At 42.4% G+C, this 70330-nt stretch overlaps 6 protein-coding genes across 8 annotated transcripts in view; 5 read left to right on the top strand and 1 right to left on the bottom strand.

Annotated features, from left to right (window-relative positions):
* LOC139391777 (adenylyl cyclase-associated protein 1-like) overlaps window positions 1–5864 on the top strand; it is a 10947-nt gene extending 5083 nt beyond the window's left edge. The window contains exons 8-13 of one of the 2 annotated variants that reach the window (XM_071139323.1): window positions 438–603; window positions 2174–2349; window positions 3275–3398; window positions 3487–3569; window positions 4127–4270; window positions 4365–5864. In XM_071139323.1, the coding sequence (XP_070995424.1) occupies window positions 438–603; window positions 2174–2349; window positions 3275–3398; window positions 3487–3569; window positions 4127–4270; window positions 4365–4448 (777 nt within the window). In that variant the 3' untranslated portion in view covers window positions 4449–5864. The remainder of the gene's footprint in view (window positions 1–437; window positions 604–2173; window positions 2350–3274; window positions 3399–3486; window positions 3570–4126; window positions 4271–4364) is intronic. The other variant, XM_071139322.1, reaches the window with a different exon arrangement.
* On the bottom strand, window positions 5826–11282 carry LOC139391781 (palmitoyl-protein thioesterase 1-like). The gene is made up of 10 exons (XM_071139326.1): window positions 11129–11282; window positions 10358–10479; window positions 9422–9531; window positions 8823–8950; window positions 8497–8567; window positions 8286–8388; window positions 7972–8062; window positions 7716–7814; window positions 7531–7602; window positions 5826–6234 (listed from the first exon to the last, which is right to left on the bottom strand). Exons 1-10 carry the CDS (start codon window positions 11215–11217, stop codon window positions 6112–6114), a joined length of 1008 nt encoding a protein of 335 aa, XP_070995427.1. The 5' UTR covers window positions 11218–11282; the 3' UTR covers window positions 5826–6111.
* Window positions 11283–13076: 1794 nt separating this feature from the next.
* On the top strand, window positions 13077–22229 carry LOC139391782 (sialin-like). Its single transcript, XM_071139327.1, has 10 exons — window positions 13077–13184; window positions 13576–13790; window positions 14277–14510; window positions 14734–14908; window positions 15759–15877; window positions 19876–20037; window positions 20475–20607; window positions 21135–21282; window positions 21516–21606; window positions 21989–22229. Exons 1-10 carry the CDS (start codon window positions 13082–13084, stop codon window positions 22154–22156), a joined length of 1548 nt encoding a protein of 515 aa, XP_070995428.1. The 5' UTR covers window positions 13077–13081; the 3' UTR covers window positions 22157–22229.
* A 28141-nt stretch (window positions 22230–50370) lies between these two features.
* LOC139391780 (elongation factor 1-alpha, oocyte form-like) lies at window positions 50371–54073 on the top strand. The gene is made up of 8 exons (XM_071139325.1): window positions 50371–50562; window positions 51339–51499; window positions 52046–52225; window positions 52331–52627; window positions 52729–52879; window positions 52972–53228; window positions 53326–53560; window positions 53661–54073. Exons 2-8 carry the CDS (start codon window positions 51356–51358, stop codon window positions 53780–53782), a joined length of 1386 nt encoding a protein of 461 aa, XP_070995426.1. The 5' UTR covers window positions 50371–50562; window positions 51339–51355; the 3' UTR covers window positions 53783–54073.
* A 227-nt stretch (window positions 54074–54300) lies between these two features.
* LOC139391778 (elongation factor 1-alpha-like) lies at window positions 54301–58227 on the top strand. Its single transcript, XM_071139324.1, has 8 exons — window positions 54301–54412; window positions 54970–55119; window positions 55716–55895; window positions 56006–56302; window positions 56465–56615; window positions 56716–56972; window positions 57203–57437; window positions 57747–58227. The coding sequence occupies exons 2-8, from the start codon at window positions 54976–54978 to the stop codon at window positions 57869–57871; spliced, it is 1389 nt and encodes a 462-aa protein (XP_070995425.1). The 5' UTR covers window positions 54301–54412; window positions 54970–54975; the 3' UTR covers window positions 57872–58227.
* Window positions 58228–58772: 545 nt separating this feature from the next.
* On the top strand, window positions 58773–67262 carry LOC139391776 (cyclic GMP-AMP synthase-like). 2 transcript variants are annotated; one of them, XM_071139320.1, is made up of 7 exons: window positions 58773–58899; window positions 59321–59622; window positions 59918–60150; window positions 62359–62587; window positions 62835–63119; window positions 63266–63365; window positions 63497–67261. In XM_071139320.1, exons 2-7 carry the CDS (start codon window positions 59328–59330, stop codon window positions 64017–64019), a joined length of 1665 nt encoding a protein of 554 aa, XP_070995421.1. In that variant the 5' UTR covers window positions 58773–58899; window positions 59321–59327; the 3' UTR covers window positions 64020–67261. The 2 variants fall into 2 exon arrangements, with proteins under 2 accessions (XP_070995421.1, XP_070995422.1); XM_071139321.1 differs by having other exon boundaries at window positions 58792–58899; window positions 59324–59622; window positions 63497–67262.
* Window positions 67263–70330: the final 3068 nt, after the last annotated feature.

Here is a 70330-nt window from a genome sequence, read left to right as displayed (position 1 = left end):
TCGTTAGACTTGGCTCTGTTTGACTTTTCTATCAGCACAGAACTAAACGTCACACACGGTTATCAAGTGTTGTCTTTGGATTTATGTGCGATAAGAGGGCAAAGGTAAAACCTCCGATGTGTTTGTTACTCGTCAGCCCTTTCCTATCTGCACAATTCAAACAATTTTATTGAATTAGACCAAGTTGTTAAGAGCAGGAAATGACCATGTCTAGGCATGTGTATAACCAGGAAATTACCATGTCTAGGCATGTGTATAACCAGGAAATGACCATGTCTAGGCATGTGTATAACCAGGAAATGACCATGTGTATAACCAGGAAATTACCATGTCTAGGCATGTGTATAACCAGGAAATGACCATGTGTATAACCAGGAAATGACCATGTGTATAACCAGGAAATGACCATGTCTAGGCATGTGTTTCGTCCATCCCAGGGTCCAGTAGCCTCGGCCTCTGCAGCTCCTCCTCCCCGTGCCGGTCCTCCTCCCCCCGGACCTCCTCCCCCTCCCATGGCGTCGTCTGGCGGCAGCGGAGACCAGGGACCAGACACCCGAAACGCACTCTTCGCTTCCCTCAACAAGGGAGCTGACGTCACCAAGGGTACGTGTCGAATAATGAATCCTCAAAAGTTCTCAAGAATCAGAAGCTCAATTGATTAAGAAGAACTTTGGAACATACAGGGCTCACTTGAAAAAGATGTCCATCTCAATGTGACTTACTTGGTTAAATAAAGGATAAAGAAAATGTGAGAAGCAGATTGACCCCAGCCCTTAGATTCATTGTCCAGGGCCACCCGTTTTGTAAACCAGATTTGATGAGCTGAATACAGCAGGTGTAATATAAAAACACGAACACAAGGACATTACTATTTTATTTAACTAGGCAAGTCAGTTAAGAACAAATTCTTATTTACAATGACAGCCTACTCTCAATAACAATAACGAGGCTATATACAGGGGGTACCAGTACCGAGTCAATGTGCGGAGGTACAAGTTAGTAGAGGTAATTTATAAAGTGAATATCCCTAGATAATAAACGGCTTATAGCAGCAGTGTGAAAAACAAGGAGGGGGAATCAATGTAAATAGTCCGGGTGGCCATTTGATTAATTGTTCAGGGTTCATATTGCTTGGGGGTAGAAGCTGTTAAGGAGCCTTTTGGTCCTAGACTTGGTGTTCCGGTACTGCTTGCCGTGTGGTGGCAGAGCGAACAGTCTGACTTGGGTGACTGAAGTGTCTGACCATTTTATGGGCTTTCCTCTGACACCGCCTATTATATAGGTCCTTGATGGCAGGAAGCTTGGCACAAGTGATGTACTGGGCCGTACGCAATACCCTCTGTAGCACCTTACGGTTGGATGCCGAGCAGTTGCCATACCAGGCGGTGCTGCAACCGGTCAGGATGCTCTCGATGGTGCAGCTGTAGAACTTTTTGAGGATTTGGGGACCCATGCCAAATCTTTTCAGTCTCCTGAGGGGGGAAAAGGTGTTGTCGTGCCCCCTGCACAACTGTCTTGATGTGTTTGGACCATGACAGTTTGTTGGTGATGTGGACACCAAGGAACTTGAAACTCTCGACCCGCTCCACTTCAGCCCCGTTGACGTTAATGGGGGCCTGTTCGGCCCTTCTTTTCCTGTAGTCCACGATCAGCTCACATTGAGGGAGAGGTTGTCCTGGTACCACACTGCCATGTCTCTGACTTTCCTATAGGCTGTTTCATCGTTGTCGGTGATCAGGCCTCCCACTGTTTTCATCAGCAAACTTAATTATGGTGTGGTCGCGTTTGGCCACGCAGTTGTGGGTGAACAGGGACTAAAGGAGGGCATTTCTCCTTGTCTACCAGCACAGTACCACCATGTGGGGAGGCAGGGTAGCCTAGTGGTTAGCGCATTGGACTAGTAACCGGAAGGTTGCAAGATCGAATCCCCGAGCTGACAAGGTAAAAATCTGTCGTTCTTCCCCTGAACAAGGCAGTTAACCCACTGTTCCTAGGCCGTGATTGAAAATAAGAATTTGTTCTTAACTGACTTGGCTAGTTACATAAAGGTAAAATAAATATTTAAATGTCTCACCCATCTTACTGTATGTTACTCTGATAATAGCATCTGGTAAATGACTAAAATGTAAGTATTTGTGTTCCCCATCTCTTTTTTATTACTTTATGTCCCAAGGCCTGAAGCACGTGCCCAAAGACCAGATGACTCACAAGAACCCCAACCTGAGGACTCAGACCGGCCCGGTGCGCACAGGGCCCAAGCCCTTCACTACCTCCAAGCCGGCTGTCACCGCCGCCGCCTCTCGCAAGCTGCCCCCCGTTTTGGAGCTTGACGGCAAAAAGTGGAAAGTGGTGAGCTGGATTGGAGTGTAGCAGCGGGGGCATGGATGGTAGAGCCAGAGAGAAACAAATAGACTGACAAACAGGCCCGGAGAGTTTCATCAGTGCACCACATCTGCTTCTCTGACAGTCAGTTCCTCCTATAGGAAAACGGTTCCTCTAGGCATTGTTCTCTCTCCATAGCCCCCTTAAAGTAACTGTCGGTGAAAATCACTTTTTTTTTTAAAGTTCTTATTTTGTTAATTCATATCCAAATAATGTTGTTGATTCATCCTATACTTGAATCTGTGGCCAAAGCATACATTGGACAAAAAATAATATTTGAAACAAACCTTTAAAAATGTTGTTTGCTATTTCCTCATAAAGGATGATGTCATCCTCCTGAAGAGGATGAGCTGGCCAATCAGCGGTCGACTCGCATTAATATTTTTATCACCATTATACGCCCATACCGTTCTGTTTTTGGGGTACGCCCACACATTCCAACACCAAAAGGTGCTTTCTAACGTACTTAATTACCATTGTTTGGAAGACTATTTGACTCCCATTTTAATAAATGATCATTTTTCATCCAAATCTGGAAACAATGGACAGTTACTTTAAGGACTTGGCTGTGTTTCCCAACATATGCAACATGGAAGTGTTTCCAAACAGTGGTGTGCATGACTCCATGTGGTTTACTTGGTGCACCCAATTTTAGGCTTTATATGAGTCATAGTAAACCCAGTGGTTTATAAATATTTGTACTATAAAAATATCTACTATATAAGGAGAGTTTCCACTACAGTGAACTCATGATGGGCGTATTTCAGATAAGTGGGCTTTGCCGCTGAAAACTGAATGCACGGGTTTAGCAAGCACTGATCATGACAGCCCCAAGCCAGTATATTTTCTCCCCAACTCCTAACAGCTCTCCCTACTGTGTGATGACCTTTAGGAGAACCAGGAGGGTGTCCAGGGCCTGGTGATCAGCGACACAGAGCTCAAGCAAGTGGTCTACGCCTTCAAGTGTAACAACAGCACCCTGCAGATCAAGGGCAAGATAAACTCCATCACTTTAGGTAAGGGTGGACCCCATGTTCCTGTGCCCGTGCGTGAACAAATTAAAAGGCTAACGAAGGGCATTCATTAATGATTCCTTTCTTGCAGACAACTGTAAGAAACTGGGCCTGGTCTTTGACGATGTTGTGGGCATTATCGAGGTTATCAACTGCAGGGACGTCAAGGTCCAGGTGTGTATTTTTAAAATAGATTCATGTGGAAATGGACACTGTGTGAAAAGGCCTGGCACAACGGTGACAACAGAAGATCATATCAGCTTTTGTCTCGTTACCATTTACATATTAAAAGTCTCCAATGTGACTATGTGGACGTGACATTTTGCAGAGTACTTTGCATCTTTTCCAAACTGTTGTGGCTGTTTTATCTATGCACTCTACCCAACAGAGATTATTTAATTATAGTTGATTCACTCTTTTATTTGACCTTTTAAGATGCTCTATGCAGACATCGCTCTGCTATTTCCTGGTTGCTAAAATTCTAATTTCAGTTTGTGACGAAACAAGCAACTTTAGTGCAAAGAATCATTGTACCATCTAAACCGCTGGTGTACAAAAACTAAAGTATAAGAAACAAAAATATAACTTAATGGGAAGCATAGAAATTGCATACATAGAACAGATATACGGCTGTTTAGACTTTCTTTCAATGAGAATTACATATCTATGTGAATTTGGTTGGGTTGCCCAAAAAATGACATTGCAGCTTTAACCCTATCTGGTGTGTTCAGGTCTTGGGCAAGGTGCCCACCATCTCCATCAACAAGACTGACGGTTGCCACGTGTACCTGAGCAAAGATTCGCTGGAGTGTGAGATCGTCAGCGCCAAGAGCTCAGAGATGAACGTGCTGGTACCTGGTAAAGATGGAGACTATGTGAGTACATTTATGGGGGAATTTGGGGCGTCTATGTGTGTTAGGTGGAAATGTTGATGATAAAGTAAAAATGTCTCCTTTGTCTCTCTCTTAGACTGAGATCCCTGTTCCTGAGCAGTTCAAGACTGTCTGGGATGGCAAGAAGCTAGTCACCACTTGTACAGAGATCGCTGGATAGAGGGGCAGCCAGCACTCGTAACAGCCTCCCCTTTGCAAATGCCTACCTGACTGATCGACCGACCAACCAGCTAACCAAACCACAAAGTAGACTGAGATGCCAACCTAGCCCAAAATGTTTTCCTATCCGCCAATCACAGCTTTAGCTGTTTCTTCCTTCAGCCAATGAGAGGACTGCTTGCTTTATCTGGAGCGTTCCTTCAGCCAATTGCAGGGAGCAGCTTGTTATTCGATTTGGTTATCCTCATGGCCAGTGAGCGCATTCAAATGAGTTTGCCAACAACCAGGATCATTTCTGATTTGATCTGTACATTCCAGCAAATGATAAAAGCCTTGCTCCCACTATTATGTTTATCACACCTTCTCTGTGGTTTAAACTCCTATGCCAATCAGGCTATGCTTCCTGTTTCCTTCAACCAATCATTTAATAGGGTTCCCATTTCCCCTCTGGTCGGGGGGGGGGGGCAGGTGTTCAGGAGTCTAAGGTTTGTTTCATTTATGCAATTCATCCGTGAAGCACATGTACAACCAAGCCCCTCTTTACAGATGACGTTATTAACATTTCATAGGGATTGATTAACTATGATATGTCATCGCTCTTAAATTGGTGAAATGACGAGTTGTGTGCAGGATCACTGTCTTTAAAAATAAATAAAAATTAATCAAAATGCTGAAAAAATATTGAAAAATAAAAAAAGTTTAGTTCCCAAAACATTCCCTTTAGCATTTTTAAATTAACATTCCATATTATTGAGACGTATGGAGGTGAACGGTGGCAAAGAAAGAGGGAGAATGATGGAAGAGTGGTGAGTGTGACTTCAGCACAAGCTGGAAGTGAGTGGTTCTAGAGATAGACAAGACAAACATTCTTGAAGAATCATTATTGGCTAAGTTTGGGGTTACCTCCCTTAAGCTCTGAATGACTGTTGTAACGATCTGTGTAGACATTTCTTTTTAATGCTAGAGTTGTCTTAACTCCACTGTCGCCATCACCTACACATCAACCCACCTAGCCACTCTTGTCTACAACATACGTGGTTATCCTGTTGTAGCGGTCATGCTCTGTGGAGTTTCTTTTGCCTCTTTATTTGGGTCAAGAATCAACATTTTGCTCATCAGTACTGGAGGAAGACAAATGTTGCAATAAAATAATTATAAGAAATCCGTCTTGGGTGATTTTTCTCCATCTGCTTCAGGCTAAATATGGAATGAGGGGGGGATGTGTGATGTGCCCTTATGTTTGGATAATTTTCCCAGAGACCATTGTTTACCACTTTTCACAAGGAGAGCTGGGTAAACTAATTAATATTAGCCCAGTCCAGAACCAGTGATTATCTAACATCATTAGTTTGTTATTTACCATTACACGCACTACCCGTTAAGTTTAATGTACATTTTTATTCCAAAATAGCGCTAAACAAAAAATGATCAAATGTAAACTTGAATACACGTCCCCCAGTTAGACCACCATGCATCTCTGGGAACCAATTAAGACTAACTTAATTTTCTGTGGTAGTACATTAACTGGGTAAAATCTGGGTTTTAAAAATCATAAATTGTGCATTAGATTCATCAGCAGGATGGTATTGATATGATAGGAATGATCAGTGCAATAGTTGTGCGCATGACAACTTGAGTGTCAGAGCGTAGGTAGCTAGGTGTATTTAGCGCAGGTAAGGCACTAGTTTGGCATTGAACCACTCCCTGGTGAACTGGAGGTGATCTCCTTCTGTACCCAGAAAATCCAGCTTTCCAGCTGCATCCATCGCTGCCAGTCCCAGACGATCCTGAAAATAAATTCCACGTATCAATATCACATTACAATATGAGTCGAATACATGAAAATAATCTACATGACAAAGTATGTGGACACCTGCTTGTCATACATCTCATTCCAAAGTTATGGGCATTAATATGGAGTTGGTCCCCACTTCTGGGAAGGCTTTCTGCTAGATGTTGGAACATTGCTGAAGGGGACTCCATTCGGTCACAAGAGCATTAGTGAGGTTGGGCGATTAGGCCAGGTCTGCAGTCTGCGTTCCAATTCATCCCAAAGGTGTTTGATGGGGTTGAGGTCAGGGCTCTGTGCAGGCCAGTCAAGTTCTTCCACACCAATCTCAACAAACCATTTCTGTATGGACCTTGCTTTCTGCATGTGGGCACTGTCATGCAGAAACAGGAGAGGTTCTTCCCCAAACTGTTGCCACAAAGTTGGAAGCACAGAATCGTCTAGAATGTCATTGCATGCTGTAGCATTACGATTTACATTCACTGGAACTAAGGGGCCTAGCCCGAACCATGAAAAACAGCCCCAGACCAATATTCCTCCTCCACCAAACTTTACAGTTGGCACTATGCATTTGGGCAGGTAGTTTTCTCCTGGCATCTGCCAAACCCAGATTTGTCCATCGGAGTGCCAGATGGTGAAGCATGATTCATCACTCCAGAGAATGCGTTTCCCCTGCTCCAGAGTTCAATGGCGGCGCGCTTTACACCACTCCAGCCGACGCTTGGCATTGCGCATGGTGATCTTAGGCTTGTGTGAGGCTGCTCAGCCATGGAAACCCATTTCATGAAGCTCTCGACAAACAGTTATTGTGCTGATGTTGCTTCCAGGGGCAGTTTGGAATTCTGTAGCGAGTGTTGCAACCGAGAACAGACGATTGTTACACGGTACGTGCTTCAGCACTTGGCGGTCCTGTTCTGTGAACTTGTGTGGCCTACCACTTCGCGGCTGAACTGTTGTTGCTCCTAGACGTTTCCACTTCACAATAACAGCACTTACAGTTGACCGGGGCAGCTCTAGCAGGGCAGAAATTTGCCGCCCTGACTTGGTAGAAAGGTGACATCCTATGACAGTGCCACGTTGAAAGTAACTGAGCTCTTTAGGAAGGCCATTCTACTGCCCGTGTTTGTCTATGGAGATTGCATGGCGGTGTGCTTGATTTTTTTTTTTTGTCAGCAACGGTTGTGACTGAAATAGCCGAAACCATTCATTTGAAGGGCTGTCCACATACTTTTGTATATACTGTATAGTGTACATGTCTGTGTTTGAAGATGACTAAACATGATGGGGGTTTTACCTCTTTATAGAGAACACTCTCCTGAAGCGTTTCGGTCTCTTTTGCCTGACCCGTTTTCAGAAAACCAAACCACTATAACAAATAGATTGCATACAAGATACATATTGCCTATTAGCATCAGTAATTACAGTGTAGGAGGAGGACAGTACAGCAAGAGAGGTTGTCACAATGTGTCCAGTATTTACCTCAGTGTCAGCTGGATCCACAACACTGTCCTGCAAGAACTTGACCATCACAAACTTGTCCAGCAGCTGGAGGTTCTTCTTGTAAGTCTCGTTTACCACCTATGGGGTGAAAGGCCGCAGATGAATTGAATGGAATTGAAATAAAGCGATGGAGAGTTCTCAGGAGAATATTGAATATAAACAGCACTGTATGGAGCAATCAAATAACTTCTGATTCTGAAAATATATACTAACACCATACTAGAGCCATACTAACCCGCTCCTGGTTGATATCACCCAGGAAGAGGCTGTGTTTTTTGTACAGGTCGTCGTTCAGTGGGTCGTGCCAGTACTGTGCCTGCACCAAGCTGATAAAGACAAGGGTTCCAAATGACTCACTGGATAACAACCACACAATACACAAAGCCCTTTCTCTTCGTACCTCGTCTCAAAACGTACAGTAACTATGTCATAACATACTGTTAATCTGGATATTGCTGATTTGTCTCAAACATAAGAATTGCACTCTGAAAGAGTTGAAATATAGTCTACACTCACTGTTTTTGAGTTGTAAATCAATTCTACACTCACTGTTTTTGCACAATATCGGTATAGGCTCCTGAGTTGAGTTTCTTGCGAATCCAGTCACAGATATGGGAGCTCTCTCCAGGGCATTTAGGGAGACCATACACCCCTGTGAATGTGGAGAATGGGATCATTTCAAAACTGTCAGGAAGTGGATGAAAGACAATGAAAAGAAACAAGGCAAGGGATTATGTCACTGTTGCCATGGTGCCGTTACCTTGTTGTTGTCCCCCAACAGAGATCAGAGTTTTCATTGGAGGAGATGGACAGCGCTGCGCCACTGCCCTCCTGGAGGGGGGGGTGAAAAGGCGAAAAACTGAGAATTACAGCTTCTTGTCTCGTGTATAGAGTACTTTTACCAGGGATGGGCAACTCTGCAGGCTTTTGTTCCACCTCAGCTCTAAGACACCTGATTTAACTACATTGGTAGTTGGGCTGGAATCGGCACATACTGCAGCTCTAATTCATGTAAAAAATAAAAAATAAACGTTCAAAAAGCATCCTGAGAGGCTTTGTGAGTACGGACCCAGAGACACTACTTACAGGAACTGTCCTCCCTGTGAGAAGCCCATGGCATTGTAGCCATCCTTCAGTTTGGGATCCTGGGCCAGCTGGCTGCACACCATGGACACCTGCTCATTGACATCCATGAAGAAACCATTCTCTGTGTCCTGAGGGGTAGATATGAGGATGTTCATGTTGGGACAGTAAGAGTATTGACAAACAGAAACACCACATCTCAAAAAATAGGTCAAGGGTGAGTGATTTTAGCTTGCAAGGGCTGGCAAGGGCTCCAGCCACACAGTAGGGAAAGGGGATACCTAGTCAGTTGCACAATTGAATGCATTCAACTGAAATGTGTCTTCTGGATTTAATCTCTGAATCAGAGATGTGCGGGGGGGTGCATTAATTGACATCAAATCTGCAGAACGGCAGATTTTTCCACCTTGATGGCTCTGGGATTCAAACCAGAAACCTTTCAATTACTGGCCCAACACTCTTAACCACTAAGCTACTTGCAGTAATACACCCAATTCTACTTATGAAATTCAATCAAAGCTTTCATTAGTAGAATCAGGCTTGGCTGGAGCAAAGGCAAAGCATTCACACCGGTCACCTGTCCACCACAGATTGGAAAGTACCTGAATGACAGTCTTGCCAATCATTAGTGACAGGACGTCAATTCCAGGGATGGCTTCCTCGACCATCTTCTTTATGGAGCCCATGCTGAGAGGGTTGCAACAGCTGTCTCCTATGTACACACCGAAACAAGAACCCAGAGCCTCTATATGAAGAGTTTCATTCCAAAATGCTATATATCCATTTTCAGAAATGTTGGTAAGTTTGCTTTTGTTGTTTCAAGAAATTATGAAAGAGATTGGTGTGTTTTTTCACTATCTAATCATTGCACGGTGTTGTTCAATGACAGACTAATTGTGTTTTTTGCTATATGTTACATATCCACCTCACTCTCAGAAAAATAAGTAGTACTAGGATTTACACAGTAAAATGTAACAAATAACTAAAAACAAATTGATAAAGAACTGATACATTTGTGACATGTTTAAAAATATATATATTTAGGTGTTATTCAATACAGTAATATGAGCCTGTATGTAAAAACATTTACATTTGACATTTGAGTCATTTAGCAGATGCTCTTATTCAGAGCGACTTACAGTAAGTGCATTCATCTTAAGATAGCTAGGTGAGACAACCACATATCACAGTCAAATTACAGGATACGAACAGTCCATTCCAGCTAAACAACACATATAAAGCATTTTGCAAAAAATAAATACAAATTAAAATTAAAATTAGGAATCCAAAAATCTGACAACTCAAAAGCAATCATTTCTGATGAAAAAACTGAACGTGAAAAATTGATTGATATTGAGTTTTGGGTGTAAAAAAAACTATTCATATACACTAACTGTCATATCATGACTTATCAAAGGGACACATGCAAATATAGGAAGTGGCCATCAGTTCCTTGTTTTGCTACTCTGCCAAGCTTAGAAACACCACTGCTGTATGTGAAACATGATGTTGTTGCATTATGCATCTCAAGTGCTTACCCATTCCGTGCCACAGAACCAATGGGAGGGTGGCATTGTCGGATCCATGTACTGGGTTTAGGGCAAGTAACAGTAGTGGACCAGCCCCGAGGAGTAAGCTAAGAAGTGTGGTCATCTTGAACCTTGAAATCAATGTAACGAAGAGGACCAGGAAGTTAGTGAACTAACGATAAAACAGTGTGAGTGTGATGTTATTTGCTGGACATGTGTTCAAATATGTTATTTCAACAGCCTGGCCCTGCCACTTTGTTTTTTTAAACTGAGTGATGGGGCTGGGGAAATGTATCTTCTCTCAGATGCATAGAAGTAGCAATGAATGCAAGGACTGACAGATTATGCCTTTAAAGCTGCGATTCTCGTTTGGTAGGGGTTTTCCATGTTGTCAAATCATGAAATATGGCTGTGTGAGCTTCACAAGAACAAAACAAAGCCAGAATGAACAACAATTACCCATTTTCCCAAAAGGTCTGACTGAGTCTATGACATCTTTGCATATCATGTGTAATTATGGGGCTGCAGGTAGCCTCTGTTGTTCTGCCCCTGAACAAGGCAGTTAACCCACTGTTCCTAGGCCGTCATTGTAAATAAGAATTTGCCAAGTTATATATTTTTTAAACTAGCTACCTTACTTTCCTTTCATAACAAACCAGCTAGCTAGGTTAGTTTGCTACATTAGACACCAGCATAACTTGACAGTTGGTCTTATCTACATTTCTGGCTGGTCGTGTTTCACAGATAAAAACGGAAACTACACAATAAACTGCTACTTACTGTTCAGGAATCACCACCACTGAGCGCAATAACTTGTCACATTGCAACCAGGAAGGAACTTGGGAAATAACCATCGATTTCCAACTCATACGAAGCAGCTTGTTGCGCAATGTGTAAACTAGCTGCGTGTATCTTGTGCTGTAGACTTAAGTGCAAATTCATATATACAGTCATTGGTGCAAATTCATAATCGCGTCACCGAAGAAAATTACGTTTTTGGTCATGTGACTACCGGTTTCTCCGAATCGTAAACACGCATATAGATTTTGCACATTGATTTTTGAGTCTATCCATGTGTAATGGGAATTTCATGGTGAATTAAAAAGTAGAGCAGTCGTTGATCACAAAATAATTTTGGTTTAGTTACAAATTGCAACATGGAGAAGCCTCCGGTACAGAATCAGAGAAATTGTCTAACATGCCTCTTGGAGACAGGCCCTTTATATTCTAATCCGACAGTACCAAATGTTCTCTAAACATCATCCCGAGAGGCTTGTACGACGTCAAAACAAAAGACAGTGACTTTGCCAGCTGCTACAGAATCATACAGTGTGCATAATGTCATCAATACAATAAGAATCCATGTGTCCTCAGTCCTTGTACTTTCAGGAGCTCTGGTGTCAATCACTATCAAACGATATGAGAAGAATCCATAACATTCAGTCACAAATCTATTGACCATCAATTTATGAACAAATGTGTCACAAATAGAACATTGGTAATCATCATGATGAATTGCCTCTTTGAGGACATTCTAGTTTTCTGAATATTACAGAAAAGGAAAAACATAAATATGCTAAGCATTGTGTTAATCACTCCAAACTGAATAAAAACTTTATTCACCTTAAATTTCACCTACACCATGTCAAGAGGTATTACATTACCTCATTCTATTCCACCCCCCTCATCAGCTGACCTGCTTAACATACATTCTCTGTTCCTCCAATGGTAACCTGGGAAAGTTTTGTTTGTCTGCACATACACTAGGTTCACATCTGCTTTTGGTCAGTCTGCACAAGTCGCAGTTAGAGTGGAGGAGAGGCCAAGTCTACTACTTTATTTCATTTAGTGGAAAGACCTATCATCTGAGATCAGATGTATTGCGTACTACTTGTCCAGCACTAAAAGAAGTAGCTATGAAAAATCATTGAAATCATGCGTCTGTGACTGACTTTACGTAGGCCATTACTCACAGTCTGGTATTTGTTTCCCGTCTTGTTTTTTTCTGCAGGGTCAACGTGGGATAATCCACACCACCAGCTAGCGTAAAACTATTTGGAGCATCATCATCCCCATCATCATCATCAGAACAATGTATATATGATGCTCTCCAGTCCGACGATCTAGGTCTAGAACCTCAATAACCGCAAGTGAATAACTATCTGGTCCATCCAATCCAATTTGTGGTAATTGTTCAAACCTTTTTCTCTATCTAAACATTCGTCGATATAAAGAGCAAAGCATAATGTTATATACATGTCTATGTCGGGTCTCTTTGACTTGTCAGGTGTTTTGTCATTGTTGCACAATCTCCTACGGATTTCTATAAAGTCAGTAAGTTGTTGTCGTCTGGCTATTGTAGCTAAGGAACTAAATACTTTTTGTCTTGGCATGCTCGGCCAATTACATTGAACACCGTGAGGACCATTGACCTGCCTAGTCATGGTTATTCTCATATCCAAATCAAATCAAATTTGATTGCTCACATACACATATTTAACAGATGTTATTGCGGGTGTAGCGAAATGCTTGTCCAGCCTGTATCTGTAGTCTTAACCCGTCTGTGTGTATGTGTGTGTGCGCACGTGCATGAGGCTGAATGTCTAGCAGTTGCTCATGCTGACTCTTGCCGTTTCTCTATCTAGCAGATTTTCTTAGGACACTATGGTTAGGTGACCTTAGATCACCCTCACTTCATTCCCCTCTCTGGCCGTCACCTGACTGGTGGTTGCAATGGCTTTGCAAAATGGATACTCCATCGACTCCTCCCCACTGGACGAGAGTGGAGATACTACACCCCTACTTAAAAAAGAAGTGGTGGATGTTGATGATTCAGGTGTCTTAACTTGTTTTGGTTGCTCTTTTGCGTGGTCAGCACTCATCAGCATGAATGTGCTAGTCGTGCTTCGTTATGTTACTTCATTATGTAATGCTAACCTTCTGATTGTTGAATGAAGTCATATCAAGTGTTTTGTCAGTATGGGGCATTGATGTCAGTGGGGGACTAAGTGAACATTTGACATACGTGGAAGTTCGGATTCGCCCCTATGATTTTGCTTATTACATCATAACTAACAGTGTGCTAGTGAAAAATTGAATTTAAGTGTCATGTACTCCTCGTTAGCTAGAGTAGATTTACTACTAGCACTGTCTAAATTGTCATCTTTAAGTGTTTTCAGACAGACTGTGAGGTGTGATTGGGCACATGTTGTTGTCGTGTCTAACAGTACCTCCACAATGTTGCTCTGCACGCTGCAATCTGGCCATCATGATGTTCTTTGGATTCTCCGTCGTCTACGGTCTCCGTGTCAATCTAAGTGTTGCCATGGTCGCCATGGTCAATGGGACCAAAATCCAACCATCTCTCAACAGCTCAGGTGGCCATGAGTGCCCAGTTTCCTCCCACGGCAATGGCAGCCAAACCCCAGACCAACCAGATGGGGTAAGTACCAGCTCTTCCAAAGTATCAACTAGACCTATAGTAGTATACTCTACATGCATATTATATCATATATTATAAACTGGGTGGTTCGAGACCTGAATGTTGATTGGCTGACAGCCGTGGTATATCAGACCGTATACCAATGGTATGGCAAAACATTTATTGACTTATCTGGTTACGTTGGTAACCAGTTTATAATAGCAATAAGGCACCTCGGAGGTTTGTGATATATGGCCAATATACCACAGCTAAAGGCTGTGTCCAGGCACTCCTCGTTGTGTTGCGCATAAGAACAGCCCATAGCCGTAGTATATTGGCCATACACCCCCTCCCAGGCCTTATTACTTAATTATAGCACATATATTACAGTACATAAATAGGCTTCACACAAACATGATCCATGCATACTGGACATACTGCACATGCGAAGACACTCACAAACTCATACGTAACACTAATGCTCATTTACGTCTCTCTCTCTCTCAGATACCTCTGTATTTGTGGGATTCTCTGACTCAGGGCCTGCTGCTGGGGGCGTTCTTCTTTGGCTACCTGGTGACGCAGATCCCCGGGGGTTACCTGGCCGGACACTTTGGGGGGAGTATCTTCCTGGGGGGAGGGGTGCTGGGCACTGCAGCCCTCACCCTCCTCACCCCCCTGGCAGCGCAGCTAGGACCCTACTGGCTGTTTGGCTTACGGGCACTGGAGGGCTTTGGGGAGGTAAGAGGCTTTATGTGTTCAGAGTAGGGGTCAATCTCATTCTGTCATCAGAAATGAACTGGATTAGCATTTGATTGTATAAACAACCGTATTTATCGTATACATATAGCCAGCCATATGGTCATTATTTTCCGTAAAACACCAAGGTATATTGTTAATTTCAGTGCCATAAGAATGGTTCATTTAAACCAGTGTGTATCGCTCTGTGTTTGTATGTCTTCAGGGGGTGACGTTCCCGGCCATGATGGCCATGTGGGCTCGCTGGGCTCCCCCTCTAGAGAGGTCTCGGCTCATGACCCTTTCGGGGTCAGGGGCCAACTTTGGGGCCTTTGTAGCCCTGCCCCTCACTGGCTTCATCTGTCACAGTCTGGGCTGGCCAGCTGTCTTCTACATGTTTGGTGAGAGTTGGATAGCAATTACACCCCTCAAACCTATACATTCATTACACCCCTCAAACCTATACATTCATTACACCCCTCAAACCTATACATTTATTACACCCCTCAAACCTATACATTTATTACACCCCTCAAACCTATACATTCATTACACCCCTCAAACCTATACATTCATTACACCCCTCAAACCTATATATTCATTACACCCCTCAAACCTATACATTCATTACACCCCTCAAACCTATACATTCATTACACCCCTCAAACCTATACATTCATTACACCCCTCAAACATAATACATTCATTACACCCCTCAAACCTATACATTCATTACACCCCTCAAACCTATACATTCATTACACCCCTCAAACCTATACATTCATTACACCCCTCAAACCTATACATTCATTACACCCCTCAAACCTATACATTCATTACACCCCTCAAACCTATACATTCATTACACCCCTCAAACCTATACATTCATTACACCCCTCAAACCTATACATTCATTACACCCCTCAAACCTATACATTCATTACACCCCTCAAACATATACATTCATTACACCCCTCAAACATATACATTCCCCCTACACACACCATATCTGCATGTCTCTGCATACCCACATTTTCAGCTCTTATTTTGTTCTCCTGTGAAGTTTTCACACACATAATACCTTCCAATTTTTTTTAATCATTCACAATTCTTCACTGCACACTCTCTTGTTCAGCACAAACACTGTACCTGCACAACCTTTTGCTTTGTGAAGATGTCAACAGAATCAGGCTTTTCTCTCACTCTGTCCCTCTGTCTCTCTCTCTCTGTCCCTCTTTCTCTCATCACCAGGGGGTGCTGGTTGCATTTGGGCAGTGTTCTGGTTCATTCTGGTGTCGGACCAGCCTGGCACTCATCCACGAATCAGCACAAGAGAAAAAGATTACATCATCAACTCCATAGGAAAAGGGGTAACAACAGTCTATCTGTGGTGTCCTTTACGGCCCTTTGTCATACATTTTGTAAATCGGTTCACAGTCAATCCACTTCCTCTCAACTCATTTCAATTTAATTCAAGGGGCTTTATTGGCATGGGAAACGTATGTTAACATTGCCAAAGCAAGTGAGGTAGATAATATACAAAAGTGAAACAAACTATAAAAATTAACAGTAAACATTACACTCACAGAAGTTCCAAAAGAATAAAGACATTACAAATGTTGTATTATGTACTGTATATATACAGTGTTGTAACGATGTGCAATTGGTTAAAGTACAAAAGGGAAAATAAATAAACAGAAATATGGGTTGTATTTACATTGGTGTTTGTTCTTCGCTAATTGCCCTTTGCTTGTGGCAACAGGTCACAAATATTGCTGCTGTGATGGCACACTGTGATATTTCACCCAGTAGATATGGGAGTTTATCAAAATCGGGTTTGTTTTAAAATTCTTTGTGGATCTGTGTAATCTGAGGGAAACATGTGTCTCTAATATGGTCATACACTTGGCAGGAGGTTAGGAAGTGCAGCTCAGTTTCCACCTCATTTTGTGGGCAGTGTGCACATAGCGTGTCTTCTCTTGAGAGCCAGGTCTGCCTACGGCGGCCTTTCTCAATAGCAAGGCTATGCTAACTGAGTCTGTACATAGTCAAAGTTTACCTTAAGTTTGGGTCAGTCGGGCCTCCCGGGTGGCGCAGTGGTTAAGGGCGCTGTACTGCAGTGCCAGCTGTGCCACCAGAGACTCTGGGTTCGCGCCCAGGCACAATTGGCCTAGCGTCGTCCGGGTTAGGGAGGGCTTGGCCGGTAGGGATATCCTTGTGTCATCGTGCACCAGCGACTCCTGTGGTGGGCCAGGCGCAGTGCATGCTAACCAAGGTTGCCAGGTGCATGGTGTTTCCTCTGACACATTGGTGCGGCTGGCTTCCGGGTTGGATGCGCGCTGTGTTAAGAAGCAGTGGGGCTTGGTTGGGTTGTCTATCTATAAAATTCAACAAACAAAAAAGTTTGGGTCAGTCACAGTGGTCAGGTATTCTGACATCTTACTGATATCTCAAAGTGCTGTACAGAAACCCAGCCTAAAACCCCAAACAGCAAGCAATGCAGGTGTAGAAGCACGGTGGCTAGGAAAAACTCCCTAGAAAGGCCAAAACCTAGGAAGAAACCTAGAGAGGAACCAGTCCAGAACAGAACATGGCCAAGATGTTCAAATTTTCATGGTCAAATAATAATTATCACAGTAGTTGTCAAGGGTGCAGCAAGTCAGCACCTCAGGAGTAAAGGTCAGTTGGCCGATAGCCGATCATTAAGAGTATCTGCTGTCTCTAGAGAGGTAGCACGTCCGGTGAGCAGGTCAGTGTTCCATAGCCGCAGGCAGAACAGTTGAAACTGGAGCAGCAGCACGGCCAGATGGACTGGGGACAGCAAAGAGTCATCATGCCAGGTTGTCCTGAGGCATGGTCCAAGGGCTCAGGTCCTCAGAGAGAAAGAGAGAAAGAGAGAATTCTCTGTTTGGGCCAAATAGCATTCTAGTTTGCTCTGTTTTTTTGTTAATTCTTTCAAATGTGTCAAGTAATTAGCTTTTTGTTTTCTCATGCTTTGGTTGAGTCTAATTGTGTTGATGTCCTGGGGCTCTGTGGGGTCTGTTTGTGTTTGTGAACAGAGCCTCAGGACCAGCTTGCTTAGGGGACTCTTTTCCAGGTTCATCTCTCTGTAGGTGATGGCTTTGTTATGGAAGTTTTGGGAATCGCTTCCTTTTAGGTGGTTGTATAATTTAACGGCTCTTTTCTGGATTTTGATCATTAGTGGGTATCGGCCTAATTCCGCTCTGCATGCATTATTTGATGTTTTACGTTGTACACTGAGGATATTTTTGCAGAATTCTGCATGCATAGTCTCAATTTGGTGTTTGTCCCATTTTGTGAATTCTTGGTTGGTGAGCGGACCTCAGACCTCACAACCATAAAGGGCATTGGGTTCTATAACTGATTAAAGTATTTGTATCCAGCTCCTAATTGGTATAGAAATTTGATGTTCCCTTTTATGGCATAGAAGGCCCTTCTTGCCTTGTCTCTCAGATTGTTCACAGCTTTGTGGAAGTTACCTGTGGCGTTGATGTTTAGGCCAAGGAATGTATAGTTTTTTGTGTACTCTAGGGCAATGGTGTCTAGATGGAATTTGTATTTGTGGTCCTGGTGACTGGACCTTTTTTGGAACACCATTATTTTGGTTTTACTGAGAATTACTGTCATGGCCCAGGTCTGGCAGAATCTGTGCAGAATATCTAGGTGCTGCTGTAGGCCCTCCTTGGTTGGTGACAGAAGCACTAGATCATCAGCAAACAGTAGACATTTGACTTCAGATTCTAGTAGGGTGAGGCCGAGTGCTGCAGACTGTTCCCTCGCCAATTCGTTGATATATATGTTGAAGAGGGTGGGGCTTAAGCCCCATCCCTGTCTCACCCCACGGCCCTGTGGGAAGAAATGTGTGTGATTTTTGCCTATTTGAACCGCACACTTGTTGTTTGTGTATATGGATTTTATTATCTCATATGTTTTTCCCCCAACACCACTTTCCATCAATTTGTATAGCAGACTCTCATGCCAAATTGAGTCGAAGGCTTTTTTGAAATCAACAAAGCATGAGAAGACTTTGCCTTTGTTTCGGTTTATTTGTTTGTCAATTATGGTGTGGAGGGTGTATACATGGTCTGTCATACGATAATTTGGTAAAAAGCCAATTTGACATTTGCTCAGTACAATGTTTTCACTGAGGAAATGTACGAGTCTTCTGTTAATGATAAAGCAGAGCATTTTCCCAAGGTTGCTGTTGACGCATATCCCACAGTAGTTATTGGGGTCAAATTTGTCTCCACTTTTGTGGATTGGGGTGATAAGTCCTTGGTTCCAAATATTGGGGAAGATGCCAGAGCTAAGGATGATGTTAAAGAGTTTTAGTACAGCCAATTGGATTTTGTTGTCTGTATATTTGATCATTTCATTGAGGATACCATCAACACCACAGGCTTTTTGGGTTGGAGGGTTTTTATTTTATCCTGTAGTTCATTCAAGGTAATTGGAGAATCCAGTGTGTTCTGGTCTTTAATAGTTGATTCTAAGATTTGTATTTGATCATGTATATGTTTTTACTGATTGTTCTTTGTTATAGAGCCAAAAGGGATGGATTCTTCAATTACATTGAGCTGATTTCTGACGTGCTGTTCCTTCTTTATCCGTAGTGTATTTCTGTATTGTTTTAATGATTCACCATAGTGAAGGCGTAGACTCAGGTTTTCTGGGTCTTTATGTTTTTGGTTGAACAGGTTTCTCAATTTCTTTCTTAGGTTTTTGCATTCTTCATCAAACCTTTTGTCATTGTTGTTAATTTTCTTCGGTTTTCTGCTTGACATTTTTAGATTTGATAGGGAAGCTGAGAGGCCAAATATACTGTTAAGATTTTCTACTGCCAGGTTTACACCTTCACTATTACAGTGGAACGTTTTGTCCAGGAAGTTGTCTAAAAGGGATTGAATTTGTTGTTGCCTAATTGATTTTGGGTAGGTTTTCACGCTACATTCCTTCCATCTATAACATTTCTTATTATTACTCAGTTCCTTTAGCTTTGATGCCTCATGATTGAGGGGGATATACTGTAGGTAGCACACAGGAGGATATTTTTCTCTGTTAAGATCATTTCCTTTTGAATTTCTAGCCAAATGTAAAATGTTCCTGTTTTGACTTATTTAATGGAGTGAGTTAGGTCTGCTCTATCCCAAATTAGCATTATCTCTCTCTCTCTCTCTCTCTCTCTCTCTCTCTCTCTCTCTCTCTCTCTCTCTCTCTCTCTCTCTCTCTCTCTCTCTCTCTCTCTCTCTCTCTCTCTCTCTCCCTCCCTCCCTCCCTCCCTCCCTCCCTCCCTCCCTCCCTCCCTCCCTCCCTCCCTCCCTCCCTCCCTCCCTCCCTCCCTCCCCAGGGTGGTGCCCATGGCTGGTCAGTGCCTTTGTTGCCCATGATGCTCTCTGTTCCCCTGTGGGCCATCATAGTGTCTCAGATGTGTGCCAACTGGGGTAACTGCATTCTGCTCACATCACTACCCACCTACATGGACACGGTGCTTCACTTTGACCTCCGACAGGTGAGACCCAAAGAAATCATATATTAAGTCATACATCATTGATATATATGGACATATGATTTCTATGGATGACGCCTTAAGAGGAGAGCGAGAGAGTGAGATGCTCAATTCCAGAGTGCTGTAAAGGCCAGATAGGTATAAGAAATATGGTAAGAGCTCCACCTGGTGGTATTAGGCTCTGTAGGCAGGTGGTAGGACTAGAGAATGACTAAGATATCACGGTGTACAGGGATAGAACAGGAGTCTCGAGACTTGAATCGTGTTGGGTTGTAACCTAGGCCTATACCGTTCTGCTGTAGCATTGCTGTAATAAAACATTGGTGAAAGTGTTGCCATGTTATCGGGATATTTTATTCCTGCAATGCAGTTGCAATCCTTTCTGTTGTTGTTTTTGTTGTCGGTTAATATTGTCCATTTTTTTCTGACTGTCTATATAGAATGCCTTTCTCTCAGCTCTGCCCTATCTGGGTGGCTGGGCCTTCTCAGTGATATCAGGTGTAGTAGCAGACAGCCTCCTGGAGAAGGAGCTGTTGAGTGTCACAGCGGTCCGCAAGATCTTCACTATCACAGGCAAGGAGGGGACTTTTATTTTGAAAGGAACCGGTCTCGGTTACTTATGGACTTTACCAGATGTTTGATTGATTGACTGGTTAAACATGCAACAGTTCTTTCGGGATTCTTTGGAGGCTATTTCATGCAGCGGATATTTTAGTCTGTAGTAATATGTTTTGTAACAAAATATGAACTAATAGAGTATTACATTTGAGTTATTTAGAAGACGCTCTTATCCAGACCGACTTACAGTTAGAGTATCACGTAAACTGTGTACATGTTAATTGTGTGGATGGCCATACCTATGTGTTTCTGTTAAATGCAGCGTTTGTACATTGACCATGTATATTGACGTGACAGGAGGCTGCTGAGGGGAGAACGGCTCATAATAATGGCCAGAACCGAACAAATGGAATGGCATCAAACACCTGGAAACCATGTAGTATTTGAGCTCGTTCTACTAATTGCCATGAGCCCGTTCTCCCCATTTAAGGAGACATCAACCTCCTGTGATTGATGCATATTGTTGACCCCTCCTCCCCCAGGTCTGCTGCTGCCTGCAGCGTTCCTGGTTGCTGTGGGCTACTCCGGCTGCAGTGGTGTGTTGGCAGTGACCTTCCTCACCCTCTCTTCAACTGCAGGAGGCACCAGTGCAGCCGGGGTCTTCATCAATCAGATAGACATTGCTCCACGGTGGGTGTTTAATCGATTTGAGAGGTCGTCACTTCACTTCTCTCCCTACTCACCCGTCTTTTCTGGCAAATTTTTGACCTTTACTGAACTTTCTCTCTCTTCCGCTCATTCTATCACACTCTACGTCACTGAAGACTGAAGAAGTCACTCACATACTCACTGCTTTTTCACGGCTTTTGGATGTTTGGATGATTGATTTTGAACCTCTATTTTTCTCTCTCTCTCTTCCTCAGGTATGCGGGGGTACTTTTAGGAATCACCAACACTTTCGGGACTATCCCAGGTGTGGTCGCTCCAATCATCACAGGTTACCTCACCAAAGATGTAAGCTTTCTGGTGACATTTCCTTCATAATCAAATGCATTCATTCTGTACTACTTTTAGAAATAATTAAATATTTGTAATATATCTACTTAAATACTGTAAAAAAGTATTAGACCATGGCTGCGTTGACACATGGCAGCACAATTCTGATAGTTTAAAAAAATTATTGGTATTTTGACCAAACAGATCAGCTCTGGAAAAGAGCTGATGTGAAAAGCGCTGATGTGATTGGTTAGTGGAAGAAACATCAGAATTGGGCTGCTTGACGCGAGGAGTATGCAATTGAGATCTTCCCAATGGCTCATTTCTAAAAGTTACTGCACTCTTGAAGACTGTTATACATACGACTATGACCCATGTCCCCCCCTCCCTCCTGGAACAGCAATCCCTGGCGGGATGGAGGAGTGTGTTCTGTCTGTCGGCCGGGATCAGCGCCGTAGGAGCTTTCATCTTCACCTTGTTTGGGTCCGGGGAGGTCCAGAAATGGGCCCTGGTAGAGGTGGATCAGGAGCAGGCAGAAACAAAGAGAGACAGGTTCATCCCTACATGACAGACAAGACCTCAAGCAGGGTTCCCCAACTGATGGCCCACGGTGGTTTTATTTTGCCCCCCAATTTTTCTGAGGAAAAAAATTATAAAACAATATTATTCTTTATTTTTTACATTTTCATTGTTGGACATAAAAACACCAGGAAATCAGCTCCGCGTCATTTAAATTTGGGAATTCTGTTCCCAAGTATTTCTGCACATAATAGAGAGGCAAGTGATCATATACTAATGTAAGCTTCGTTGGAAATTATTATGTTTAAGTCTGTTTGGGCTTCTTGCGGTCAATTTGCAGTCGACCGATGATTTAAAATGATGTTCCGGCCCCCTGACTATCCGCTCAATAAAAGAAAATGTCCCTACGCTGAATCTAGTTGATGATCCCTGTAAGATATACACTGACCTCAGGTTCACTCACCATCAGGTGGTTTTAAAAAGGATGGGCCAGTGCATTCTCTTAGTACACTGTGTTGGGAATGGGACCCTTTATCAAATGCGGTATTCATGAGAGGATAGGATACTTTTTTAAATGGCCTCTTTATTTTCCAAATGCCTTTCTTTAGTATTGTTTTCAACTATCTGTTTCTGACCATGTTTTGTATTTACAGTTGAAGTCGGAAGTTTACATACACATTAGCCAAATACATTTAAACTCAGTTTTTCACAATTTCTGACATTTAATCATAGTAAAAATTCCCTGTCTTAGGTCAGTTAGGATCACCACTTTATTTTAAGAATGTGAAATGTCAGAATAATATTAGAGAGAATTATTTATTTCAGCTTTAATTTTTTTCAAAGTTGACAAACTCAATTAGTATTTGGTAGCATTGCCTTTAAATTGTTTAACTTGGTTCAAATGTTTCAAGTAGCCTTCCACTGTCACGTTCTGACCTTAGTTATTTTATTGTCTTTGTTGTAGTATGGTCAGGGCGTGAGTTGGGTGGGTTGTCTATGTTCGTTTTTCTATGATTTGGATTGCTGTGTTCGGCCTGGTATGGTTCTCAATCAGAGGCAGCTGTCAATCGTTGTCCCTGATTGAGAATCATACTTAGGGAGCCTGGTTTCACTTTAGAGTAGTGGGTGTTTATTTTCCGTGTTAGTGCCACATGGGACTGTTTCGTTTTCATTTTGTGTAGTGTTCAGTTGTTCCATTAAAAATATGACAAACACTTTTTTGGTCCTCTTCTCCTTCACCTCATTCCAACGACAAACGTTACATCCACAAGCTTCCCAAAATAAGTTGGGTGAATTTTGGCCCATTCCTCCTGACAAATCCGGTGAAACGGAGTCCTCCTTGCTCGCACACGCTTTTTCAGTTCTGCCCACAAATTGTCTATAGGATTGAGGTCAGGGCTTTGTGATGGCCACTCCAATACCTTGACTTTGTTGTCCTTAAGCCATTTTGCCACACCTTTGGAAGTATACTTGGGGTCATTGTCCATTTGGAAGACCCTGACTTCCTGACTGATGTCTTGAGATGTTGCTTCAATATATCCACATAATTTTCCTACCTCATGAAGCCATCTATTTTGTGAAGTGCACCAGTCCCTCCTGCAGCAAAGCATCCCCACAACACGCATCCCTACAACATGACAACAAGTACCATCTTTGTCCCCATGTGCAATTGCAAACCGCAGTCTGGCTTTCTATATGGTGGTTTTGGAGCAGTGGCTTCTTCCTTGCTGAGCGGCCTTTAGGTTATGTCGATATAGGACTTGTTTTACTGTGGATATAGATACTTTTGTACCTGTTTCCTCCAACATCTTCGCAAGGTCCTTTGCTGTTGTTCTGGGATTGATTTGCACTTTTCGCACCAAAGTACGTTCATCTCTAGGAGACAGAACGCGTCTCCTGTCTGAGCGATATGACGGCTTCAGGCTAATGTGAATAGCATGACGTTTTAAGTAAGAGCAAACTTTCCAGAAAGCAGAAAGCTTAAAGTCTTGTTAATCTAGCTGCACTGTCCAGTTTACAGTAGCTATTACAGTGAAAAAAGACCATGCTATTGTTTGAGAAGAGTGCACAACAACAAAAAAACTTTATCATGGCCACTGGTTTGATACATTCACCTCTGAAGGTAAATAATGTACTTACATTCAGTCATCTTGCTCTGATTTGTCATCCTGAGGGTCCCAGAGATAAATTGTAGCACTGTTTTGTTTGATAAAATCCATTTTTATATTCAAAATGTAGTAACTGGGTTCTACAGTTTGAACCCCTGCTTTCTCTGGCTCCACACCCACCCGTCCGGCCATCTAGATGTGTGAAGGTTAGTGTATAAACTAATGATCCATCATGTATGACTTTCCTAGGAGTGTGTAAACTTACATTTTGTATTACCATATCATTGTTGTATGTTCTCTATAGTTATGTACTTTAAAATGTATCAATTGACCAATTCGGCACATTTGGGCAGACCTGATACAAAATATTGTCCAGTATTGCAATGCTTCACTGGATCAATCTGAAACTTTGCATAAACACTGCTGCCGTCTAGTGGCCAAAATCTAAACTGTGCCTAAACTGCAATATTATATTATGGTCTTTCTCTTGCATTTCAAAGTATATGGAACAAAACAAAAAAAATTTAAATGCATGTTTTTTTTGTTTATATTATCTTATACCAGATCTAATGTGTTATATTCTCCTACATTAATTTCACTTTTCCACAAACTTCAACGTGTTTCCTTTGAAATGGTATCAAGCGTATGCATATCCTTGCTTCAGGTCCTGAGCTACAGGAAGTTAGATTTGGGTATGTCATTTAAGGCATACAATTGAAGAAAAAAAAGGGTCCGATCCTTAAGAGGAAATACACAGGCATCTCTTAATAAACTAGATTCATTTTTCATTGATCACTTTTAAGTGCTCTTATACTTATATCTACCACATTTGATAAAATACCTGTGCTCTTCCCAGGTTTCATAGCCTATAATTAGAAATGTTCTAGTCTGTTGGCTATGTAACAATTACTGCCCCAAACCATTTGTTCCTTGAATATCTTGAATTGAATGATAGACAGATTGACTTCCAGAACTTGAACAATTGAAATGAACAAACCATCAAATGTAACTTATTTTACCCCCACTATGACATGCACTGTGCCCTCAAGAACATTACTGCAAAAAAAAAATGTGGACACCCAAATAAATGTACATTAATGTAAGAATGTTTTGTTGGGAAATGTACATTCATGCAATAACATTGTTATATTCTCTGTAAGTGTTATGTAAAAATAAATCAATGTGAATATTCATAACAGAAAAAAATCTGCGAAATAGAAATAGCCCACCATTTTGATTTCACTGATTTATTTCTGTTATGAATATTCACATTGATTTGTTAAGTAGTCTACTGGTTTAACTTTAAATAATGTACCAAAATGTTCGCATAGTCAATTTTTGTGTTGTCATTTTTGTACTTTTGAAGAATTATATTTGTGGCAACTTTATTCTAAATGCATGATTACATTTTTATTCACATTTATATTGCGTCAAACTTGGACTTTTATTTTGAAGTTTAAGCTCATAACCTGATTCCATTTAATGTCCAACCCGGATGTTTTCAAGTTTTCAAGTTGTCTGGTAAGACAAGGGGCGGCGGATTATGTATTTTTGTAAATAACAGCTGGTGCACAATATCTAAGGATGTCTCGAGCTATTGCTCGCCTGAGGTAGAGTATCTCATGATAAACAGTAGACCACACTACCTGCCTAGAGTTTTCATCTGTATTTTTCATAGCTGTTTACATACCACCACAGTCAGAGGCTGGCACTAAGACAGCATTGAATGAGCTGTATTCCGCCATAATCAAACAAGAAAACGACGGAGCTCCTAGTAGCCGGGGACTTTAATGCAGGAAAACTTAAATACATTTTACCAAATTTCTATCAGCATGTTAAATGTGCAACCAGAGGGGAAATACAGTGCCTTGCGAAAGTATTCGGCCCCCTTGAACTTTGCGACCTTTTGCCACATTTCAGGCTTCAAACATAAAGATATAAAACTGTATTTTTTTGTGAACAATCAACAACAAGTGGGACACAATCATGAAGTGGAACGACATTTATTGGATATTTCAAACTTTTTTAACAAATCAAAAACTGAAAAATTGGGCGTGCAAAATTATTCAGCCCCCTTAAGTTAATACTTTGTAGCGCCACCTTTTGCTGCGATTACAGCTGTAAGTCGCTTGGGGTATGTCTCTATCAGTTTTGCACATCGAGAGACTGAAATTTTTTCCCATTCCTCCTTGCAAAACAGCTCGAGCTCAGTGAGGTTGGATGGAGAGCATTTGTGAACAGCAGTTTTCAGTTCTTTCCACAGATTCTCGATTGGATTCAGGTCTGGACTTTGACTTGGCCATTCTAACACCTGGATATGTTTATTTTTGAACCATTCCATTGTAGATTTTGCTTTATGTTTTGGATCATTGTCCTGTTGGAAGACAAATCTCCGTTCCAGTCTCAGGTCTTTTGCAGACTCCATCAGGTTTTCTTCCAGAATGGTCCTGTATTTGGCTCCATCCATCTTCCCATCAATTTTAACCATCTTCCCTGTCCCTGCTGAAGAAAAGCAGGCCCAAACCATGATGCTGCCACCACCATGTTTGACAGTGGGGATGGTGTGTTCAGGGTGTTGAGCTGTGTTGCTTTTACGCCAAACATAACGTTTTGCATTGTTGCCAAAAAGTTCAATTTTGGTTTCATCTGACCAGAGCACCTTCTTCCACATGTTTGGTGTGTCTCCCAGGTGGCTTGTGGCAAACCTTAAACGACACTTTTTATGGATATCTTTAAGAAATGGCTTTCTTCTTGCCACTCTTCCATAAAAGCCAGATTTGTGCAATATACGACTGATTGTTGTCCTATGGACAGATTCTCCCACCTCAGCTGTAGATCTCTGCAGTTCATCCAGAGTGATCATGGGCCTCTTGGCTGCATCTCTGATCAGTCTTCTCCTTGTATGAGCTGAAAGTTTAGAGGGACGGCCAGGTCTTGGTAGATTTGCAGTGGTCTGATACTCCTTCCATTTCAATATTATCGCTTGCACAGTGCTCCTTGGGATGTTTAAAGCTTGGGAAATCTTTTTGTATCCAAATCCGGCTTTAAACTTCTTCACAACAGTATCTCAGACCTGCCTGGTGTGTTCCTTGTTCTTCATGATGCTCTCTGCGCTTTTAACGGACCTCTGAGACTATCACAGTGCAGGTGCATTTATACGGAGACTTGATTACACACAGGTGGATTGTATTTATCATCATTAGTCATTTAGGTCAACATTGGATCATTCGATCGATCCTCACTGAACTTCTGGAGAGAGTTTGCTGCACTGAAAGTAAAGGGGCTGAATAATTTTGCACGTCCAATTTTTCAGTTTTTGTTTGTTTAAAAAGTTTGAAATATCCAATAAATGTCGTTCCACTTCATGATTGTGTCCCACTTGTTGTTGATTCTTCACAAAAAAATACAGTTTTATATCTTTATGTTTGAAGCCTGAAATGTGGCAAAAGGTCGCAAATTTCAAGGGGGCCGAATACTTTCGCAAGGCACTGTACTTATTTTCCACCATAATTTGCAAATAAATTCATTAAAAATCCTACAATGTGATTTTTCGGATTTTTTTTCTTCTAATTTTGTCTGTCATAGTTGAAGTGTACCTATGATGAAAATTACAGGCCTCTCTCATCTTTTTAAGTGGGAGAACTTGCACAATTGGTGGCTGACTAAATACTTTTTTGCCCCACTGTATTACCTCAACTAACTGGTGTCCCTGCACATTGACTCTGTACTAGTACCCCCCTGTATATAGTCTCGCTATTGTTATTTTACTACTGCTCTTTAATTACTTGTTATTTTTATTTCTTATTCTTATCCATATTTTTTTTAAACTACATTGTTGGTTAGAGTCTCGTCAGTAAGCATTTCACTGTAAGGTTGTATTGTGACTAATACAATTTGATTTGATTTGAAAATGGGGTGCAGGAGACTGGCAAAGATGGCTCCCTTTGGCAAAGGTTAAACACCATTGGAGAGGCAGTAGGCCAGTAGGCAACTCAACATGTTTTCATGGCCACTCCAGGGACAAAAGAGCATGCAAAAAGGACATAGACAGCAGCCCACTCAGCGCCTTCCATTGACTGTTGACATGTTGATGCACTGATGACAGTTCATTGGACATGTCTTTGGATGAGGTTCAAGCCTTCATTGCGCTACTGTACGTTAGTGGGGCTTTCGGAGGCAATTGCATGAAGATGGAGAGCTTTTGGAATGACCAATGGGGGGTCATCTTTTTTAGACAAACAATGTCAAGGAACAGATTTAGAGATATAATGCAATATTTATGATTGGACTACAAAGAAATAAAGAGTCAAAGTATCAAAAATGACACATTTCTGTTTTTTCAAAAATAGCATCGCCTGCTACAATCCAGGGTCGAAGGTTGCTGTGGATTCGTAGTGCGTTTTCTCATATTTCATGGGAAACAAGCTGGACCGTTATGGAATCAAGTTCTGGCTGGCAGTGGATGCTGACTCCAAATACATCGTGAATGGTTTCCCCGACTTGGGGAAAGTGGATGACAACTGGACAGTGGTGCTGAAGCTGATGGAACCTTGTCTTGATTAAAACTTCTTAGGGATTGGCGTCCTTTTAATGGGACAGTTGTAAATCATGCACTGCCTTATGTCACCATCACATATTTTAGAGAAACAACAAATGTCGGTACATTTAAGTGTCTTATATCGGCTGAAAGCTTAAATTCTTGTTAATATAACTGCACTGTCCAATTTACAGTAGCTATTACTGCGAAAAAAATGCTGTGCTATTGTTTGAGGAGAGCTCCTAACAACAAAACACTTTTCACCTCGAAAGGTTTGATAAATTCACCTCTGAACTCTTGCTCTGATTTATCATCCAAAGGGTCCCAGAGATAACATGAAGTGTCATTTTTTGTTTTTCATATCCTTAAAAGGTGCACGATCAATTTTGTATTTCCACTCGTTCAATTTGCAAAGAAAGGAATCTGTGAAAATGTATTCCTCAGAGATCCTAGGATGTCGCCAGACTTCACTATATCATTAGGGGTGTCATATATCCTATAGTACACCAAATTTGGTCAGAGAGCGACGCCTTCATGGCACGCCGATGACGAGGCCGGTCTTCATTTGATCGACTGTATCTTTGTCAAATAAGCACCAATCGGGGTCAAACAAAGTCAGCTAGATAGAAACCCTGTCTCTGTTGCAAAATATAGGTGCTAACCTTGTGCGATAGCATGCCTTTTCCTTTTGGACAAAAAGTAGAAGAATATTCAGAGTATGAAGTTATGAAAACTGGTTGTTTTGCAAATGTTGAACTTCTAATATGGCTACTAATAATGGAAAAGCTAAATCAAAGTCCAAGTATACAGATTTGATGACATTCTTGCAGAAAAATGTTATATGAATGCCAAATGTGATTTGCCCAAATGTGATTTGCCCAAATGTACCTGTGTGACTTCACACTAAATGTCATGTAGTTTGCTCATACTTCAAGTTAGCTGTCTAAAACTTTGCACATCCACTGCTGTCATCTTGTGGACACCATCGGAATTACAACCAGAGTGATGGCTAGAACTGGGACCTTTCTCTTGCATTTTAAAGACGGTGGTAGAAAAAAAACGGTTGTTTTTTCTTCGTATTTTCTTCTACCAGATCTATTGTGTTTTATATCCTCCTACATTCAATTCACATTTCCACAAACTTAAGTGTTTCCTTTCAAATGGTACCAAGAATATGCATATCCTTGCTTCATTCAGGGCCTGAGCTACAGGCTACAGGATAGCCCCCTACAGGCTACAAAAGTAGCCTGTAGGGGGCTATCCATAAGGAAGAAATGTGACCACTTCTCATGAACTGGCAAATAAGTTACTGCATAAGAAAACCGCCCTGGTTGGAAAGATTGACAAACGCCGATGGGAGCTGCCACCATCTGCCATCAAGTACAGGAATTTGTAGAAGACGGCCCATTGGCTACTGCTTGGAGCCCCCTCTTCACACTATACATGTGCGCATGTCTGTCCGACACATTCACCTGACTTGTAGAAAGTCAGAGTTTCGGCTAGGAATTCAGTATCATTGAATGCGAAGAACGTCAACCGCCGAAACATCCAATCTACAACAACATGAATGTCGCGCTGAACTATCCCCTCTAACACACACACACACAGAGAGAGAGAGAGAGAGAGAGAGAGAGATCAAGACGACACATTGAGCGTAAATATATATATTGATTGCAATTGTTCCCGAATGAGTTAGCGTTCATGTGCAAAGGATTAGTATTTCAATTGTTATAATTATCAACTCTTTAGTGACTTCTCAGGTGACTCCCACTCCGCTTTTGTCTAACAAGCCGCCATGCCGGCTTAGGCCACTAGGGCACATTGTCCTATCATTTCTTGTAACCATATTCACTTTTTTGTTTGTTTATGCATTTCTTTGAATTACTTAGTTAGTAAATAAATTATTTAAGACAATTGATGTATGGATGACTCATAGTGAAGACTGGGTTCGTGCAGATAACCAACAATTTACGACGTTTGGAATGCGACTAAGGTGAGGTAAAGTAAATAATTAATTAATTAATTAAGAAGACTAATTGATCAGATATGAAAATATCTGAAAAGTTATATTAGGAAATTATAACTTTAATCTGAATATTTTCCTTGGTGCCCTGACATCCTAGTTATTTACAGTTACGTGATTAATCAGTTTAATCGCGTAATACTAATTACAAAGAAGACTTTTAGTTATCAAAGATTATTTTAATGATAGTAAAGACACGACAACACCATACCCACACCGCCGTGGCACCGTGCACTGGCACGCCACTTTTTGTCCCTTATTTGGTCGTGAAAAAGTTGGCAACCCTAGCGATATACCAGGAGAGAGTTTATCCTGAAGCTAGCATCAGAGCTTCGGGCAAATTACAGGCCTAATCGCCCAACATCAGTGCCTGACCTCACTAATGCTCTTGTGGCTGAATAGAATATACAAAAGTATGTGGACAAATCAGTGAATTCGGCTAATTTAGCCACATGTATAAAATTGAGCACACAGCCATGCAATCTCCATAGACAAACATTGGTAGCTGAATGGCCTTACTGAAGAGCTCAGTGACTTTCAACGTGCCACCGTCATAGTATGCCACCTTTCCAACAAGTCAGTTCATAAAATGTCTGTACTGCTAGAGCTGCCCCAGTCAACTGTAAGTGCTGTTATCGTAAAGTGGAAAAGTTTAGGAGCAGCAACGGCTCAGACTCGAAGTGGTAGGCCACAAAAGCTGACAGAACGGGACGCCTGAGTGCTGAAGCTTGCAGCGCGTAAAAATCGTCTCCTCGGTTGCAACACTCACTATAGAGTTCCAAACTGCCTCTGGAAGCAACGTAAGCACAAGTACTGTTCGTCGGGAGCTTTATTATATGGGTTTCCATGGCCGAGCAGTCTCACACAAGTCTAAGATCAACATGCGCAATGCCAAGTGTCAGCTGGAGTGCTGTAAAGCTTGCAGCCATTGGTCTCTGGAGCAGTGGAAATGCGTTCTCTGGAGTGATGAATTACGCTTCAACATCTGGCAGTCCGACGGACGAATCTGGGTTTGGCGGATGCCTGGAGAATGCTACCTGCCCCAATGCATAGTGCCAACTGTATAGTTTGGTAGAGGAAGAATAATGGTCTTGGGCTGTTTTTCATGGTTCGGGCTATGAAGGGAGATGAAGGAAGATCTTAACGCTACAGCATACAATGTCATTGTAGATGATTTTGTGCTTTCAACTTTGTGGCAACAGTTTGGGGAAGCCCCTTTCCTGTTTCACCATGACAATGCCCCCATGCACAAAGCGAGGTCCATACAGAAATGATTGTCGAGATTGGTGTGGAAGAACTTGACTGGCCTGCACAGAGCCCTGACCTCAACCCCATCGAAAACCTTCAGCATGAATTGGAATGCTGACTGAGAGCCAGGCCTAATCGCCCAACATCAGTGCCCGACCTCACTAATGCACTTGTGGCTGAATAGAAGCAAGTCCCATAGCAATTTTCCAATATCTAGTGTAGGCTTCCCAGAAGAGTGGAGGCTGTTATAGATACAAAGGGGGGACCAACTCCATATTAATGGCCATGATTTTGGAATGAGATGTTTGACGAGCTGGTGTCCACATACTTTTGGTCATGTAATGTATGTGATGCAAATAGGAACTATAAAGTCGGAGCTCGGTCCCCATCCCCGCCCTGCCAACAGTATTGCCAACTTAGCGACTTTGTCGCTATATTTAGCGAGTATTCAGATCCCTCTAGCGACACATTTTCAAAAAATCGACTAGCGGCAAATCTAGTGACTTTTTCTGGTGTTAATGGAGACTTTTGGAGACTCTGATGTGAAAGCACGTATCATTGAGCAGCGGGTGCTGCTCTGGGCCCCACCCCAGTCCCAAAGCACTCACAGGCGGCCCAGTCCTCGCGCAGCAGTCCCTCCCAGCTGCAGTCAAAGCAGGAGATGTTCACCCCTCTGCGTCCAGACTGAAAATGAATTGCGCATGCGGGAAGCCGCCGCTGGCTGATATTCAGGGCGGGATGTAAATATAAAATGCTCTTTGTCATAAATAAATCACTGCATTTGACTCAAACAGCCTCAGTCACTTTACTCACCTTGTCCACTGTGTGTGTGCCTGTCTGTGACATAAGCTAAACATCTAGCTGGCTAGCTTATCATGTCTCAGTCTAAACTGTACACTCGAAAATACAGAAAGGAGTGGGAATCAAACCCTGGGAATCAAACCCTGAATTCAAAGGCTGGTAGAAGCCGTTTTATTGGAGATGATACACGGGCATACTGCCTGTATTGTAAGGTTGATTTATACACCAAACCTAGTGATGTAAAAAAAACACATGACAATTCAAAAACATACTCAAAAGGCAAAGCCGTGTAACAGTTTCACCCAAAACAAGCTGCCATTTATGGTTTAAAAAATTGACTCTGCAAAAAATGCGATGGCATTAGCTATCGCTGAACACGGTTCCATGCTGGCCTGTGATCACAATGGAGAAGCATGTAGAGCTGCTTTCTCAGATTCCACTGCTGCTACCCACTTCAAAATGCACAGGACAAAGTGCCCGTTTCAGCATCCTGCTCGATTAGTCCACGGATGTAAGTGTTTCTAAGTACCTGGGGGTTGTGATAAGGTACTTTAGTGACACCAAGCAGACATTTGTATCAACATTTCTGGGGTTTGTTGAGTTGGAGGGAGGAGAAGCCAAATCTATAGCCTGTGCTGTTGTGGCTTTCCTCGAGAAGTGTTGTCTTAAAAAAAGAGAAACTCCTGGGGATAGGGACTAACAATGCCTCTGTTATGACGGAGATTAACAATGGGGTCCAGAAAGTGCTGAAGGAGCAGTATGGCCTCAAATATCTGGTTCTTATTCGCTGTGTGTGCCACTCTCTGCAGCTTGCTCATTTGTAGTTCTAAACATATTTAGGGTGTTTTTACTCACTTTTTGTCTCTCCCACGACGTTATTCCTCTCTCCTACAGCTTCCATCACAATTACATGCACATGGCAAATTATGCAAATTAGGTGACGACCTAATAAAGAATTGTCAGGGGGCTAGGACTAAATGTAGGAACAGAACTCTTGAGGTATTTTCGATTAAAAAAACTAGTAGCAGGACACTTTCCAAAATCCCAAAGTTTGCAGCATGTGTAAAAGCCCACACCAAAGGACTATGGCACACGAACTATGAAGACAGATGTTGATGCATTGGCTGCATTTTCATCGACATACAAAACAAGTGGCCTACTACCTCAACATGACTGCAGCCTATCAGCTTGGCAAAGCTTCATGATTATATAAGTATAGGCTACAGAGTTTGACGATGGGTGAAGTTATGTGGTCGTTGTTTGCATTGAATTTACAAACAAGTACTGACTGTATGTAATGTATAACCAAAACGAGTGAACAAAATGTAGGTTAAGCACGAAGGTTACGCATGTGAAATAAAAGGTGTTATAGCTTACTTTTGACTAACAATAATAATACTATTTTAATCTCCAAAAGAAACTATGTTTGAGACAAAATAAACACCAAACAACTAAATAGGACTCTGACTGACTGCACATGCTAAAATAAACAGATTAAAGTTTGGTCAATCAACCAATTATACATGTTGAAGGTGGGCAGCAAGGCCTCTGTCTTTCCAAATTCAATTGTGTGCGTAATTTTGAGATGGTTAGTGCTATTCTTGGGACGTACCTACTCTGAACCTTACCTTCTAACAGAACCTTAATCTAACGCAAACCTAACCATTTAAACGTCAACATCAATGGGGTGACGTCAGAGTTGGGACGTCACCCCCCCCCCCCCCCCATAAAACATTGATTTGGAATAGAGTTGTTAAAATTAATAGGAAATCCATTTTCAAAGGCATTTGGTTTGACACGGGTATTCATTTTGTATGTGATTTGATAGACAACACTGGGGAGTTTCTGCCGTTTGATGAGTTCATTGGTAAATTTCAGGTTAATATTACTCAGAGAGTATATTAAGGTTTGCAAAGAAAATCCAGTTCCTTTACTTAAACTTATTAAGGACACTGCTATATTATGAGGTTGTTCCCACTTTTAATGACTTGAGCCTTTTGGACAAAAAAATGAAACAAGAAGTGGATACAATTGGCAGTCAATTAAGTAATTTTTGTTGATTATAATTACATTTCTGTGGAAGTGACCAACCCGTGCGTGCTATGGTCAAAAGCGTCAACTTTTTACCTTAATTGTCCAGTTATCCCAAAAGTTAAAGAAACTCATTTTTAAATATTTTTCTTCTACCTACCCTGTTAATGATTTCTTGCACAAAAGGTTCAATTTTGACAAAATGTCTTTAGTTTTTAGTTCCTCTGATTCAGAATCTATAGAGCTTTTATTTTTTTCATGCCACCATTCTAGTAAACTATAGCTTGAAATTCATGAATGGTTGTGTATAAAATCTCCAGAATTACCTATGTTTACCTTTGATGTTAAATGGCATTATGCTTATCCTTGTAATTCCGAACATAACTATTTCATTAACATTGTTATTCTCTTGGCAAAATATTATATTCACAAATGTAAATGGGGTGGAAAAATGCCTTATGTTGTAGTTTTTTTTTCATAAAACTGTTACAATTTTATAAAACTTAAAAAGTTGGAAAAATGATTAAAAGTCATTATTAGAAGTCATGTCTCTGAATGTCTGTTAATGTCTCATTGCTTTGTCACGTATAAATGATGTCCCGATTTATTTTCTTTTTTTAATGGGCGGGGGGTCGTTTTATTTTTTTCATTGCATTCACAGGAATGTCCCTATATTGATTTGTAATATTGTTATTATTGTTGCAATAAATAATACCAAATTAAAAATAGGAACATTTTGAGATTGCGACAGTTGCTAAAACTCCCACAAGAGGGCAATGAATAAAGACGTTTCTATTTCTGTGTGTCAGGCGATTGCCTCAGATTTTGCGAATGATCCGGATGTACATTGCCTGGCCCGGTTGTGCGTAAACGTCATTGAGCTATAATAAGAAGTCAACTTGCGTAAACTATTAATTTGCGTCACTGCATAGAAACGTTACGCCACAGATTTTATATTATATTGACAAGATACTCGAGGAACTGTTCTAACAATGGAAATGCCGTGTCCTCAAAGATGGAAGGCATGCGGAAAGAGGCGAGATCAGGTGGTACAATGGTAGCCAATGAGAGGGCAGATACGAGGGTGACCAACAGGCACAACTCCAATATAAAGTATATATTTTTCAAAGTTGCCGAAATGCCACGTATGTCAACTTACATCAGTGCGTTTGTGACAACCAAACCATTATGAAACATCTACTAGATCAACAAGCCTCTCCTAACAACTTCTCAATTGCCTATTTTATTCATTCAACCATGACACTGATTGACCGCCATACAAAAATTCCTCCCTTTAGGGGTCTTATTTTTGTTAATTCGTGGACAGATTTTGGGCGGAGTAAAAACCCTCTCTCTTCGCCTCTTCCTCTCTGACTACACAAACCTGTAGACCCTACACCACCCACTGCCCATACCTTTTTAGATCATTCTGATGTGTCTGCAGACACAAAGTCAGTGGGGAAAATGTGTCATTCGTGCTCTGACACAACAACTTAATTTATTTCCAAAATTGTCCCTTTGAGTAGGCCTAACTGTTCTGTGACCTGGCTGTCACTTATAAAACCTGTATAAAACCGGATTCTCACTACAGTCAAATGGATACATGGACATAATCAGTAATAACTTAAAGGGTGACTGCACTTCTTAATTTGGCCTCGTTTTACATTTGGGCAGAGAGGAAGAGGCGAAGCTTGGCCGGATTTACTCCGCCCAAGCGGTACCAGAGCACCAAGTCTGAGACCAAAAGGCTCCTGAACAGCTTCTACCCCCAAGCCATTAGACTGCTGAGGCATTGACCCGCTTTTTTTGACGACTCTCTTGCGCTGGCTCTACTGTAGGCATACTCACTGGACTCTGCCCACACACTCACACATACACACACACACACACACACACATAGACACACTTTCACGCTTTTCACACGCTGCTGCTACTCTGTTTATTATCTATCCTGATTGCCTAGTCACTTCTACCCCTATCTACATGTACGGTGCATTCGGAAAGTATCCAGGCCCCTTCACTTTTTCCACATTTTGTTAGTTACAAACTTATTTTAAAATGTATTAAATTGTTTTTTCCCCCTCATCAATCTACACACAATATTCCACAATGACAAAGCAAAAACAGGTTTTTAGAAATGTTTGCTAATTTATTAAAAATAAAAAACTGAAATATCACATTTACATAAGTATTCAGACCCTTTACTCAGTACTTTGTTGAAGCACCTTTGGCAGCGATTACAGCCTTGAATCTTATTGGGTATGATTGTACAAGCTTGGCACACCTGTGTTTGGGGAGTTTTTCCCATTCTTCTCTACACATCCACTCAAGCTCTGTCAGGTTGAATGGGGAGCGTCAGGTCTCTCCAGAGATGTTCGATCGAGTTCAAGTCTGGGCTCTGGCTGGGCCAGTCAAGGACATTCAGAGACTTGTTCCGAAGCCACTCCTGCGCTATCTTGGCTGTGCGCTTAGGGTCATTGTCCTGTTGGAAGGTGAACCTTCTCCCCAGTCTGAGGTCCTGAGCACTTTTTAGCAGGTTTTCATCAAAGATCTCCCTGTACTTTCCTCCATTCATCTAGTTTCCCAGTCCCTGCCGCTGAAAAACGTCCCCACAGCATGATGCTGCCACCACCATGCTTCACCAACACCATGCAATAACCTGATGGTCACTGTGAAGCATCGTGGTGGCAGCATCATGCTGTGGGGATGTTTTTCAGTGGCAGGGACAGGAAGACTAGTCAGGATAGAGGGAAACATGAACTTGAGAGGATCTGCAGAGAAGAATGGGAGAAACTCCCCAAATACAGGTGTGCCAAGCTTGTAGTGTCATACCCAAGAAGACTCAAGGATGTAATCGCTGCCAAAGGTGCTTCAACAAAGTAATGAGTAAAGGGTCTGAATACTTATGTAAATCTCATATTTTTATTTTGAATACATTTTCAAAAAATTCTAAAAACCTTTTTTTCCTTTGTCATAATGGGGTATTGTGTGTAAAAAATAAAACATATATTTTTTTAATCAATTCTGTGTTAAGACTTTCACCCTTCACACTTGGCCTGAGACCAAACAAAAGAAAAGGCTGACCAAATGGACTTTGTTTGCATATGTGAATCAACTCCTTGATATTGCCAGAGGGTGACAGACTGTACAGTCTGCTCAGACTCAGTGAGCATAGCCTTGCTATTGAGAGAAGATGCCGTAGACAGACCTGGCTCTCAAGAGAAGACAGGCTATGTGCGCAATCAGTGACTACCAGTCATTCAGGGCACTCTGCCCCACCTGTTTTGAGCCCCACCTGTTTAACTAAAAAAAAACATATACATTTGCAAACAATGTAAAAAATAATAATAATTGAGTTAATAAAGCCGCATACAAACATGGTCTCTTTTTTGCTTTCTTGAGTAAGGCAGCTCCATAATGCAGGTGTTTCAGTCTAGCCCCGTGCTTTCTGCAGTGGTGTGGCAGCCAGCTGAAAATATGGAGCGTATGGGTTGGTAATGTTCTCTAGTTGCGCCGTGATTGGCTCAGTGTTCTGTCACTCATGGGGACACAACGTCACCGTAAAATCTACGGGGAGAGCTTGAAAATAAAAGCCTCTTGGGTGCTGCCATAGATTTACATTAGAAGTGCCCATCCAAGAAAGCTTAAGGTCATTGGCCACAGATAAAATGATGTCAAATCTCATTATATCTACTGTAGCATCTCAACATCATACTTTCAAAATCTTAGCAAGCAAGCTAGGCAAGCAGTCATCATTGTGAATCTAGTCAACAATCTACTGGCAAATCCTTTTCAATAATTGTCACATGAAGAGAAATTATAGATAAAACGTATCGGTGCTCATTGGCCATTGGACACAAACATTACATATTACACATTCAACAAAGAGTGGTTTGGAAAGAATCAGTGGCTAACTGCAAGTGTTGCAAAGCAATCATTAGCCTGCGATTCAGTGGAGTCTGGGTTTAAGGGTCTCTTTTTCAAGCTTAAAAGGATAAACATTCATATGCAACACCATGGGCCAGAAAAAGGTTGAATACTTTAGCTATGCTGTCAATCCAGCATGATTTCTGCCGTGTTCAAAACTACTGGAAACTCAGAACGTGGAAATCTCAGACTTCAGTGAGTTCAAGACAAACTGGGAACTATGGAAACAACGACCTCCGACTGGGAAAATACATTTTGAACGGTCATCCAACTCGGAATTCTTCGTGGGCTATACGTGGGCTATACTCGGCCTTGCCTCAGGGCAATCACCTGTCTTTGTGATTGTCTCCACCTCCCTCCAGGTGTCGCCCATCTTCTCCATTATCCCATGTATTTATACCTGTGTTCTCTGTTTGTCTGTTGCCAGTTCGTCTTGTTTGTCAAGTCAACCAGCGTTTTTGTGTCTCAGCGCCTGCTGTTCCCAGACTTTCTTTTTCTCGCCCTCCTGGTTTTGACCCTTGCCTGTCCTGACTCTGAGCCTGCCTGTCTGACCTTGAGCCTGCCTGCCAACCTGTACCTCTGGATTATTGACCTCTGTCTACCCTGACCCTGAGTCTGCCTGTCTAGACCTGTCTATTACCTGCCCTTGTTGGATTATTAAACTTTGTTAATTCGACGTTGTCTGCATCTGGGTCTTATCTCCAAACCTGATACTATGTGCCGGTGGGCTAGGAACAGTCTGTTTTATCTGGTGTAATTCTCCTGTCTTATCTGGTGTCCTGTGTGAATTTAAGTATGCTCCCTCGAATTCTCTCTCTCTCCCTCTCTCCCTCCCCTCCCGCAGGACCTGAGCCCTAGGATCATGCCTCAGGACTACCTGGCCTGATGACTCCTGGCTGTCCCCAGTCCACCTGGTCGTGCTGCTGCTCCAGTTTCAACTGTTCTGCCTGCGGCTAGGGAACCCTGACCTGTTCACCGGATGTGCTACCCTGTCCCAGACCTGCTGTTTCCGACTCTCTCTACCGCACCTGCTGTCTCGACCTCTGAATGCTTGGCTATGAAAAGCCAACTGACATTTACTCCTGGGGTGCTGACCTGTTGCACCCTCTACAACCACTGTGATTATTATTTGACCCTGCTGGTCAACTATGAATGTTTGAACATCTTGGCCATGTTCTGTTATAATCTCTACCCGGCACAAACAGAAAAGGACTGGCCACCTCTCAGAGCCTGGTTCCTCTCTAGGTTTCTTCCTAAATTCCTGCCTTTCAAAGACGTTTTTCCTAGCCACCATGCTTCTACATCTGCATTGCATTGCATGCTGTTTGTGGTTTTAGGCTGGGTTTCTGTATAGCACTTTGTGATATCTACTGATGTAAAAAGGGCTATTCAAATACATTAGATTGCTTTATATCAGCAATGATTTTTTAAAAGGCAGTAAATGAGGCTGAATGAACTGTTTCGCTGCCAGACAAGGCTCCGCTGATAGCCAGATGTTATAGTGGTAAGGTTTCACTCCAAGGTGCTGAAAAGAAAGCTCTGCTTTTGGGACAGCTTTATGTAGGCCCTAACAGTTTGTGGGTACCATTTGTTACCGTTGTAGTGCAACTAATGTATTGTTTAGTGTTGTAGTTTTGCTGGAATGCATTAAAAAAAAGTTTTTTGCCCCACCAAGATTTACATGCTAAAGTCGCTACTGTGCATGACTATATTAGAGACACATATTGCCCTCAGATTACACAGACCCACAAAGAATACACATTTAAAAAAATCTAATTTAGACTCCCATATCTCCCATTTGACTCCCAAACCCATTGGGTGAAATACCATATTGTGCATCACAGCAGCAAGATATGTAACCTGTTTCCACAAGAAAAGGGCAACCAGTGACGAACAAACACCATTGTAAATACAGTTGAAGTCGGAAGTTTACATACACCTTAGCCAAATACATTTAAACTCAGTTTTTCACAATTCATGACATTTAATCCCAGTAAAAATTCCCTGTCTTAGGTCAGTTAGGATCACCACTTTATTTTAAGAATGTGAAATGTCAGAATAATAGTAGAGAGAATTATTCATTTCAGCTTTTATTTATTTCGTCACATTCCCAGTGGGTCAGAAGTTTACATACACTCAATTAGTATTTGGTAATATTGCCTTTAAATTGTTTAACTTGGGTTAAATGTTTTGGACAGCCTTCCTCAAGCTTTCCACAATAAGTTGGGTGAATTTTGGCCCATTCCTCATGACAAAGCTGGTGTAACTGAGTCAGGTTTGTAAGCCTCCTTGATCGCACACGCTTTTTCCGTTCTGCTCACAAATTTTCTATAAGATTAGGTCTTTGTGATGGCCACTCCAATACCTTGACTTTGTTGTGGAAAATGGCTTAAGGACAACTTTGGTTGTTGCTTCAATATATCCACATAATTTTCCTACCTCATGATGCCATCTATTTTGTGAAGTGCACCAGTCCCTCCTGCAGCAAATCACCACTACAACATGATGCTGCCACCCCCGTGCTTCACGGTTGGGTTGGTGTTCTTCGGCTTGCAAGCCTCCCCATTTTTCCTCCAAACATAATTATGGTCAAACAGTACTATTTATGTTTCATCAGACCAGAGGACATTACTCCAAAAAGTTCCATCTTTGTCCCCATGTGCAGCTGCAAACCGTAGTCTGGCTTTTTTATTGAGGTTTTGGAGCAGTGGCTTCGTCCTTGCTGAGCAGCCATTCAGGTTATATCGATATAGGATTCGTTTTACTGTGGATACAGATACTTTTGTACCTGTTTCCTCCAGCATCTTCAAAAGGTCCTTTGCTGTTGTTCTGGGATTGATTTTCACTTTTTGACCCAAGTACGTTCATCTCTAGGAGACAGAACGCGTCTCCTTCCTGAGCGGTATGACGGCTGCGTGGTCCCATGGTGTTTATACTTGCGTATTATTGTTTGTACAGATGAACTTGGTACCGTCGGGCATTTGGAAATTGCTCCCAAGGATGTACCAGACTTATGGAGGTCTACAAATTATTTTCCGAGGTCTTGGCTGATTTATTTTGATTTTCCCATGATGTCAAGCAAAGAGGCACTGAGTTTGAAAGTAAGCCTTGAAATACATCCACAGGTACACCTCCAATTGACTCAAAGGATGTCAATTCGCCTATCAGAAGCTTCTAAAGCCATGATATCATTTTCTGGAATTTTCCAAGCTGTTTAAAGGCACAGTCAACTTAGTGTATGTAAACTTCTGAACCACTGGAATTGTGATACAGTGAATTATAAGTGAAATAATCTGTCTGTAAACAATCATTTGAAACATTACTTGTGTCATGCACAAAGTAGATGTCCTAACTGACTTTCCAAAATTATCGTTTGTTAAGAAGAAATTTGTGGAGTGGTTGACAAACAAGTTTTAATGACTCCAACCTAAGTGTATGTAGACTTCCGACTTCAACTGTACAACCCATATATATTTGTATTTATTTTCCTTTCGTACTTTAACTATTTGCACATTGTTACAACACTGTCTATAGCCATAATAAAACATTTGAAATGTCTCTATTCCTTTTGATTGATTCTGAGTGTAATTTATTACTGTTTATTTCACTTTTGTTTATCTATTTCACTGGCTTTGGCAATGTAAACATGTTTCCCATGCCAATGAAGCCCAATGAATTGACAGGAGGGCACTGCCTTGCAAAATATTCTATTTGCATTAGCAATTCGACCCCATAAAGGTAAAATGTGCATGTGTATACCTCACACATATATTTCAGATATCAATACTTTAAGTGTATGGCTTTGTCAGTAGGCTATTATGAAGAACATAATTGTTACTTCACTGACATTCTATGCTGAGACTATTTCCCCCTATTTTTACGCCCCAGTCTTATGTCACTGCATGACTAATGTTTCCCTTCCATTAAGGTTGGAATCTATACCATCTATTACTTAATAGGCCACACTAAGATAACAAGACTGTTGCTAGCAGTCATAATCTTAACTGCCTGCTTAGTCATCTGGAAGAGAAGGTTCAACCCTGCACTATGAGCAGGAACTCTGCAGAGGGCACAGCTATTAGCTGACAGCCTGCACCATGAGATCCTCACTGACACTCTGCCAGACACCGTCCACTTGCTCTTCCTGAGTTAGTGTGTGCAGTAAGACCTCAGCTGTCGTTTGTTGTCGCTGTGTGTGCGTGCTACTGACATTAAATCAAATCAGAACTTCAGCGCTGACTTATAATAGCGTTGCCTTTGTGTGAGGCGGCCTGAAAGTCATGCGTTTGTCATCTACAGTGGCACCCGATAGGGAACACAGGTTGTGTGATATTTATATGCTGGTGTGAGCCACTCAGGGACATCCTGACTAATTGGTGAGCGCAAGTATGTGCCTAGGAATGGGAAGGGGTGTATGGGTTGTCTAGCCAGCCACATGGACAGCTGCAGTTATTCCCTTCAACCGCCTCCAATCTCCCTCAGTTACAGTTTTTTACAATCACTTTGGCACTAATTTCAGAACCTTTATGTCATTTTTCAAAACTCTAGACACAAAACTCACAACCAATGATCAAAATGTTTTTCAAATCTCGAGCACTTTTTCCAATTGCTTGGATACAATACACTTAAAGCTAAGATAATTTGTTCATTGAACTAAAATCACCTGTTCAAAATGACACAACTTAACATCTAAGTATTACCATTTCAAAATGAAATTTGCACATTACATCTGAAATGACTGTCTATTAATTTCATTACAATGATCTAACTATCAATTGATACAACTGCACATCATCAAATTTCATCATCATTCTTTATCAGACGATGTTTCTGTGGTCCCATGTATCACTTTTCTAGACCATGGTTTCAGATTTGATATTACTGTACACTCACCGACCACTTTATTAGGTACACCCATCTAGTACTGGGTAGGACCCCCTTTTGCCTCCACAACAGCCTGAATTATTTACGGTGTTGTACGTTAAGAGATGCCATTCTGTACACCACTGTTTTAAACAGCTGTTATTTGAGCATTTGTGGCCTTTTTGTTTGCTTGAATGTGTCTGGACATTCTCCTCTGACCTCTCTCATTAACAAGGTGTTTTGCCCACAGAACTGCCGCTCACTGAATGTGTTTTGTTTATCGCACCATTCTCTGTAATCTCTAGAGACTGTAGTGTATAAAAATCCCAGGAAGGCAGCTGTTTCTGAGAAGCTGGAATTACCATGTGTGGCATCAACAATCATACCACGGTCAAAGTTTCCTAGATTACGCATCTTGCCCATTCTAATGTTTGGTCAAAAAACATCTTAAGCTCTCTACTCTATATGCTCTATATATTGAGTTGCAGGCAGCCACATGATTCGCTGTTCGAATGTAACCTTCCTTGATGAGCTAAATCAGGTCTGTAGAGCTGATGGCATGACCTATGTCATTGTGTAGGATAATGTCAGGTTCCACCATGCTCAAATGGGGTAAGCATGGTTTCAGGCCCATCCACAATTTACCACCCTGTACTTACCCCCATACTCTCCTTTCCTAAAACCCGATTGAGGAATTTTTCTCCATATGGAGGTGGAAGGTACAGTGGGGAGAACAAGTATTTGATACACTGCTGATTTTGCAGGTTTTCCTACTTACAAAGCATGTAGAGGTCTGTAATTTTTATCATAGGTACACTTCAACTGTGAGAGACGGAATCTAAAACAAAAATCCAGAAAATCACATTGTATGATTTTTAAGTCATTAATTTACATTTTAATGCATGACATGAGTATTTGATACATCAGAAAAACAGAACTTAATATTTGGTACAGAAACCTTTGTTTGCAATTACAGAGATCATACGTTTCCTGTAGTTCTTGACCAGGTTTGCACACATTGCAGCAGGGATTTTGGCCCACTCCTCCGTACAGACCTTCTCCAGATCCTTAAGGTTTCGCTGGGCAATACGGACTTTCAGCTCCCTCCAAAGATTTTCTATTGGGTTCAGGTCTGGAGACTGGCTAGGCCATTCCAGGACCTTGAGATGCTTCTTACGGAGCCACTCTATAGTTGCCCTGGCTGTGTGTTTCGGGTTGTTGCCATGCTGGAAGACCCAGCCACGACCCATCTTCAATGCTCTTACTGAGGGAAGGAGGTTGTTGGCCAAGATCTCGCGATACATGGCCCCATCCATCCTCCCCTCAATACGGTGCAGTCGTCCTGTCCCCTTTGCAGAAAAGCATCCCCAAAGAATGATGTTTCCACCTCCATGCTTCACGGTTGGGAAGGTGTTCTTGGGGTTGTACTCATTCTTCTTCCTCCTCCAAAAACGGTGTGGAGTTTAGACCAAAAAGCTCTATTTTTGTCTCTTCAGACCACATGACCTTCTCCCATTCCTCCTCGGGATCATCCAGATGGTCATTGGCAAACTTCAGACGGGCCTGGACATGCGCTGGCTTGAGCCATGACGGCATAGTGTGTTACTAATGGTTTTCTTTGAGACTGTGGTCCCAGCTCTCTTCAGGTCATTGACCAGGTCCTGCCATGTACTTCCGGCCTGATCCCTCACCTTCCTCATGATCATTGATGCCCCACGAGGTGAGATCTTGCATGGAGCCCCAGACCGAGGGTGATTGACCGTCATCTTGAACTTCTTCCATTTTCTAATAATTGCGCCAACAGTTGTTGCCTTCTGACCAAGCTACTTGCCTATTGTCCTGTAGCCCATCCCAGCCTTGTGCAGGTCTACAATTTTATCCCTGATGTCCTTACACAGCCCTCAAGTCTTGGCCATTGTGGAGAGGTTGGAGTCTGGTTGATTGAGTGTGTGGACAGGTGTCTTTTATACAGGTAACGAGTTCAAACAGGTGCAGTTAATACAGGTAATGAGTGGAGAACAGGAGGGCTTCTTAAAGAAAATCTAACAGGTCTGTGAGAGCCGGAATTCTTACTGGTTGGTAGGTGATCAAATACTTATGTCTTGCAATAAAATGCAAATTAATTACTTAAAAATCATACAATGTGAATTTCTGGATTTTTGTTTTAGGTTCTGTCTCTCACAGTTGCAGTGTACCTATGAAAAAATTACAGACCTCTACATGCTTTGTAAGTAGGAAAACCTGCAAAATCGGCAGTGTATCAAAAACTTGTTCTCCCCACTGTATATGATAGGCGCCCTCAAGAACAAGCCACCCTTCTCCAGGCCATGGATGACGCATGCAATGACATCACGGCAGACCAGTGTCAGGCCTGGATTCGCCCGAAGATTCTTCCCAAGATGTTTGTCTAATGAAAACATCCATTGTGATGTGGATGAGAACCTGTGGCCAAATCCACAAGACAGAGTTGATGGAAATATAGGACAGGAATCAATCTTTTGTTTTGCTTTTTACAGTAAGCCAGGTGAGGAACACTGCAGTTGACGTTTTACTGTAGTTTTTTCTTTTTTTGTAGCTAATTATTTTTGCTTTGATTCAAAGAAACTTATGTTGTGATTTTATTGTATTTAATCAATACATTTCATATTTTGTTCAATGATTCCACTGTGTCTGTAGTATTCTCTCTACTAGTCCTTTTACATTGATGTATTTACATGTATCACATATTTTGTACTACAATATTTAATGATTGTACGAACAACTACACAGTGAAACTATCGGTATCTTGTGTGTGGGTGATCTAAATGAATGTTCCTATGTTATTTCATGATAAATGAGTTATTTGAACCAATGATTCTGCAAGTGCAAGGTTTCTTTAAAGATATGAATTAACAATGCAATGTTTTGAACATTGGACAGCCTGTGTTACAAGTGATGACCGTTTTGAGTTTTGTGACTAGAGTTTTGAAAAATGACCACAAGGTTCTGAAATTAGTGCCAAAGTGATTGTCAAAAACGGTAAGTTATCCACTGCTCTTCAGTGTGTGTGTTTCTGTGTGTGTGTGTGTGTGTGTGTGTGTGTGTGTGTGTGTGTGTGTGTGTGTGTGTGTGTGTGTGTGTGTGTGTGTGTGTGTGTGTGTGTGTGTGTGTGTGCGTGCGTGCGTGCGTGTGTCGGTGTGTGGGTAACTGTGTTTGTGTACGTGTTCATTATATGGGTGTCACTTTAAGTGCTTGAACTCAACTTGGGTCTTTGCCAATTTCTGCGCTCCACCTCTCTAGCACTTCTGCTGGCCACTTGGAATGCTCAGCCCTCAGTAAAACTAATTTCCCTCTCTCTCTCTGAGTCTGCTGTACTGGTAACTGGACTTACAGGCAATTTCTGTTTTTTTTTGCTGTAGGGAACAGTTAAAGTAGGGTTCTGCCCCAATTAAACAGTTATCTGCCTTGTCAATGTGATGTACATGATGTACAAATACAACATGATGTATTAGACAAATAAGGCAAAACTTTTCATTTTAGTGTCAGTTTAGTGAGGCCCTAAGACAAAATGACAGTGGCTAAAAGTAATCTATTTGGCGTAAACCCAGTCGTTAAAGTGGCACTCCAGTCTTCGTTTCACCTCATTTAACAAAGGCAAATCGCAACAGCTGATCCAGGTAAATCATGACATAGCACCTCTTTTGTTCTCTATTGCTCCCCTATTGTTCCTCAAGCAAGGGGGAAGGCCGATGACAACACGACTTCCCATCAAACCAACTCCTTGAATGCCCTACTCCTTGAAGTTTGTAGTTGTATCTAAAAAAACACTCTTTTGCTAAAAATATGTATTTTTTGACCCTTTAGTGTGTGTATTTCAATATATTTATACTTGGGAAATTGATTTCCAACAGGAAAAGTTCAAAAATCACTGGAGGACTTCTATTACAGCATCATTTTCTCCTAGTCCCTGATTATCAGTCACACCTGCTCTTAAACTTAACTAAATATTCATAATACAACATATGAATATGTTATTTGTCATATTTTTATCATAACTGTTATGTCACATGTTAAAGCTGCATGCTTTTTTGGTCACTGCTTCCTTATTCAAAACAGGACTGTATCTTGGAACCCGAGAGAATATATTTTCATAACATTGTTGGGTGTGGTTTAGCAATGGTTTAATTATACAAGTTTGGGTGGTATTGGACGTCAGCAAGACAACCCAAGGCTGTAGCTTCAACAAATAGCCCTTTTGTAAAGAGTTATGTAGTTCAGTTACATTTGCCTGATCTTCTGGTGTTAGTGCTGCACCCACCCTTTACTTGTTGGCCTTTTTACTATACTAGCTCCTTCCTCATTCTAAAAGGAAGATTCGGTACTGTATAATCTTTGGGGATTAGAGACAACCAGGGCACATTTCCTGTGTTTCGTGTATTTATGATAAGTGCTTTAACAATTTTTCCACATAAAACCCAGCCGAATATGTGGGCCAATATAATGTCATGGGGAAACTTTCATAGAATAAACCATTTGTCCTATTTTTACGATGTATCATGCCAACACTTTTTAACAGACCCTCCAGAAGTCTCTGAAGCTCTGAGGAAGGCGTCTGACACGCTGAATTGTAAGCCTATTAGTTTGCCCTGGATAAACCTTAAGATCAATGTTGATATCTAATTTCTTCTCTGGGATAGTCATTTTTAAACAGGGGTAAAATGTTTTTTTTTTCTGGCCTCCTGAAAACCTGTTCTTGGCCAATGCCTCTCCGCTTCTATTCTCCTTTGCTTCCCCCTCTGTTTTTTTAACCTCTCCTGGCTTCCCATTCTATATCTCCCCCTCTTCCTCTGACACAGTGCAGTTGCAGCAGCATTCATACTGATCTCCTGCACCCCAACACTCCCACCTATTTGCTGCCTTACTCTGACACCGGCCTCCTCCCCAACTCTGGAACTCACTCCCTCTCCATGTCAGAACCTCACAATCCATACACATGTTCAAGTCCTCACATAAGACACACCTCTTCACACAGGCTTACCCGGATTCTCTGTTGTCTTAGCTTTTCTCCTCTGTCTAATTCACTTCCTTGGTTAGTCTGCCATCATGTTAGTTTCCTCCATGGTTAGTCTATCCTTATGTTTAGTGGACTTTCACATACTTGCTTATTTTAATGTGTGATTTTATAGCTTTTTATCTTGCTGATTGTCTTGTGTAAAGTGACTTTGGGTGTCGTGAAAAGCGCTTTAAATAAAAGGTATTGTTATTATTCACCCACTCTCTGTGGCACGGTTTGCGAGTACCCTTCACTCTCACACTCACTTTCTTTCTCTCTCTCTCTCTCTCTCTCTCTCTCTCTCTCTTTCTCTCTCTCACCCTCTCTCTCTAGCAGCAGCTGCTTTCTCAGTGGCTGTTACCTGAACTGAGGGAGGAAGAGATAGTCGGGGAGAGCCGTCGCCGTGCCAAGGGATGCCAGCTGTCCTATATCGGGAATTCAACAGTGATGGGGACAGCAAGGAGACTGAAAGGCCCTGAGTCTGACCTCTCCACAGCACCCAAAACACAGAATGGACTTCCACAGCATCCTTTGGAATAGGCTCTATAGATTAGAATATATTGATCATATATTGGGGAATAGCAATATGCACATCATCACATCTTTGTGATGCTGGAGATGAGATACATCAATGATTACATTGTTGTTGACTGTTCTTTTGAAACAGAGTGACTGAAATGTTGTAAAAAAAACCATGCAGAGTCATTTTTATCACTATTTGTCATAAAGCACAGTCACTGACTAGGGTATGGGGAAAAGGAAATGTAGAATGTAGAACTGTAGAACAGTTACATCACCCAACTTTGATGCAGTGTTATTGAATTTAACATTGTTTTTGGACTGGGTGGGCAACACATAGGCCTACAGCAAGGAGAGTTTTAGCATGCAATTTACTATATTTATTGGAGAATTTGATTGATATGATCATTATGAGAAAGCACTCAGCATTACAATGTGAATGGAGAATCTATCAGGACTCCCTCACACTTATTGATCACTGTATTCACTCACCTTAACCTGGTCGGAACCTCTTTTGAACCTGAATGTGTGTGAGATGTGCTGAAGGTGCCTTCCAGGTCATTGAAACAATGAGTCTGGGTCTCCCTTCTCAGTGCACTGTTTGAGTGCAAATCTCTGAATTTGAATACTCTTGTTCTACTGATTGGGTCACCTAGAATCAATACTAGTAATTGCCTTTGTGTCTAGTGTAGCCTGCTCCTAAAGTAATAATCCAAGACAGTTTATAGTCAACTGAAAAAACTGTATAATCTAATTATAGTAGGTCTAGAGTAAACTGACTAAATAACAAAATATGATATGACAATTGTCAATGCTATGTACTCATGTTGAAACCAAATTGATGAAATGTCATTTCATTTCCAGAAAGCAGGTTTAAATAATCTCACTCAGGGTTATGAGACAATGGGGATTGGTTTGTTGAGATATCTAATCCAACTCAATATACAGTGGGGTAATCTACTTTCAGATTTTAATTCAACTCTTGTCAGTTGAGTTATTCAATGAGTCTCTGGTCATTTTTTTCTCGTGCCAATAAAGAGTGTACTTGACCACATGTGGTTATTTAGTCAATTTATAAATTACCTAGCTATATTGTTTTTAGACCCTTTGATTGAATCAGAAAGGATTTCGTTCAAAATTGGAAACATTTTCAAACATCATGACGTACCACGACAGACGGGCATAGTTTTTCGCTGAATTGTGTGTGATTTGAGGGTTCGAGTAGGGAGGGGGAAGGGAAGCGGGGACGCAACCCAGTCTAGCCACCTCCCAGTGTATAAAAACTCAAACTCAACCAGCATTCTTTCTCTTTTTGTTACCTGGGTAGGGGCATCAGCAGTGGTCGAGTGAGCGCACAGTAACACCGGTAAGCGCGTTTATCTTATTTAGCCTCTAGTGGTTTCAAAAACAGGCCTAACATGTTAACACGTTGGTTTTTATAACTTGTTAGACACATTGCGAAATCGTAAGCTATTTCAGATTGTCCACACCATTAAGTACTATGTTTCAATTTAAAGTGACTTGGATGTGGTAGGGGGATGCTTTAACGTTACTCTTTAAGTTACCTTATAAAGTGGTGATTTGGTTTAATTGAACTTCAAGATATATTTTGCCGGGGGAAAAAAAAAACGTTTTCAATTGGGGGAGGGGGAACTGGGGGGGGGGGGGAAACAAAGGATACTACAGCGGTGGCCTGTGAGCATGAGTAGGTAGCTAAATGGAATATCTTCCATGATCTGAACAACTGCACGTAAACCCAGGCGACTTGTCTAGTAGGGATAAATTCCTTCTGGATATTTGGAGCTCTTTCTGTAACTCTATACGACGTGGCCTGGAAGCAACACGTGTCGCTTTTGGCCCATGGCCGACTGAGGCCTAACAGTACGTGATCGTAACTCACTCACCCTTTTCCGGACGAGTTTAACGACGAAGTCAGCTGACAGCATACTATTTTTTTTTTCTTTCGATATAATTTTAATGGGATGTGGACAGTGATTTGAGGGTCCGTCGACATAAACGTTCGAATGCATTGTCTGAGTGACCCGGTGTTTTTAATGCTGCAGCCTTGTTCCCCAAGCAAATTGTTACACTAACGTTAATGTTCATTGTTATTAAGTGGGATCTCTGTTCATTTTATTTCAGAAACTAATTAAGCAACCATGGGAAAGGAAAAGATCCACATTAACATCGTGGTCATTGGCCATGTCGACTCCGGCAAGTCAACCACCACAGGCCATCTGATCTACAAGTGCGGAGGCATTGACAAGAGAACCATTGAAAAGTTCGAGAAGGAAGCAGCTGAGGTAAGCGGTTTTTCTGGTTGTTGGAGCTTTCTGTTCTGGTTACATTACTTTGGATCAAAGATGGCGACCACGGCATGTTTTTTTTTAAACTAGTGAAGCCGGCAGGGTGTGGGTAACGAGTGCGCGCATGTGGGACGGTTCTTGCGCAGGCCTAGTGTCGGATAATGACGATGCACTTTGTGTAATGGCGGCTGAGGACTTAATAGCGGTCATGGCTAGGAGGATACAGTTTTACATATTTACATCTAAAATACATATATACATTTTTTTTAAACTTAACCCTTTCCCTAACCTTGACATACGTCTAACCTGCTGCAGACAAAAGCTATCCCATCTAGGCAACATTGGTATAAAGCATTCTCTACATTTCAGATATGGCATACACCAGGATCTGTTAAATTATGCAAATGATTTGGGCCTGTTTCCCAAATCCAATCTAGGCCTAACCCTAAATGAGCTACTTGCTCACTATACATTTTTGCTGTGTAGTATTACTTACCGGTAAAATGAATTATTGAACATAATGTGCCCTTCCTCTAATTTTAGATGGGCAAGGGCTCTTTCAAGTATGCCTGGGTGCTGGACAAGCTGAAGGCTGAGAGGGAGCGTGGTATCACCATTGACATTTCTCTGTGGAAGTTTGAGACCGGCAGGTACTACGTCACAATCATTGATGCCCCTGGACACAGAGATTTCATCAAGAACATGATCACTGGTACCTCTCAGGTAATTGGGGGGCGGGGGCAGTGCAATCAGAATATACTGTAAACCTGACCAACTAAGGTGATAGATGAACAAGTGTGTTGGGCTGACATGACTTGTCCCCCCCAGGCTGATTGCGCTGTGCTGGTTGTTGCTGGTGGTGTGGGTGAGTTTGAGGCTGGTATCTCCAAGAACGGCCAGACCCGTGAGCACGCTCTCCTCGCCTACACTCTGGGAGTGAAACAGCTCATTGTTGGAGTCAACAAGATGGATTCTACTGAGCCCCCCTACAGCCAGAAGCGGTTTGAGGAGATCCAGAAGGAGGTCACCACCTACATCAAGAAGATTGGCTACAACCCTGCCACTGTCGCCTTTGTGCCCATCTCTGGTTGGCATGGGGACAACATGCTGGAAGCCAGCGCCAATGTGAGTAGCCTATCCTCAGTGCATTCTACTACATTGAAAGTCTCACCCCGTCACTTGCGTATGTCATGCTTTGTACATAAACAGAAATTCTCCTATTCTAGATGGGCTGGTTCAAGGGATGGAAGGTCGAACGTAAGGATGGTAACGCCAACGGTGTGACTCTGCTGGAGGCCCTGGACTCAATCCTGCCCCCCTCCCGCCCCACAGACAAGCCCCTTCGTCTGCCCCTCCAGGATGTCTACAAAATCGGCGGTAAGAACCAGTCCTAGACTTCATGATTGTATATAGGCTGTATTTGCTTCTGCTCTTGATCGTTAATCTATTCTCCCCTGGTTTCCCATCAGGTATTGGAACAGTACCCGTGGGCCGTGTGGAGACTGGCACCCTGAAGGCCGGTATGATCGTCACCTTCGCCCCTGCTAATGTCACCACTGAGGTGAAGTCTGTGGAGATGCACCACGAGACCCTGGAATCGGCCATGCCCGGTGACAATGTTGGCTTCAACGTCAAGAACGTGTCCGTCAAGGATATCCGTCGTGGCAATGTGGCTGGAGACAGCAAAAACGACCCCCCAATGGAGGCCGGCACCTTCACCGCTCAGGTAGGCATGCTGTTTAAAATTGTTGGGTGGGTGAGCTGTCTTCCCTTGACAATTTAATTGTTTTCATGCTCTAATCGACCATGTCTTGTTTTTACAGGTCATCATCCTGAACCACCCTGGCCAGATCTCCCAGGGCTATGCCCCTGTACTGGATTGCCACACTGCTCACATCGCCTGCAAGTTCAGTGAGCTCAAGGAGAAGATCGACCGTCGTTCCGGCAAGAAACTTGAGGATGCCCCCAAGTTCCTGAAGTCTGGAGACGCTGCCATCGTTGACATGATCCCCGGCAAGCCCATGTGTGTGGAGAGCTTCCAGGAATACCCTCCTCTTGGTAAGTAATCCACAAGTCCTCCTACCAAAGACATTGTTCCTTTTTAAAAGGTCTTCTATGCTTGGAATAGGCCTCGTTCCTAATTTTCTCTTTCCCTCAGGTCGTTTCGCTGTGCGTGACATGAGGCAGACTGTTGCTGTTGGTGTCATCAAGGCCGTCGACAAGAAGGCTGCCTCCAGCGGCAAGGTCACCAAATCTGCCGTTAAGGCTGGTAAAAAGTGAATTCTCCTCCCACAGGATGTCCCTCGGGTGGTGGGGTCTGCAGCCCTACATCCTGCAGAGTCTCGAAACCTGAGCTCTATACTTAAGGACTGGTTAATGCTGATTAAAACCCATCGTAAAAGTTTTCGCAGGAAAAGAACCCAACGCAGATACACTTTGTCACATGACTGACAGTGCCTCTTTCAGTTATTGAGTTAATGGTTGAGAACTCTACACCTGTTTGATGCCACAATTAAATTGGAAGAAAGCTGCTGGTAACTAATAAAGGTCTTTAAATGTCTTGACCAAAAAGCTTGCTCTGTCGTTTTCCTTAATCCTTGTTCTTGATGTAGTTGAATGGGAGCTGTGCCATAGGGTAGAACAAGTGCAGCACTGTATCTAACTTGGTCTTTGCAGCTGTTTTGACACAAGCTATCCCTGAATGCTGCAAGGCTGTGCCCAGTGATGGTTTTTGCCAGCCAATCACCTAGGTGGGGTTACACTGGCATAACCAATGGCACTTTATTTCTCGTGACACCAGGGCTGTAGCGCCCGCCTCCCACTACACCGGTATAAAAAGAGATGTGGGCTCATATTCTGTCCTTTTTCTCCGGTCTAAAGCAGGAATACCCGTTGTCTGTATTGTTTCAGGTTAGTGAAGAAAATGCTCATTTCAGGATGTAATTGTTATGTAGCTACACTAAATACCTCAATACTGCTACACTTAAATTGCAGCATGGTTATGAAAGTGGCAGCCTCTTTTGGGGCGCATGATTTTGGGACCGGTCTGATTTGTACAAAATGACTGCTTTTTAAAATTTGGAGTCTGTCTCATTGCAGACACCTTAAAGTTCAGTGGGTAACTTAATTTCGTTCATGGGTAACGAAGTTTAACAATTGCTGTAATATAGCCTAGTTAGAATTGAGTAGTCGGCTGGGCACGACTGCCTTCACGGCCATAAAGCGGGTGTCGTTGATTTGCCTCAACATGGCCGGCTTGCTAGTCTTATGACTGAACATGGAGGGCGGTGGGAGGGGAATGATTTGTGGATAGCACATGGTGCATGAGTCAGGGGCGCCTATCGGCAATCTGTCGAATTCATCACTTGATTACACTAATTTCTACTCCTGCAGCCATGTCGGCCATATGTGTATTTTGTGTAAATAAAATTGTACATCGGTAGTTATGTCAGTCTCCTTTTCATCAGTAAATCATGGGAAAGGAAAAGATCCACATCAACATTGTGGTCATTGGCCATGTCGACTCCGGAAAGTCAACCACCACAGGTCATCTGATCTACAAATGCGGAGGCATTGACAAGAGAACCATTGAAAAGTTCGAGAAGGAAGCCGCTGAGGTATGTTTGGGAGCCCAGGCATTTTCTAGGAATTCTGAGTTGGCTAATGTTGCTATGAATTGCGACGTTCTATAACGGGTGTGGTTAGAAGAGAAAATCCTTCAACTGATCGCTTTTACACGAGCGCCATCTACTGTACCAAATGTATGTTCAGTTGTGGCCATTGTGCACTAATTGCAAATGGCATATATTGATGTTAAACTGATTAAAATCTTATTTAAATCTAATCTGTTTTGTCAGTGCATTATGACGAGTATTGGGGAACACTCAAACATGAATGTTGGCAAATGGGATTGAGTGACCAGTTTGCCTTAAATATGGATTATTTTTAATGGGACAGATTTATTGCTCAGCTAGCAGACGTTTATCTGAGTAGGCAGACATTTTTGGAGTAATTTTGTTGGGATGGATCGTCAATTTGCAATTCACGAGTAATACTGTTGTAAATAGATTAAATTCTTAATTTGTGTTTGCATTTCATTAACTGACAAATTAGTACAAACTGATCAGACCTTTGTAGTAGGTGTAATTGGATCGATTTGAACTGTGTAGACATCTTAAGTGCAATAAAAGCAAACTTTTCTTTGCGTGTGTAGATGGGCAAGGGCTCTTTCAAGTATGCCTGGGTGCTGGACAAGCTGAAGGCTGAGCGGGAGCGTGGTATCACCATCGACATTTCCCTGTGGAAGTTCGAGACCGCCAAGTACTACGTCACAATCATTGATGCCCCTGGACACAGAGACTTTATCAAGAACATGATCACTGGTACCTCTCAGGTAAAGACGAGCTTTAATGTCCAATCTGTTTCCTAACTGAAAGAATCTATCAGTAGTGGCATTTTACCACAAGGTTTGGAGTGTCAATATCTATGACTTAATCTTCTCAGGCTGATTGCGCTGTGTTGATTGTTGCTGGTGGTGTGGGTGAGTTTGAGGCTGGAATCTCCAAGAATGGCCAGACCCGTGAGCACGCTCTCCTCGCCTACACTCTGGGAGTGAAGCAGCTCATTGTTGGCGTCAACAAGATGGACTCTACTGAGCCCCCCTACAGCCAGAAGCGTTTTGAGGAGATCCAGAAGGAGGTCAGCACCTATATCAAGAAGATTGGCTACAACCCTGCCACTGTCGCCTTTGTGCCCATCTCTGGATGGCATGGGGACAACATGCTGGAGGCTAGCCCCAACGTGAGTAGCCCATCCACACACGATACACTAAACCACAGCAGTGTAGGTCTAGGTGGTTATATGCGTAAATTATTAGGGCTGGAACTTTATAATAGGATTAACTCTTGACAGGTAAGTAAGTCTGTGTAATTTTGATCTTGTTTCTTCTGTTGGCCATTGCAGATGGGCTGGTTCAAGGGATGGAAGGTCGAACGTAAGGAGGGTGGCGCTAGCGGTGTGACCCTTCTGGAGGCTCTGGACTCTATCCTGGCCCCCTCCCGCCCCACTGACAAGCCCCTCCGTCTGCCCCTGCAGGACGTCTACAAAATCGGGGGTAAGAACCAGTCATAGATCAATCTGTTTGAATGTACTGGTTATTTTCTTTAGACATGAATGGGTATGTGTCTTGTGGTTAAATACTTGTTTCCCATCAGGTATTGGAACAGTACCCGTGGGCCGTGTGGAGACTGGCACCCTGAAGGCCGGTATGATCGTCACCTTCGCCCCCGCTAATGTCACCACTGAGGTGAAGTCTGTGGAGATGCACCACGAGACCCTGGAAGCGGCTCTACCCGGTGACAATGTTGGCTTCAACGTCAAGAACGTGTCCGTCAAGGATATCCGTCGTGGCAACGTGGCTGGAGACAGCAAGAATGACCCCCCAATGGAGGCCGGCAACTTCACCGCTCAGGTGAGAGATGGGACTAATTTTCAATGTAGTTTTTGGAAAGATAATACAAAATACTAATATTTTAAGTCTACTTTACTACATGTCTCGTTTCTGGCCATAAATTAGCACTTTCAAAAACACATTTTTTTTTAAATGCACTTTTTAAATTCAGTTTTGCCACGTACCAACCCCCTTTCACTGTAGGTCTAGAGTCCAGCCCATCCTTACCCAAACTTTACCCCAATCTTCAGGTCATCATCCTGAACCACCCAGGCACCATCTCCCAGGGCTATGCCCCCGTGCTGGATTGCCACACCGCTCACATCGCCTGCAAGTTCAGCGAGCTCAAGGAGAAGATCGACCGTCGTTCCGGCAAGAAGCTTGAGGACAACCCCAAAGCCCTGAAATCTGGAGACGCCGCCATCATTGTCATGGTGCCAGGAAAGCCCATGTGTGTGGAGAGCTTCGCCGCCTACCCTCCCCTTGGTGAGTCACACACGAACACCTAATGATGACGATTATGGGTTACGTGTTACGTGGGGGTTCCCATAACTGTATAGGACACATCTGGGTAATGCAGCCTTTTGGTGTTGAAAGAATTCTTCACACATTTACTGTTGCATTGCTTGTTAGATGGTGAAGAGATCTTACTGGTCTCAACCTTACAATGTCACTTACAAAAACAGTGAAGTAGGAACTTCAATGACTTATGGAATATGCTGACACTCCATTTAGCAAAACCACACAAAAAATCGTTCAGACCCGTCCAGTAACCATTTCTCTTAACTGTTGCAGGTCGTTTTGCCGTGCGCGACATGAGACAGACCGTTGCCGTTGGTGTCATCAAGGCCGTTGACAAGAAGGCTGCCAGCACTGGCAAGGTGACCAAGTCTGCCATTAAGGCCACCAAAGCCAAATGAATTCCTGCTCCAGACATCCAGCAACAACAAGGCGTGTCACCGGCATCCCATCCTGCAGTGTCTCAGAACCTGAGCTCTCTACTCAAGGACTGGCTAATGCTAATAAAAACCCATCGCAAAAGTTTTCGCAGGAAAGGAAAGCAAATGTTCGAAGAATAATGCTTTAGGGGAAATTATGATAAAACCAAAAATAAAAAAACATGAACATTAACTGCCAAAACGCTGCTGTTTCTTGTTTCTCATAAGCCAAACGCTGAATCAGTTACTGTTGGATACATACTGGTATCTATCATGAAATTATATGTTGTGTTAGAATATGAAAATAAAGTCTGATTTCTGTTGCTGTGAAACATTGAGCTTGTTGTCAGATTTTGGATTGATTTGCTTCCATTGGTTTACAATATTGACTACAAACAGAAAATAATACCTATCAATTTCTTTGGGGAATATTCAATAGATATGATTCACTGCCTCTGTTTTTCTCATTTGAGTTACTTCAGAAATGTAAGTGCTGTTGCTAAACATGTCAATACTGTAAATGCATACTTTCAGAAAAGTGTCTGCCCTGTAGGAAATTGTACATCAGTAAATTTCGTCTACTGTTAAATTATGGGGTTGTTACTGAAAGATAAACTAATTGCCAGTGTTTTTTTTTCCTTCTTAATATTAAAGCTTTCGCACAAAATGGCAAGCTTTCACGAACCTAGTAGAGAATAATATTTTTATGACGGTACCTATACAATCCTCTCGTGAAAACCTCTTACAGTTTTACGTTCAGTATCAACCCGTCACCCGTCATCCACTGCTAAAAAGACAAAGGAGGGGCAATGCTCTTTTATCTTTCATTTATAATGTGACATCATACTTGGGAAATAGAAAGCGAAAATGGGAATAGTGGCAGGAAACGGGGATATGCTGTCACAGAGAGAAGGAACACAGTAAGTGAGCCGACACGGAGAAGAGCAATAGCGACGTCTCAGTCTGTCACCCTACCAAGCTGATATTTGTGACAAAGACGGCAATAGCAGGTAAATCTTCACAACCCGTGTAACATTTCACAATGGTTGAATGATTATTTAACAATCGGTCCTGGATTATGAATAAAATGTCACAAACCAGGTTGTCTTGAGTAACATGTAGCCTGGGCTGGGGTCATTGTGGTTCGGGTAAGGTCTTGGAAACAACAATTATGTTAATTCCACATGGCAGGACCTCAGCATTACTTTCATTGTACTAAAATTACATCAAATTTAGTAATTTATTATGATCTCTGTGGTGCTATGTTTATAAGCACCCACTAAAGGTTGAGTGAGGTAGGTTTTTATTATTGAGCAGGCCTATCCCATATACATTCAACCTAGAAGGAAGAGGATATTCTAATTATATTTATGTCATACTTGCAGAAATAGTTTCTCTGAATTGATTTGTGTTTGTGTGCGTTGATCAAAGTAGAAAGATGAACAGAAGCACACCTCAGAGGGGATCATCCTCCAGGAGACAGAGCTCAGTTCCATCCACACCCTCTGGAGAGCATCAGACAACTCCACCACTCAGAAGGACCCCATCCACCCCCATCGACCTCCAACCTAGCCTGGGCAGAGAGGCAGAGGAGGGTGGGTTTCTGGACGGAGATGGAGGTAGCCCTATAGAGGACTCTCAGACTGGGGCATTGCTGGGTCTGGATGATGGAAATGCCAGTACCCCAGCCACACTCACCTCACACCTCCCTAGGCAGAGACCACACCTGGCAGGTAATAGCATGTTAGACCTGCTCGCTTCAATGCTATTGTTGATTGTCCTCATCTGATGTGTGTATCAGTGTATGTTAAAGATGCTAAGACAATCAGTAACATGTTATATTCGTTAATCTAGCTAGAATTGACATTCTGAGTTGAGTGAGTTTTTTTGCCTCTGAGACAGAAATATGTTTTGTAGATGAAGTTCATGTGTGCATAATCCTGTAAAACAGTTTGAAAATTACACCATTCATGCTTCAATACTATGCTCATCTGAGACAGTCCAGCCAATACATCAATCTGCCCACAGCCAAGATCCCCAAACCAGGGGACGAGCTGGCCCCTATCTCCCCAGAGCTGGCCCGTTGGATCAGGCTTCGGGCCCAGGACCTTAAGCTCCGCCAGAGTGACCGGCAGTGGGCCGTGGACCTGGTCAACCATCTCCGGGAAAGCCTGCTGGTCTTCCTCAAGAACAGTGACGAGCAGCCCTACTTCCAGTCAGCCTCTGTGCTCAGCAGTGGTTCATACTACGAGATGGTCAAGGTAACTCACACCATGAGACGGGATATGTCTCTGGCTGGCAGCTCATTTAAAACACATGAACCCAACAGCAAATTATCCACATTTCCACTTAAGGTGTGTTGTAAAAAATATGGATTAACATTAACCCTGAGTGACTGATTAGGCAGTATCGATGAGCCAATACTGCAATATGTCTGCCTGTCCTGCATTACCGGTAAATCTCTTACCCCCTCACCAATGCCCCACCTTAACACTGATAGGAATGTTTGCTGTCCGTCAATTCTTTTCACGAACATATACAGCAAAAACAAATCCTCACCTCAAACATATACAGTTGAAGTCAGAAGTTTATATACACCTTAGCCAAATACATTTAAACTCAGTTTTTCACTATTCCTGACATTTAATCCTAGTAAAAATTGCCTTTAAATTGTTTAACTTGGGTCAAACGTTTTGGGTAGCCTTCCACAAGCTTCCCACAATAAGTTGGGTGAATTTTGGCCCATTCCTCCTGGCAGAGCTGGTGTAACGGAGTCAGGTTTGTAGGCCTCCTTGCTCGGACACTCTTTTTCAGTTCTGCCCACAACTTTTCTATAGAATTGAGGTCAGGGCTTTGTGATGGCCACTACCTTGACTTTGTTGTCCTTAAGCCATTTTGCCACAACTTTGGAAGTATGCTTGGGGTCATTGCCCATTTGGAAGACCCATTTTCAACCAAGCTTTAACTTCCTGACGGATGTCTTGAGATGTTGCTTCAATATATCCACATAATTTTCCTACCTCATGATGCCATCTATTTTGTGAAGTGCACCAGTCCCTCCTGCAGCAAAGCATCCCCACAACATGATGCTGCCACCCCTGTGCTTCACGGTTGGGATGGTGTCATTTGGATTGCAAGCCTCCTCCCTCATGTGGTACCCTTCCTGCAGGCTCATCCTGAGATGACCCTCCAGCATGACAATGCCACCAGCCATACTGCTCGTTCTGTGTGGGATTTCCTGCAAGACAGAAATGTAAGTGTTCTGCCATGGCCAGCGAAGACCCTGGATCTCAATCCCATTGAGCATGTCTGGGACCTGTTGGATCAGAGGGTGAGGGCTAGGGCCATTCCCCCCAGAAATGTCATGGAACTTGCAGGTGCCTTGGTGGAAGACTGGGGTAACATCTCACAGCAAGAACTGGTAAATCTGGTGCAGTCCATGAGGAGGAGATGCACTGCAGTGCGTAATGCAGCTGGTGGCCGCACCAGATACTGACTGTTACTTTTGATTTTGACCCCCCCTTTGTTCAGGGACACATTGCTCAATTTCTGTTAGTTACATGTCTGTGGAACTTGTTCAGTTTATGTCTCAGTTGTTGAATCTTAGGTTCATACAAATATTTACACATGTTAAGTTTGCTGAAAATAAACATAGTTGACAGTGAGAGGACGCTTCTTTTTAAAAACTTTTGTACCTGTTTCCTCCAGCATATTCACAAGGTCCTTCGCTGTTGTTCTGCGATTGATTTGCACTTTTCGCACCAAAGTACGTTCATCTCTAGGAGACAGACCGCGTCTCCTTCCTGAGCGGTATGACTGCCGTGGTCCCATGGTGTTTATACTTGCACACTATTGTTTGTACTGATGAACGTGGTACCTTCAGGCATTTGGAAATTGCTCCCAAGGATAAACCAGACTTATGGAGGTCTACATTTTTTTTCTGAGGTCTTGGATGATTTCTTTTGATTTTTCCATGATCTCAAGCAAAGAGGCACTGAGTTTGAAGGTAGGTCTTGAAATACATCCACAGGTACATCTCCAATAAACTTCTGACCCACTGGAATTGTGATACAGTGAATTATAAGTGAAATTATCTCTCTGTAAACAATTTTTGGAAAAATGACTTGTGTCATGCACAAAGTCCTAACCGACTTGCCAAAACTATAGTTTGTTAAGAAGAAATTTGTGGAGTGGTTGAAAAACAAGTTTTAATGACTCCAATCTAAGTGTATGTAAATTTCCGACTTCAACTGTAGTATCACATACTGTACATAATAGGGAAATATGACATGGAGGTCCTTGTTCTTCTTGTGTTGAATGTCAAGTGTTGCTGTTTGTGAGTTCATCTGGGTCAGTCAAACCTGCCCTTTTCATTCAGTGAGTATACTTTACTTTTATTATAATCCTGTGAATGAAACGAAATAGTATATAAATAGTAAATTGTACTTGTTGCCATTGTGTGCCAACAGATACTTAACCCAAATGAGTTTGACATGATGCTGAAGCTCCAGTCTCCTTCCCGCCTCAAAATGACTGAGCTGGACCAATACCACGGCCTCTTCTACGAAGTCGCCCTATCCCGATCAACCCGTTCCCACATACGATCTTTCCTTTTGGACGATGGGCTCACCATCTCAGCCAGCAAGATCATAAGTGAAATGCACCGTCTGGTCCGCAAGTTCATCAGCACCTACAGAGGTGTGGTAACTGGTCTATATTCACCTGAGAGTATACGAATGCAGTCATACAAATGCTAACATACCCATACTGTATATCTTGTACAATTGGTTTGTCTGTAGATGCTATGTTGTTGAGGGGTCAATATGATTATTTGAGCCTTTGAGGTCAGTGGTCGTAGTCCACATCTCCAACCACCTGGGGCATTGTTTTGTCTAAATATGACATGACGTTGCCTGTATGCTTTTGTGTGTTCTTTGATCACCAGTGCCTGGAAATAGCTGGCGTTGGGTTGTGAATAGGAAGCGTCCAAACTCACCAGCGGTGACCCTTTCCCTGTTGGAGGTGGATAATGGGAAACAGGAACTACTTTCTGTGGATGTGGTGCCCGCCCTGGAAGTGCCCTCCTCACAGGGCTGGCCTCTGGCTGCCCGTGCCGGCCCAGATGTGGACAACTGGCTGGGGAAGAAGACCCGGCGCTCTCTCACCCACCAAACTTGCTTCTTTGTGCCCAAGAAACCCCCGGGACGAAACCTTAGTGAGGCAGCTAAAGGTGTGTGGAACATTGTTGTTTTGTGCCAGAGCCATAGGTGCATGACTCTGGATGTGTATAGTTTTTGTGACTGATACATGATTGATACACTGAATGTGAATGATATTTTCCCTTTGATTGAAATGTTGCTGCTTTGTCTCCTGCAGAGAGTTGGAGGATTTCCTTTTCTCACATAGAAAAGGAACTGATCAAGACTCATGGGAACAAGAGGACCTGCTGTGAGACCTCTGCCACCAAGTGCTGCCGGTCAGAATTCACTTTACAACACCGTTTACTATCACCTGTGACTCATTTAGCCCTAATACTGAACAAACACCTTTATGTGAAGTGATTGATATTATGAACAAAACCTCTCTTTCTCTCCTCCTCTCGTTTAGTAAGCAGTGCTTCAAGCTCCTTAAGTGCCTGATCGAGGGACTGAAGCAACGCTACCCTCAAGAGCTGGATGCTCTGTGCTCCTACCACGGGAAGACAGCCTTCCTACACACCCTCTCGATCAGGGCCCAGGACTCCCTGTGGACGCCCCGTCAGCTGCCTGCCTGCTTCATGCACCTCCTAAGGGCCCTGGAGGGCCACGCAAGAAGTGGTCTGCTCCCCCACTTCTTTGTCCCCACCTCCAACCTCTTTGCCCCACCAACCTTCCCGCGCAAAGCTTTGGTGTTTCTGATTGAGGCTCTGGAGGACCAGAGGAGACAGGGGCTTCCCCTTTTAATGCCCCCGGCTCCTGCCCCACCACTGGCAGTACACTCCCACAGTGACTCCCAGCCCCAGCTTTCCCCTGTTGTACAGCAGACTCCTGTTATCCTGCCACCCCAAGTTGTTGAGATGAAATCCTTTGAGCAAATGTTCAAAATTGTGGCTTTGGTTATGGTTCTTGTCTATGTTTGTTACCTCATGTAGAGGTGTCTGTCCTGCCCATCGGTGGTAGGAAGGTGGCAGAGACAGTACAGCAGATGATCTACAACAGATGGTGGTAAAATGACATGCAGTTGTAGAAAATGGTATGCCATTTTGAAACAGTATAACATAGGATAGGATTCCAGATTTGTATTTCTCTCTAAATCATGTCTTTGCTCTAGACAAACACAATGAAACATTTAGCCCAAAAGTAAAAATGTTGTATTTGTATATACAGTGCATTCGGGAATGATTCAGACCCCTTCCTTGATTGGACATGATTTGGAAAGTAACACACCCGTTTATATAAGGTCCCACAGTTGACAGTGCATGTTAGAGCAAAAACCAAGCCATGAGGTCAAAAGAATTGTCCAAGGAGCACCAAGACAGGTACCAAAAAATGTCTGCAGCTTTGAAGGTCTCCAAGAACACAGTGGCCTCCATCATTCTTAAATGGAAGTAGTTTGGAACCACCAAGACTCTTCCTAGAGCTGGCCGATTGAGGGAAAGATCAACAGAGCAAAATACAATGAGATCCTTGATGAAAACCTGATCCAGAGCGCTCAGGACCTGACTGTGGCGAAGGTTCAGCTTCCAACAGGACAACGACCCTGAGCACACAGCCAAGACAACGCAGGAGTGGATTTGGGACAAGTCTCTGAAGGTCCTTGAGTGGCCCAGCCAGAGCCCAGACTTGAACCCGATCTAACATCTGCACAGAGACCTGAAAATAGCTGTGCAGCGAAGCTCCCCATCCAACCTGACAGAGCTTGAGAGGATCTGGGAGAAACTCTCCAAAGACAGTTGTGCCCAGCTAGTAGTGTCATACCCAAGAAGACTTGAGGCTGTAATCGCTGCCAAAGGTGCTTCAAGAAAGTACTGAGTAAAGGGTCTGAATACTTAAGTACCGAGCAATCTAAAGACTAGAGCTGCCGCTTTCAAGGAGCGGGACACTAATCCGGACGCTTATAAGAAATCCTGCTATGCACTCAGATGAACCATCAAACAGGCAAAGTGTCAATACAGAACTAAGATTGGATCCTACTACACCGGCTCTGACGCTCGTCAGATGTGGCAGGGCTCGCAAACTATTACGGACTACAAAGGGAAACTCAGCCGCAAGCTGCCCAGTGACGTGAGCCTACCAGACAGTCTAAATGCCTGTTATGCTCGCTTTGAGGCAAGCAACACTGAAGCATGCATGAGAGCACCAGCTGTTCCGGATGACTGTGTGAGCAAGACCTTTAAACAGGTCAACATTTACAAGGCCACAGGGCCAGACGGGTTACCAGGACATGTACTCAGAGCGTGCGCGGCCAACTGGCAAGTGTCTTCACTGATATTTTCAATCTCTCCCTGACCGAATCTGTAGTACCTACATGTTTCAAGCAGACCGCCATAGTTCCTGTGCACAAGAAAGTGAAGGTAACCTGCCTAAATGACTACTGCCCCATAGCACTCACGCCGGTAGCCATGAAGTGCTTTGAAAGGCTGGTCATGGCTCACATCAACACCATCATCCTAGAAACCCTAGACCCACTCCAATTTGCATACCGCCCCAACAGATCCACAGATTACTTAATCTCAATCGCACTCCACACTGCCCTATTCCACCTGGACAAAATTAATACCTATGTGAGAATGCTGTTCATTGACTACAGCTCAGCGTTCACCACTGTAGTGCCCACAAGCTCATCACCAAGCTAAGGACCCTGGGACATAACACCTCCCTCTGCAACTGGATCCTGGACTTCCTGACAGGCCGCCTCCAAGCTGTAAGGGTAGGCAACAACACATTTGCCACGCTGATCCTCAACACGGGGGGACCCTCAGGGGTGCGTGCTTAGTCCTCTCCTGTACTCCCTGTTCAACCACGACTGTGTGGCCAAGCACGACTCCAACACCATCATTAAGTTTGCTGACAACACAACAATGGTAGGCCTGATCACCAACAACGATGAGACAGCCTATAGGGAGGAGGTCAGAGACCTGGCAGTGTGGTGACAGGACAACAACCTCTCAACGTGAGCAAGACAAAGGAGATGATCGTGGACGACAGGAAAAGGAGGGCTGAACAGGCCCCCATCCACATCGACGGGGCTGTAGTGGAGTAGGTTGAGAACTTCAATTTCCTTGGTGTTCACGTCACCAACAAACTATTATGGTCCAAATACACCAAGAAAGTGGTGAAGAGACCACGACAATGCCTTTTCGCCCTCAAGAGATTGAAAAGATTTGGCATGGGTCCCCAGACCATCAAAAAGTTCCACAGCTGCACCATCGAGAGCATCCTGACTGGTTGCAACACCGCCTGGTATGGCAACTGCTCGGTATCCGACCGTAAGGTACTGCAGAGGGTAGTGTATACGGCGCCATACATTACTGGGGCCAAGGTTCCTGCCATCCAGGACCTATATACTAGGGGGTGTCAGAGGAAGTTCCAAAAAATTGTCAAAGACTCCAGTCACCCAAGTCATAGACTGTTCTCTCCAAGTTTAGGTCCAAAAGGCTCCTTAACAGCTTCTAACCTCAAGCCATAAGACTGCTGAACAATTAATCAAATGGCCACCCAGACTATTTGCATTGACACCCCCCCCCCCCTTTTGTTTTCACACTGCTCCTACTCGCTGTTTATTATCTATGCATTGTCACTTTACCCCTACCTACATGTGCAATATATCTTGACTAACTTGTACCTCTGCACATTGACACTGTACCCCCTGTATATAGCCTCATTATTATTGTGTTATAATACATTTTTCTTTGATCTTATTTAGTCAATTTTTTCTTAACTCTATTTTCTTAAAACGGCATTGTTGGTAGTAGGTAAGCATTTCACGGTAAGGTCTACCTGTTATGTTCGGCGCATGTGACAAATAAAATTGTATTCGATTTTTGAATTCAGAAAAAAAAGATTTTCTACAAACCTGTTTTATTGCTTTGTCATTTTAATCAATTTTCATCAATTTTAGAATAAGGCTGTAACGTAACAAATTGTGGAAAATGTCAAAGGGTCTGAATACTTTCCGAATGCACTGACAGTTATGCAGATTACCACGAGTATAGTAGCTACGCAATGTACTGTTAACTACTTCTGTTCGCTACTCCCAATGCACATTTACATTTTAGTAATTTAACAGACGCTCTTACCCAGAGCGACTTACAGTAAGTAGTGCATACATTTTCATACTTTCTTCGTACTTGTACTTCATGACAAACATTGAAATAAACATGATTAAGTATCACTTGTCCTGCGTATATGATCTTATGTTTTATAATATGGCGTGTGTAAATTAAATCCTTGTTTCCTTACAGTGCTGTAAGAGAGTTGCTGGTCTGTTGGTGTTGAAATCTGTTTTACGGTAGGCCCTTCAAAATTGGCAATTTCTGAAATCAAAACTAATGTAATGGCATACATAACTAAGATGGATGACTAACTGATGAACAGGGTGCCACAGTATGTCATAATACACAAACAACCCAGTGGTCAAACAAGGAAATGGTTCCAATCATTTTCCCACCATTTATTTTCAGTGGCGTGCATTCATGGATGCCAAGGGCAGCCAGGCTTCTCAAATTCTTTTACCAAGAAATATATATATTTTTAAAATCTTTCATCTCTGTGTTTCATTATTTTCCTCCAATTCGCAAGAGGCTAAATGTATTTTACCAGAGAAAACATCAGAGCAAGCGAAACAGTGCCCCTCTGTATCTGTAGGCCATCTATCTGATACTGTCTGGTCAGAAAGAGTATGACATTGTTGCAGCCCATAGCATTGAATGCAAGGGAAACCAGAGAGCGTTTGGCTTCCCTATATATATTTTTTATAACATAATAGCCAATCAGCGTTGAGCTAAACTGATTAAGCTCAACTGTATATGGTCCCGGCGCACCAAAACAAAGTGTCAAGGGAAGCCAGTTTGGATTTGGCTTTACACCAATCACAAGCCAAACATCATTTACAGAAAAAACTTGTTGCATCTTCTTGTGTCGTTGTCCTCCAGTGGCTAGCTAGCTTGCTAAAATGATCGCTTTCTTAAATTAGCCATGGATGGAGATAGGGATTTGGACTTGTGGTTTTACTAAATTCTCTGTACTGGCCAATGATTATAATGGTGATTCTGATCTAACCATACATTCATACATTGTGCCCCTGGCCTGAGAGGATGGAAGTTCAATATGTAGCTAGATGTAGTAGGCTAATGTTAAGAAACTAGCCTGTCGCGTTGTTGCCCATGAAAGGAAGTTAGGCTAGCGAGGAAGCATTTTAACCAGGAACCTTAGAACATCAAATACTAAAGTGTGATCTGCAGTGGCGATTTTAGCATGTAAATCTTGGTGGGGCAAAAAAATAATAAACGCATGCCAGCAAAGCAACAACACTAAACAATACATTAATTGCACTATAACGGTGACAAACAGTGCCCACAAACTGTTTAAATAAAGCTATCCCAACAGCAGAGCTTTCTTTTCACCACCATGGAGTGAAACCTTACCACTATTACATCTGGCTATCAGCGGAGCCTTGTCTGGCAGTGAAACAGTTCATTCAGCCTAATTTACTTTCTTAAAAAAAAACATAGCTGATATGGGTGACTTGCTTAAAAATGTGTTTTCTACTGACAATTGAGATGTACAGACTGTAAGGGGACGACGAGCAGATACGGGGCAATCTGTCATTTCAATTAAGACATTAACGAGGACGGACGTAGTCAATATAACTATTTCTTCAGCACTTTAGAAACGTACAGCAACAGAATTCAGAACATGGGCCATTCTTACATTATTCTCCCTGTACACCAAGTCAGAACCGTAGGATAAATAAAGGGGGTATATAGAGTGCATTCTGAAATTGTATTCAGACCCCTTCCCTTTTTTCACATTTTGTTACGTTACAGCCTTCTTCTAAAATGTATTTTGTTTTTAATTGTCCTCATCAATACCCCATAATGACAAAGCGAAAACAGGTTTTTCCATTTTTTATTTTGAATACATTTGCAAATATTTCTAAAAACCTGTTTTTGCTTTGTCATTATTGGATATTGTGTGTAAATTGATGAGGAAAAAAACATATTTAATACATTTTCCGAATGCACTGTAAGCAGACAATGAAAGGTTTTATAATATTCAATGCTTACATTTCTCTAAAATAGGCTCCTGGCCACTTAGTAATGGAACACTTGTCACTTTAATAATGTTCAAATAATGTTTACATACTGCTTTACTCATCTCATATGTATATACTGTATTCTATTCTACTGTAATGAATGCCACTCCGACATTGCTCAATTTAATATTTATATATTTCTTAATTCCATTATTTTACTTTTAGATTTGTGTGTATTGTTGTGAATTGTTTTAGATACTACAGCACTGTTAGATACTACTGCACTGTTGGAGCTAGGAACACAAGCATTTCGCTACACCCGCAATAACATCTGCTAAATATGTGTATGTGACCAATAACATTTGATTTGAGGCTACATGTGCACCACAAAGTCAGAACAGTAGGCTAAGTTATGAGGGGGAAAGGGACCAAATTATTAGGGCGAGGCACATGGGCTACTAACAGCTTACTAAACAACATACTCAGCGGTCCTTGTGGGCAAATTTTGTCATCAAAGTATGGCATGGATTTATTGTGCTTTCAAGACAACTGGGAACTGGAAAAAGACAAGGTAGAATCACAACGTCAGTGTGATTTCTAGAGCTCTAGAAAGATGCCTGAGTTCCCGACTTGGAATTCCGAGTTGGATGACCATTTTCCCATTCGGAGCTCTTTTTTTCAGAGTTCCCAGTTGTCTTGAACTCACTGAAGTCTGAGATTTCCCAGTTCCGAGTTTCCAGTTATTTTAAACACGGCAGAAGTAATGCTGGATTGACAGCATGAATGTTTATCCTTTTAAGCTTGGTAAAGAGACTCTTAAACCCAGACTTGGACCACACACCCACTCCACTGAATAGCAGGCTAGTGATTGCTTGCAACGCTTGCAGCTAGCCACTGATTCCTTCCGAACCACTCATTGTTGAATTTGCGATTTCAAACTTGTTGTGTAATGTTTATGTCCAATGGCAGATGAGCATCAATACATTTATCTATAATTTATCTTCATAAGACAAGGATTGAAAAGGATTTGCCAGTAGATTGTAGATGTGATTCAAGATGATGACTGCTTGTCTAGCTTGCTAGCTAGGATTTAGAAAGTATGATGTTGACATGATCAGTCCAATCAAAGCCACGGTAGATATAATGTGATTTGATGTCATTTTATCTGTGGCCAATGACCTTGAGCCTTCTTGGATGGGCACTTCT

This window comes from Oncorhynchus clarkii, chromosome 32 (genome assembly GCF_045791955.1).
Source record: "Oncorhynchus clarkii lewisi isolate Uvic-CL-2024 chromosome 32, UVic_Ocla_1.0, whole genome shotgun sequence".
In the NCBI taxonomy this organism is placed as follows: Eukaryota; Metazoa; Chordata; class Actinopteri; order Salmoniformes; family Salmonidae; genus Oncorhynchus; species Oncorhynchus clarkii.
This window is presented reverse-complemented; position numbering and strand designations above follow the sequence as displayed.

Excerpts from the sequence above, each read along its gene's own strand:
- LOC139391781 (XM_071139326.1), bottom strand. The coding sequence starts at position 11,217 with ATGAGTTGGAAATCGATGGTTATTTCCCAAGTTCCTTCCTGGTTGCAA. Across the intron at positions 10,480-11,128 it reads GTGGTGGTGATTCCTGAACA|GTTCAAGATGACCACACTTC; the intron begins GTAAGTAGCAGT and ends ATTGATTTCAAG. Across the intron at positions 7,603-7,715 it reads TGGATCCAGCTGACACTGAG|TGGTTTGGTTTTCTGAAAAC; the intron begins GTAAATACTGGA and ends TATTTGTTATAG.
- LOC139391782 (XM_071139327.1), top strand. The coding sequence starts at position 13,082 with ATGGCTTTGCAAAATGGATACTCCATCGACTCCTCCCCACTGGACGAG. Across the intron at positions 13,791-14,276 it reads CCCCAGACCAACCAGATGGG|ATACCTCTGTATTTGTGGGA; the intron begins GTAAGTACCAGC and ends TCTCTCTCTCAG. Across the intron at positions 20,038-20,474 it reads TTCACTTTGACCTCCGACAG|AATGCCTTTCTCTCAGCTCT; the intron begins GTGAGACCCAAA and ends CTGTCTATATAG.
- LOC139391780 (XM_071139325.1), top strand. The coding sequence starts at position 51,356 with ATGGGAAAGGAAAAGATCCACATTAACATCGTGGTCATTGGCCATGTC. Across the intron at positions 53,229-53,325 it reads CCGGCACCTTCACCGCTCAG|GTCATCATCCTGAACCACCC; the intron begins GTAGGCATGCTG and ends TTGTTTTTACAG. Across the intron at positions 53,561-53,660 it reads CCAGGAATACCCTCCTCTTG|GTCGTTTCGCTGTGCGTGAC; the intron begins GTAAGTAATCCA and ends TCTTTCCCTCAG.
- LOC139391778 (XM_071139324.1), top strand. The coding sequence starts at position 54,976 with ATGGGAAAGGAAAAGATCCACATCAACATTGTGGTCATTGGCCATGTC. Across the intron at positions 55,120-55,715 it reads TCGAGAAGGAAGCCGCTGAG|ATGGGCAAGGGCTCTTTCAA; the intron begins GTATGTTTGGGA and ends TTGCGTGTGTAG. Across the intron at positions 56,303-56,464 it reads TGCTGGAGGCTAGCCCCAAC|ATGGGCTGGTTCAAGGGATG; the intron begins GTGAGTAGCCCA and ends TGGCCATTGCAG.
- LOC139391776 (XM_071139321.1), top strand. The coding sequence starts at position 59,328 with ATGAACAGAAGCACACCTCAGAGGGGATCATCCTCCAGGAGACAGAGC. Across the intron at positions 62,588-62,834 it reads GTTCATCAGCACCTACAGAG|TGCCTGGAAATAGCTGGCGT; the intron begins GTGTGGTAACTG and ends TTTGATCACCAG. Across the intron at positions 63,366-63,496 it reads TCTGCCACCAAGTGCTGCCG|TAAGCAGTGCTTCAAGCTCC; the intron begins GTCAGAATTCAC and ends CCTCTCGTTTAG.